The sequence below is a fragment of the Adiantum capillus-veneris genome, chromosome 17, assembly GCF_014529385.1.
Source record: "Adiantum capillus-veneris isolate H3 chromosome 17, ASM1452938v2, whole genome shotgun sequence".
Taxonomy (NCBI): domain Eukaryota; kingdom Viridiplantae; phylum Streptophyta; class Polypodiopsida; order Polypodiales; family Pteridaceae; genus Adiantum; species Adiantum capillus-veneris.
The window spans coordinates 134,339,423-134,411,511 of NC_140947.1; the positions used below are offsets into that span (position 1 = coordinate 134,339,423).

Below are 72,089 nucleotides of genomic sequence, written 5' to 3' on the forward strand. Positions count from 1 at the left end.
TGCTTTGATATAGTGACTAGAGAAATGTATTGCTGCCTACTTAGCATTCAAAACCACGTGCTCATTTCCATTAAGGAAAACCAAGAGGTTGTTCATAGTGCAAACCTTATGTATAGAGAGGAATAAGCTTGCAGTAGACATGTATGCAAAGATGTTTGCATGAACATGTGTTCTCATACTGGTCTCTTTACTCAAACAATAAATACTACTTTTGAAACTTTGTGCTACTACATGGTCCTCTTAAAATCTTCAAATTTCAACTTTATTGCAAAGTACATGCTTAGTCAAGGAAGTCAAGCCAAGTGCAAGTGTAAGACTTGCATAAGCCAACTAAACCAAGTGTAAGACTTACACACAAAGGTAGTACCCAAAACTCGTTAAAAGGACGATCTTGTTCTCCTCTTGGTCAATAGATTCAAAAGATGTTATCTTAACAAAACATACATGAACGAGGTCGTATTTTACTCTTTCACATGGAGCACCAATATAGCATCCTATGTAAAACTCAGCACCCCAACTACCACTAGAAAAAGAAATATAATTGTTTTGTAAGGCAGTGTTGCAACGATAAGGGCAATCTTAGTTTCATATTCACATATGATAAACTTATGAGCACTACATCTCTAGATGGCTGCTGTTGCAAAAGTTGCATCACCCATAGTTTTTGGAAATGTATGTGCTAGCTGCAACATGATTTGTATAAGGCGTCATATAGTGGCCAATGCCAACGAGAGAGAGAGAGAGAGAGAGAGAGAGAGAGAGAGAGAGAGAGAGAGAGAGAGAGAGAGATTTGTTGTCCATGTAGGTCATATATGACCCATGGGACCATCACAAAAAACATTACATCGACTCGTTACCTCTAAGTGAAGCCATCAGATACATATCAGTTAAGGATTGAGGGTCCAATCATCGGGGTAAAAGAAAAGGGAAACAAGATCTAGGGAGGGTTGGACACGGACTTTTTAGGGGAACAAAACTCTTGAATGATGGCTTTACCACCTCGATATACTACCCATTTACCTTGCTTGCGGGTCTCGTGCATCTTCTTGAGCTCGCTCTCGTTTATCTTCAATTGATTTGTTGTCAGCTCCTCGTTGATCCAAATCTTTGTCCCTTTTACGAGTCGGGCTTGTCGTGGTAACTGCATCTTATCCTCTGTGTCTTTGAAAGTGAGAAGACAATGTTCGGGTGGCACTTGCCTGTGTGTGTTGTTCATCTAAGAAACCTTTTTGGGCTTGATGTTAATTGGTTGAAGGATCTCGCTGTGCTTGGTGATCGCTTCTTCGAGAGTGTCCTCGATGATGCACCATGGTGAGGGGAGCCCACCAACGCAAACCTTGAGGGCATTTTCTTCTTGGAATCTTTGTTCGCGAAACTCTGTTGTCATGCAAGTCTGTACTTTGGCAAAGGCAGCTGATTGGGCTTGAGGGACCTTTGATTCGACTCATTTTAATTTGTCGGTGGCAAGCTCGACCATCGAGTCAAAGCGTGCCTCAAGCTTGCTAAGGTGCGCTTTGAGGTCGCGATTCTCCTCCAATACCCAATCAAGGGCTGTTTGGAGCTGTCCATCTGAGTGAGCTTGCTCGGGGCTACTATGATTGCTGCAAAGCTTGGTCAACCCCTTGCGGTGGACTTTGGAGTGTTCATTCTCGAAGTAAGTTGACTGTCGTGGGAACGAACCCTGGGCAGAGTTTCTTTGAATAAGGCTTAGGCGGTTCCAAGCAGAAAGGCGAGTCGGACAGAGGGGTCACTGGCGAGTCGGACAGAAGGGTCACTGGTGGCTGGATAGACCAATGAGGGAGTAGCATATCATTAGCAGGTTAAGGCGGGCAGGAGCAGCTTGGGCAGGCCCTTGTTGAGGGAGAAGTAGACCAGGCCTCGTTGCAGGTGGTCACAGGTTCGTTAGAGGCAGAGCGGTTGGTCGGGGCTCACTAGGGGCAAGGTTGTGGCTTGACGCCCCCCCATAGGACAGCCCCTCGCCCAGGGGGAGACAGAGGGGGTGCCAGAGGATGGAAACGGGAAGAAGAAACGTGGGCTCCCTAGGGTTCACACAGAGAGAGAGAGAGAGAGAGAGAGAGAGAGAGAGAGAGAGAGAGAGAGAGAGAGAGAGAGAGAGCTCTAATGTTGACTAGCTATCTTGTAAGGGACATAACATTACTTGTTTCTCGCACTCCCAAACAATATTGTGGCTCTCTGATCTCTTGAAAATTCCTTATCAAAGCCTGTAGGCCCTACTTTATAGTGCCACACATCATATGCCTGCCTTTATTCATTAGCACAGAGTTGTGTACACAAATTGCCTCTACCCAACATAGTTACTGGACCATTGTGGTTTTTGATGGAAATGCGAACATGTAGTAACCCCTAACCCGAGTGCAAGCCTACGGTTCTCTCTCTCTCTCTCTCTCTCTCTCTCTCTCTATATATATATATATATATATATGTGTGTGTGTGTGTGTGTGTGTGTGTGTAAGTTTTCCCTGGCAAAGCCTTGGCACTAAGTAACACCCATCTTTAATGCGGGATGGAGTAATGGGATTGACGGTCCGGATTGAAGAGCGGGATCTCGAGGCACACTAAAATTGGTCAGTGGGAAAAATGAGGCACGCTGCCAAAAAAGCGAGGTGCATTAAACCTGGCTAGCAGGAAAAACCTAGGCGCAATGGGGAAATTTGAACCCGCGACGTTGCGGTCCGAGTTTAGGGTCACATGGGCTAATCACCTCACCTGCGCATGCATTGTGTACCCACAGCCAGTTTTACAACATTCTATTGTAACTGAACATGTAGTGCCCAGGTTGTCCAAGTTTAGTGCATGCCTGGGTTTAGCTTTTGGTTTGATTTTTACGGCTATGATCTTCTCGGCTTTCGCATGTGAGCTTCTCCGCCTTTGATCTGATTGCCTCCCCCTCTTAAATATGGGTGTTACTTAGTGCTGAGGCTCTCTAAGTCTCTCTTTTCTCTAAGTCTCTCTTTTGTTGCCATCGTCACAAACTTAGGCTTGCTAGGAAAATCAATGAGCACCAAGAACCTTAAGGCTTCCAACATCATTGCTTCTTCTGCCAAAATGATAGGTGGTAGTTAGCCCACTAATATGGCATCATTATTATGGCACACTACTACAAGCCTACAAAGGCTTTCACTATGCAAATTTGATGCCAACACCATCCTCGCTTGATGGGAATTAAGTGCCTTGACAAATACAGTAGGGTGCCATAAACAAACTTCATGTGTAGGCGATATGTAGCTCTAGGCACCAATCTCAATGAGACGATCAAGTTGGTCTAGCTAGACTCAAAGGGCGCCTCCATTTTGCAGGGTGGGTCAAAAGAAGAAGGTGCATACAACTAACTTGGCAGATTGTCTCTCCAAGCAGCCTGCTGGCCATGTTGCACGTCCAAGAGTGTGAATAGGAGCGAGCTTCAAGTATGTGTCATAGGTCTTTCCACTTAAGCCCGAACTGCATGCCTTTTGTAGTTTCTAATGGCTTCACAAGACATTTTTGACACGTTCCCATTGTCCACTTGATTCTGGGAATGTGGAGTATGACAACATCATGAGCACTCGATGGAGGGAATTCTTGATGACTAGGTATAAATGGGGGTGGGTAGGAGATTGTTGGGACACGGTAGACAGGGATGACAACTACCCTTTGGTCCCAACTGCACACAGTTAGATCAACACCTTTGGGAGAAAAAATGTGAAATAATTTTTTTCCCTACATGGAAAACTAGCAAAAACTCTTTGACATGCCAATTGCCATGTTGTTGAGATGAAAGAGATGATTTGGTATGAGCATGAAATATCATGTTGAGGTTATCCCGAGTATAGTGGGGGGAACCTAAAATTTTCATGGGATTTTGCTTGTCCATGTTGTACTCGAATTCATCTGAAGTTTTTTTGCTTTTACTTTCCATTGATTGGGCAATGGGTAACATGTTAAAAGAAACATTTCTTCAAATTTACAGTCTAGGCATGAACATCCAATCGCATTGTAAAAGAAAATAAAAGAATCTTGGGACTTCCCTTAGCAAAAGGACATGTAGGCTTTGTATATTCACAAACTTGGATTAATGTTATCGTTGTATGGTAGGCCTCATGATTCTATCACTTGTTGATTTAGATACCAAGTAATTTTGAGCATGATCGAAGTTCTTGTCCCTTTTTTCAACCAAGCATGTACACCCAATCCAACCCTAGATCATCATCAAACAAACCCTTTAAGTCTCTTCCACCCCTAACTCCTTTACTCAAACAAATAACTTTCTTATTTTAAAAATAAATTCAATTTGGAGTGCTCGTTACGTATGAATTTTGGGGAGCTTTATCAATCCAAGTACATTCCCATGAGAAGAGGAGGGATGCTTAAGAGGAATTGTTTCATTATCACAAGACCATTTTGTCATATCTCTTTGCACATGACTTTGTAAACAAAATGAAAATTTCCCCTATGTTGCTATCATCAATGTGCAAAAGAAATTTCCGTATTATCATTGTTTTGGTGAGGTTCCCATATGTCAAGGAAAAAGATTTAAAGAACAAAACCACTTCATTATTGACTCATACATGCTAAGTTGGAACTGTTTTTGAAACTATCATCAAGGCCACTATAAAAGATTTCTTATCAATAAGATGTAGGCTACACAGATTTGACATACATGCTTCCATGGGTTCTAGTTAAAGCATCAATTTTGAATTGGCACAGGTAATCTTGGCTCTTTACTATATATTCTTCTAGTACTAGTGTCTATCTCACCTACTGGCTCTACGCACCCTTATTAACACGAATCTATACAGATGCCTTCTAGCTAGCCCCCAAAAGGTATAGACTATCCTTGGTACCGTGTTCCCATGCACAGTCTCCTTCGGCCGCTCCCTATCTCTGGATCCTCCTCGCTTGCACAGCTGCGAGCAAGCTCCAACCTACTGGTTATCGGCCGCTGTCCTACACTTCAAACATTGCGTATGGATGCTGCCTTACAAACAAACGAGAGGGAGAGACAAACATCGGGCTCCCCTGCACACAAGCGAGAGCGAGAGAGAGACATTGAAGCCTACCCTGCAAACAAACCATTTCGCAATTGCCTGTACGCAACACTCTTCCCACTATAGCCTACGTTCTTGCCTCCCTCTCCCTGTGGTGCCATGCACATGTCCTCCTATCCCCCTCCTCTCCTCAGCAGGCCTTCAGAGCTACGACAAAGAGGACCTGGCCCGCTCGTCATGCCATCAGCTCCATCAGCACCACGTGGCTGGCGGAGCGTAGACACGTGGTTGCAAGGAACAGGCAAGTGCAGGGCAGCATCGAGCCGGGTGGAGGGCTCTCTCTCTCTCTCTCTCTCTCTCTCTCTCTCTCTCTTTCCACGTGCCATCTGTCCCTCTTTTTCGCCTCAAAACCATACAAGCATCAAAGGGGATTCCACTGAATGGGACCCTTGAAAAGATTGGCAGTGCTTGTTGGGTCTATTCTTCATACATTAATTAGTTTCCCCATAAGATTCCTTCAACCCCTTAACTTTTAGAATTGGAGCCGATGCACACGCTCCTCTCCGGCTCCCCTCTCCTCAGTTGTTGCGTCCTCCTCCATCCCGCCTTCCTGCGCATTGGCATGAGCTCTGCACCCCTGGTCTAGCTCATGCCATCTACCTCTCGTCTTCATCCTAATGCTCCGCACTCTCCCTGCTTGCCTTTGAGCGTCGTCTGTTTCTTCTTCATTGTCTCTATCTTGCAAGAGAATTCACCTCTTTCTGTGCCCTCAAGACCACTCCTCGCACTATCTCCCTGCCTACGGGGCTATGCACATCCAATATAGGTGCGTGCAATCATCGATAGGGCCTGCACGAAAGCGACAGACAGCCGATAGAGGACAACCGCAGGATCTGTGTGTGTGTGTGTGTGTGTGTGTGTGTGTGTGTGTGTGTGTGTGTGTGTGTGTGAGAGAGAGAGAGAGAGAGAGAGAGAGAGAGAGAGAGAGAGAGAGAGAGAGAGAGAGGGGGGAGGGAGGGAGCCCTCCGCGCGATCGGCCACTCTCGCTCCCACCTCGCCAACCCATTGGCTTTAGCATGCCTTGGAGATCTCGCAGTGCATGGCAGTTCCCATCCCCAAATGACAGCACAAGCAGCCCTCCTTTGCCAAGGTGTGTGCCCCATTGTCACAATGCCAACAAAAAATCTGCATTTATTGCTCACGCGTCTACGTCGCCATGCACTATCTCCGCCTCTGTTGTTGCACTGACACACGGATCTCTCGCTCTCAAACAAATGTGCAATTATCCAATTAGAAAGGGGTGTCTCTGTTCTCCACTTATCCTTTCCCTCCCTTTTCTAAAGCAAAAACGGCAGCATTTGTGGAGATTCCTATGTAAAGAAATGAAAAAAAGATTATAGGCACATATTCCTTACTAATGGCTCCTAGCTCTACTTTCACTTTTCAATACACTGAATCTTCCCAAGATGCTTCAACATCTCCGATTAGCTCCAAAATCATTCCTAATGCCTAGGATTTGACCTCAGCACGTAGAGACTATAAAGAGAAGCTTAACCACTAGGTTATTCGGTTTGGTTGCCCTTAGGGGATCCCTTGAGCACTAATTAATGGTTTCTAAAAAACTCGTTTTGGGGACCTACTCCTTACTGGCTCCATTCTACGATTCATTAATTAATTAAACTCTGAGATTCTCCTCTCAAACTTATCAAAAGCAAAAAGCCCTCCCATCCCAACCGTTCCTGCGTAGCCATCAGTGCAAGCTCGTCGACATCGCACTCAACTCACGATTCCATCATCGGCCACACGCTACAAGCTCTGCAAGCCTACTCCCTTCCCCTCTGCGCAACCCTGCTCAGTGCTTCCCCTTTGCATTAATGCTAATGGTGTTGCTTCGCCTCCCCAAGCTATCATGCTCTGTGTTACCAATGCCATTGGTCGTGAGAGAGGACCAAGAGCGCGAGAGACAAGGTCTTGAGGCATGTCGAACTGAGGTCTGGACTTTGTGTCGTACCTTGATTTGCAAGCGTGAGGAACAACCTCCTTTATAGTGTGTGCAGACGAGAGAGAAATAGAGGGCATGGCCATTGTTGTGTCTATGGGCAAGATATGTAGAGAGAGAGAGAGAGAGAGAGAGAGAGAGAGATCATCCTGCTCAACGAAGAACAAAAGCCAGAGGCAGACGTTGGACCCGTGGCTTGGTCTGCACACAAATGAGACGAAGAGACAACGAGACTGAAATATCTACCGCTCTCTCTCTTTCTTGCTCTCTCTCCACCACCTGGCCTATCTCATTTTGTCCAAAAAAAGTAAATCGTCAACCTGCCCTCGCCCCTTTCATTTAACTCTTCAAGCCAAGTTTCCTTTAAAAATCAAAGTGAATCTCTTAACATTCCCTTTAAAGGTCTCTCAAAAAGTCGTTTTGGGGACCTACTCCTTACTTTCTAGACACTATTAGCTTTTGCAAGAATTCTCAAAAGAAAAGCAAGAAGTGATCAATGGGCATGAAAGCAACAATTTATACTAAAGCAAAATTATCAACATCTAACTTTCAAAGATTTTGTCTCTCACGAGGCATGAAAATATTTCCTTCTATGGGCCTTGCTATACAACATCTATAGAATATAGCAGGACATACAAATTGACATTTAGCATCTAGCATTGAAAGAACACGAGCATGACTAATTTGGCAAGGGCCACACTGAGTGAAAGGGATATATATTTGAAAAATGCTATAATGTTTATGGGAGGAGACGTACATGCTACATGTGAATTCTTGCAAACAAAAAGTATTTTAAAAATAAAATTTTCATCGAATCTCGTCTATAATTATAATATATGCCTCTCTTATGTCCAAATATTACTCATCGGTCTCATAAATAGAGAGGGGATACTACTGATTTGTGGTTGGTATCTTGAATTGATAGTAAATTGTAGATGCAATGCTGCTACTAATAGTGTCTTGTTGTTGTTGCTCCAATGGCAAAAAGCACCCAATAATAATATAGAAGTGATTAGGATAGCAGGAGTGAATTTCATGTGTCTGTCAACCTCGTTTATCGCTATATATGTGAGGTATGCCGCCACGTAGGAGATACATATTTCTAGATTGTGAGCAAAGATGTCATGTTGCATGCTCCAATCTTTATACAATGTAGTAATTTCAAACCATGACCTAGCATATGGACGATAAGCTAGCTTCAAGTTGGCTACAGTTTGCTCCCTAGCTTATTGACACTTTGGAGTGTAATCTTCTAGGTCTTGAGAACTTCATACTAACACCTAGTATAGAGAAACGAGGACATATATAGTATGGCATCAATTATTTAGACACCTAGTATGGTATCAATTGTTTACAGCTGAAGTAAAGATGCACAAGGTGAATTCAATACTCTAATACACCACATGCATTCACTACTTGTGAATTCACTATTGTAATACATCCCATCCATTGGCTAGCAACCGTATGCAAAGAGTTGCGTGTGTAACTAATATGTACAGATGTTGATCGACATTGAGTGTATGGTTCTGAAAACGAGTTCCAAAGAAACCGAAGCAAAGGAAGTAGTACGAAAAATTCTTAAAAAACTAAATAGATAAAGCATGAATAAACTGCAACAGTAAATGAGGTGCTTTATTGACCTGCAATGTTGTACTACTGCTTTTTGATTGTTCAATCTAGTACAGGCCGATATTTGAGTCAAGCTACAAAAAAACAATGTGAATAGTTAAACATATTGTCTTGCAATGAAACGTCACAGACTGAAAGTGCAAAGCATATAGTGCACGTCATACAGAGGTGCCATACAAGAGTATGGTGGAGAGCTGGCACTATGGTCTCTCCAAAAATTTATAAGAAACGGAAGCCGTGCCCTGCCCCGTAGCGTTTATGTGTTGCGCCAAGCAAATGCATGCGCATGGAAAATTGGATGCAGATAACGGACCTTGTAGTGTTGTCCAGCTGGAGTCGTGCTTGCGCAATTGGAACATGCAGTGTTGTGAATATATGTCCTCCCTGCCATACATAAAACACACAGATGTAGCTTAATGTTCTATGTCCTGTGATCAGTATTACCTTATCTCTCTCTCTCTCTCTCTCTCTCTCTCTCTCTCTCTCTCTCTCTCTCTCTCTCTCTCTCTCTCTCTCTCTTTGTGTGTGTGTGTGTGTGTCTTGTAAGCTACTTCGATCATCAATTATATCTTCTGACCTCATTGCTGACTAAGCCACATTATGTATCATGCTTCCTAACTGCACATGATAATAAGCATCTTGAGGTCAACATCCTCATAGCAGAAGGCACCATATTTAGTCCGCTCATCAATAATCCAAACACACAGCTGGCGAACTACTATTACGTGACGCTCATGGACATAAGTACAAGTGCCGTTCCACTCGATATCATTCACCTTCAAAATAGAGCTAGAAAGTGGCAGGGACGTTGTCATATTTAGCAGTTTTATGAAGCTCGTACTACCTTGCATTCAACTGCCTACTAGGCATAGTGGCAATCTATGACCAACTAGAATTTCTAAATGCCTAACCTTATACTACTCAACTCATCAACTTGCGGTTCAATGCAACATGACGCCGAATTTGTCAGCCCATTTGACGTATGCCATTTCCAAGGGGTTTCAATCAGGTCTCAATCAAGTAGCAATTCTCTTCACTTCAACACTGCTCAAAGGTGAGGGTGGAATGAGTGTGTTTTTGTGGCCATAGAGACGATATACTCAAGCTCGTCACCAACAACTGTAAAAGATCTATTGATTCTTTTGACAACGATCTCACTTTCAAGAGCAATAGATTTGTTTTTTGCATTGAGCGTCTGCTTCTGAACTTCCATGAGTCTCGTGCTTTGAGCAGTAGTGAGAAAAAATAAACTCTAAAGATCCAATAACCACTTTGCGCAAGCAGGGGGCGCAACAACCATCCATTAGAAACTAATGCTTCTAGTCAAAAGAAGTAACTTGAAGGCTGTCAAGGTACAATTCCTCCAAAAGATGCAGAAGCCAATGCTTACAACAGAGGGAGCTACTAGTAGTTCTATTAATGATGCAATTGAGGTGGTGGCATGAAGCCTGCGAGAAATCTAGCCCTTTTTGCATACAACCAGATTCCATATGTTTAGTCCGATCGATGTCGTCGCCACCACCCCACGTGGCCAACTCTTCTTCTCAAGCGCTAGCGGCCCTCTAATCCACAGTACCCCAACCAACCCTTGGCAGACAACCCTCCTTGAATTTTTGCTGATGTAATGGATCTTAGGCCATGGTTACACGAGGCTTAGTTTCTAGTTATTTGCACTAGTTACTAAGTCTCGTTTCTGGTCACGTGGAAATAACTAAGCTTGCTTATACAACTATGTATGCCATAGCCAACTATGCAGATTATGGCATAGTTGCAAAACGCGAACGAGAATGATTTTAATGCGCGCCCGCCAAGTAGAGTTACTCTAGCTTTGCTTCAAAAGGGCCACCCAGAGAGAAGATTCCATAACGTGCTCACCACGTAGGGCATGCAAAATCGTGCAGCTTTATGGTTGCGCTCAAGTGTTATCAAATTCTATCGTGTCACCGGCCAATCTATCCCCTGCAACGTCCATCTGGCAATGCTATGGGTACTGGCAGCTCTCGTGTGACCACACAAACGTTCAGCGACATGGGGACCAACAACCTGACCAAAATCTTATTTGGGGTCGATGCCCTCATGTCTAGGAGATAAGCAACCACTAACATTCCTGAATGAAAAAAGTTTCAGAGGAATGGGTTTTGGGCAAGTGCAAAGTATTTATAAAATCATAATTGGATCCCATGCCCTTGCTTACAACTCCTTGATCAAGAGCTTTGTGAATATTTGCATATACTTTGTCCCTATTTCCGTATATTTTTAATTTTCCAAGCATTCTTATGATTCCTCGCTCACAACTAACGTTCACATGAGACCCACATTCTCAACACAACCTATTGTATTTGACTGACAAGAGACAGTTCCATTGTTCACAAGCCATAGATAACCCAAAACCTCTGAAAATCACCCACAAAGAAAAACAAGACGATGCTGGCTTTGCTCGCACATGAGCTTTAATGTAACCATCAAATGTGGAACCTACATGTTCACATGAAAGCGAAGAGCCATGAAGAAAAGCCTACCTCGTTGACATTTCAAGAGCATTCTTTAGTAACAGATATAGAGTATGTAGGCCAAGTTCCTCCCTATTCATTCCAATAGTGCAAGGTCGACAATGTCATTGTTTTCCCCATCGGCATATTGGAATCGGGCTTCTTTTGCGGTGAAGCCTCATTACCTAATTATTATAAGCCTACTAGCACCTTCCCCACGTAGCGATCATAGCAGCTTTGTGTGCAACAAGGCCCAGTGGCCAGCTGAACAGTATGTCCAGCTTCAACTACCTTACTCAGCTAGTTTTTGTTTCTGCGGGCGCAACTAGTTATGGTCAGCATTATGCCGCTCCAAGTATAGCTTATACAGATTCAACAACCCTGTGCCATCGGCTATCCTTCAATGTTCATGGAAATGATATGCAGTAGGTAGTGCTCATCATGTCGGCAAGCATCCGAAGTACCTTCCAGCTTGATGATCTACGAAATATAGCCAGGGTTTGCAAGGTCTCCAGTACTCTTAAGATTCACACCAATTCTTGTCTGCGATGTTTGACCATGCAGCAGCAAGCCGGGCAGAATCGGGAGATATTTCGTGCGATCAAGCCATTGCAGAGGCCCGAACTCAGATGAAAGCAGTAGGGTCTCTCTCTCTCTCTCTCTCTCTCTCTCTCTCTCTCTCAAAGAGTAGAACCTGCTGCTTCTGGGGAGCCTGCGAACTGGAATTGGCTGTCCGAGCTGCTTGTGGGGAGCCTGCGAATTGCCTGTGGTGCCTGCTAACTCTTGCACGCCTTTGTCTCCAAACTGCTTCTGGAGAGCCTGCGAAGCTGCTGTACTTGTTTCACGGCGACGTTTTTATTATTAAGCGGGCTTTTTTTAGCTTTTTTTGCTAGCGTGGAAAGCTGCCACGTGGTTTCTTGTGTAATCAAATAGGGGGAAGAGAGCCTTTGGCTCACCAAGTAAAAATTCTAGAGTGATCCCTACACTTCCTTAGCCTTTAAGCACTCACAGCTTGAGAATCACTACACACATGCATCATTGATGGCCATGCACTTGCACTGTGCCTTCTGCCACCACCCATCATCTCAAGGAGGATGCTTTGCTCCATTTTCAAGAGAAGGAGTTTATTGGCCGTATAAGAGCACAAAATAACCCTTTCTAAAGGATCCAAGGGACACCATTGCATTATCATGAGATGCATGTATGGAGACAAGCTTTCTCAATCATGTCAATAAGGAAATTTTAAAAAAAGATTTTTTTTTCTCCAAATTACAATAATGTTTAACTAGATTAACTTAATCTTAATCGAGAGAGAGAGAGAGAGAGAGAGAGAGAGAGAGAGAGTGCACGTTAACATCTACCAAAGCACAATGTGATTATGAGACAAAAGCTAGTACATCTGATCATGTCTCCCTCAATCATGGATCAAAAAAATGTGCAAAAATGAGCTATAGAGTGTGTATAAAATGAATCACTGGTTGAACTCAAATCCATGCATATCTAGCTCTATGATGCTATGCAATGTGGAAATACGCTACTTCCACCCACTGGATATATGAAGGAATAATACGGATTGCATCAGTGATGGTGGGGAGAGGATCTCTTGTAGAACCTCAACGAAAGCTCCCTTTGGTGTGGGTACTCCATCATTTGCCTTAGCGGTCCAAACTCCATCGTGAACTTTGATCTCATAGTATGCCATGCATCTACATACAAAGTGTTCCTTTGACTCATTCTCTAGGTTGCATAGTCTGCATATCCTCTCCTCTTGTGTCATCCCAATTGCTCTCCCGAGCTTCAATCTCTGGTGTGTGATTAGGCTATAAGATGCCTAATAATACATCTCATAGCATGTGACATAAAGTTATCCATGTATAACAACCTCTTCACCAACCCATACTCTATGAGATGCAAGAGGTCATCATGATAGTGTTGCATCTTAGTAGGTATAAATCCATGTCCTCTGGATGTATAATTGGTGTAGGTCGTGCCTCATTACTATGTTCCTATCCATGTTGGATAGCCTGCAAAAACCAACATGAAAGTCAATAACTTTAAAGGTTAATGAGTATTGTTTACTGCTTTTGAAGTGGGTTGACGATGTGCTAAGGGAATTTGGGTGGAAAATGCTGGTTCCAAAGTTGTTTTCTATTTTCAAGGTAGATAGCAATGCACGATAAAATAATTATGTAGCTCCAAGTTGAAAGTACAAAAATTCTAAAGCATTTTTTTCATGAGAGGAAAGCAAATGTGCAATCAACACTGCTAAAGTGCAGATCGGAACTAGACCACTTGAGCTCCGAGTCAATGTAGGTTTGCCTCAACTTTATCTTTGAGCAAGCTCCCGCAAATGACACATCAAAAATCATGGGTCTTCTAAGTAATCCATGAATTAATTGTAAAAAAATTTCAAAGCTTAAAGTTCTCCTCCACAAATAAAGCATCTAATAAAAAATTTTAGTGCTTCTTGGTTTTCTACTCTCTTTGCATAAGCTATGGGTGTCTACCTTGTGCCCAAGCATGCCACAACCACTCGATGCTTTACCACATCCTCATGAAACACAGAAAGTCCATGAAGAGCTTCTTGTTCGGGATGCCATCGTCTACTAGTAGATGGCAAGGTAGCCGTGGGGTGTTTTCAACAGTGTGAGTTGAAGGACTCTTCTTAGTGAAGGTGGTGAGTGATGAAAGAGGAAAAGGGGGACTTGACAAGGAACAACAAGCCATGAGGAAAGGAGATGAGAGGGGAATCTTAATGAAATCCTCGAAAGAATCCATTTTCTCAAGAAGTTGAGCAGATAGGCAATAGGACCAATGCTTGTTATTATTATAATGTAGGGAATCTACATGAGGTCCTCCTCGAAGCAAAGAATTGCCTTGCTCTTGATGTTGCTGGTCATGGCGCTTAACATGCCTCGTGATTATTTGACACACCCCTTGTCAAGTGAGATCAATGGTCCCCATTAATTGGGGGCGACGGGATTGGTTTTGCGTCATTGATGGAAATCCCCAAGTGATCACAATTAAAGTGATCCCCATGTGAACTCAATGTGAACATCAAGTGATCGTGAAGTGATCCTCGTGTGAATCCCAACTAGTATGTGATCACCTTGTGAACCAACCTATTCAAAAGTGATCACTGCGTGATCCCAACCAAACCATCCCAAAGTGACCTCCATGTGAACACCATGTGATCCCCACCCCGTCATTTTTACCATATTATTTCACGTTCGCACCTCCATTTCAAGTGATGTGCGATAGCTTAACGAGAGAGTCGTAGCCTCTGGTGTGGTAGGTGGTGGGCTCAAGGAGCGGAGGCACAAACCGGCTTGAATCTTTTTATTCTTGAGAATAAGTGGATGGTCCACATCATCCAAAAATCGTGGACCGTCGATCCCACCTGAAAAGGGGGGTGTCAAATAGTCATGAGGCTTAACAGGATGCCAATGCATAGCAGCAATGCCGTGGGTAGAGCAGGCTGGTAGACGACAGGATGGGCACCGATAGTGTGACTACATACCTCCGATCGACCGATGGAAAATTGACATATCTTGAATATTTTAGCATAAAACTATCAGTTTGAACCTTTCCCATCGAGTGGAGCAGGTTGTTGTCGACTTGAGGTGCTTGGTCTCAAAATTCTAGCTAAAGGGACCTTGCCAATTCTAACTATAGCAAACCAGTAATGCTTGGCATTCTTGCTACGCAACATGGATTGCTTCTACTTTTGATGGTTTCCTTGCATGTGCTCAAGAGACTCCGACCAACTTGCCCTTCATCAGTTGGACCTCGCCGGTCGGGTGCATGTGCGCTCCAGAAGAGAGAAAAGCTGATGCATCGATTTATATCCGATATGGTGACGTGCGCGTTTGTGGGACATGTTTTTGATTGGTTGTCGGCGGTAAGGGCTGGAGTTGGCATCAAACATACTTTGCTATCTTTTCTTATATGAATTGAACATGAGTCGAGGCAGCCTGATGCCATTGATAGTCAGAGACGGAGATTGATCCCTGCCATGAAGGTTTTTTGGTTCCCAGAGTTTCATAAAAAAGGATTCAAAAACCTGGCGAGGAATCTCAAATCTCATAGACATTTCTCCTAGAGTATGTATGCGGGTAAGATTTCGGAAAATGTCGCTTTAGAGGGTATATGAGCGAGATGCCGTGTAGTTGGATGAGTGGACAAAATTCATTATGAGCCTAAGTAGCCATGCACACGGAATCTTAAAAAAACGAATTTATTTAGGCATGTTCCTATAACTTTGAGAAATGATTTTATTAGAGAAAATCTCGGCAGATACTGGCTTTGGGATTGAAAAGAGAAGGACGTTGTGGCAGGTAACAAAGGGAGGCGACACGGGAGTCTACCTTCCGAAGGGGATGTGACGTGGACAGGTGGCAAGCGAAGTCTACACCTCGCAAGGCAGGGTAGCCAGGGCTGCGTCTTTAGGGGCAAGCCAGCAACAACAACACATGGAGCTGGCGAGTTAGCATGCTAGGTGGCACAACATGGTCCTTGGCTCACGGGAGTGTATACTTAACACATCCCACGATCTGGGGTCGAGGATTTTGCTCATGGAAAGGCTTGAAGAACTGAACTAGAGTTCTGGTGGAATCTGCGAAGATTCTACATTGAAAATTAGAAACCAATAAGTTGGTCTAATTTTGAGCAATTTCCAGCAAAATCAATTTGTAGCGAATTAGGAAAGGACACGTAAGCAAAATCCCAAGAACATTCCGTCTCTAAATTGAGGGGCCGGTTCACGTCCTTGCAGGGCACGAGATGATGAGCAGGCTTCACTTCACCAGGCGCTTCACTTCACCAGGTCGTGGCAAGCGGAACTGGCTCAGGTTCGGATGTTTCACAACTGACGCTTATTTAGCTTTGTGTTCAATTTACCGATTCAGGTTCAATGAACTCAGGCATCTGTCCGAAAGAAAGAAAAACCCATCTGTCCGAGAAAGACGAAACAGATCAGAAAGAGGAAAAGACTTGCCAGAGAAATTAGAAAAGGTGCTGGTGAACGAAAAAAAATTCCAAGGAGAGGTCTTCAAAGTTATCGAGGTACAAGATTATCACAGACACACACACACACACACAGAGAGAGAGAGAGAGAGAGAGAGAGAGAGAGAGAGAGAGATTGCATCAACGATGGTATCTGAAGAGACCGCCCTATGCGCCTTTGCATCAACGATGGTATCGGAAGAGACTTCCCTATGCTCCACTTGGGAGGTAGGGGCTTTCCTGAGAGAGAGAGAGAGAGAGAGAGAGAGAGAGAGAGAGACTCTGTTCTCTAGGGAGGCTTCAAGGGCTGGACAGTTTTCAAGCCAACTCTTGAATCAATACCAACCTCTCTACCAGAACCTCCCGACTGTCACCTACCAAAAGGTATGCAGGATGAGGATTGGAACGAATGGAATGATTTTTTCGTGAAGAACAGGGAGGCGTGGTGGAAGAAGGGCTTTCTCAATGTATATATTGAAGGAGATGTGCCTGATCCAGCTGACACCTCCGCTTATGTGAAGTTTATGTGCTATGAGAAGGCTATCTCTCAGAAAAGGTCCAAAAGGGAGAGTATCTATCAAAGAGCAATGAGCAGATAATGGAGCTCAAAAAACCTTAGGGTTAGCTTCATTAAAGACTTCCAAAGGATAGTGTTAAAAGTCCTTAGACATAGGACCTTTATGTACTTTAGACCTTAGGCAAGCTAGGCTTGTGCTTGAGGTGCTTGTCATGTTTGAGTTGACTAAGGTGCTTGGGATGCTTGTCTTGCTTGAGCTGACTAAGGTACTTGAGGTGATTGTCATGCTTGATGACCAAGGTCCTTGAGGTGCTTGATGACTAAGATGCTTGAGGAGCTTGAAGTAAAAAAGGTGCCTACAAACTAAGGGGCGAGCCCAAGAAGTAGGAGAGGAGAGAGAACACACATGCACCCTCTCAAGGGTCACCCCTTCCACAAGAGGCATATAGACACATATCAAACCCCTAGCAAGGTTGCCCTCATATTGTGGCTAAAGCCTATTGGATGAACTTTAGAGAGGATCAATGAAAATTTAGGTCAATTAAATAATTATTTAAGCATTATTCAAGCCCTCTCTCTCAAAGGGGAAAGGAGAAAACTTGTCCAAATGCTACCCTATTGCTTGAAATGACCATAGTTTGTAATTGGTCAGGCTTGGCAAGGGACAATAGTGATCAAGCATGAGTAAAGAGAGAGAGAGGTCGACCTAGGCAAGGAGGAGACTCATTTTAGTACATTCTCTACACTCACACTCTCTCTCATTGTGTTGAGCAAGAACTCTGTTTCCTTCTTTAAACTTGAGAAGTAGAGAACCTACACCAACACCTCTTGGATATGGAGTGAAAATCCAACCAATATCCATACTTCAAATCATTTCTTTTCATCTTCTTCATCTCCATTACTATGCTATGCTATGCTATTCTCTAAGAGTAATGATAAGTGAGAAGACTATTTCTTTCTCGTATTCTACTTCTTCTTCCTCTTCCCTTCCCTCACTTCCTGCTAGATCTCTCCACCTTTGAAGGTGTTTGAGGTCTTGAGATTGAGGCCAGTAACAATTTAATATTTTTGTAAGGTATTTACGGGCATAATCTTTGTGCATGAAGCTTAGTACCGTCTTCATCGCACAAAAAGGTCTCAAGGAATACAAAGCATGTATTCTACCAAGTCTCTCTTCATGGGAGAATCTATAATACAAAAGCCTTTTGGACAGGCGACCAGCTCCAAGTAAATCTTGTCTTGAACTATTGTCAATTTCTCTAACTCTCTCTCTCTCTCTCCCTCTCTCTCTTCTCTATCTATCTATCTCTCTCTCTCTTACAAGTATTGTTCAGGCCAAGCTAACTAGGTAATATGGTTCTTTTGCTATCTCCAATCAAGTACTCTTCTTATGCTCACGATAAATTTCCTTAAAGAAATCCTCACTACACTCATCTTAATTCCACTACTTTTAATGTAATTTGTCCAATTCTGTTACATTGATAGCAGAGCTATTGGTTTCTCTTCTCTGGCTTAAGAAGAGAGGCCCTTAGGTTGTTCACCAAAGGTTAGACCTGTTCATTGCAAGAGGATAAGTGGGATATGGAACTATTATTCTCGTTGAAAAGAACTTAGTTTGAGCTACACTGTTGGGAACTATAGACTTAATAATGGAGTCTTTCGGGGATTGCCTTTTGCTTTGAGCTACTAGCAAGCTTAACATGAACCATAATAACCGAGCCACTACTCTTTGCAATCAACTGTCTCTAAACCACGGGTGTGGCTGCTTTAGAGCTAATAAAAGTAAAGAAGAGTAGCAACTAAAGTTTTGAGTTGCCAAAGCACAAAGTAGCATATACATAAGATTAGTTAGCATGATTGACAATAATATAGAGAGTAGAATGAATATTGATGACTCTAATTTTGCATATGAAGGTTCTACTAATGATGCCCCCATGTTTGTGAACTATCTTGTTACTAGGTTGTAATGGAAATGACCTATGAACATTGAGGATAGCGAAATCAAGAGAACTATATGAGACTTCTTTGAGAACATAGAGGGTGAACTTAACTAGCAACATAACCATTAGACTTAATTAACTTGGCATGAACAATACTTTTGCAAGAGAGATAATTAGAGAACTTGACAATAGTTGAGAACTGAATTTATGCAAAGCTGATCCCCCCACCAGAAGGATTTTTTTAATTCACTTACCGACACCCTATCACCTTTGACGCATGCCTTATCACTTTATTTGGGTCATGGACCGGGTTTGTCGGTCCTATAGGTGTGTAGGTGATTGTCGATGAGAGGCTCACCACTTATCTCATTTTTACATTATTTTTGCTATGACTCGTCACTGTGGGTGTCTATGTGTCAATGGTCAGATTCATATAAAGGTCCATTTCGACCTAAAATATTCATTTTGGAGGTGTATGCTAAAGAAGTGCTCTTGCTCTACCTCTACCTTCTTCTCCATCGTGTGCTTGAGAGTGTGTGTGTATGCTTGAGAGAGAGAGAGAGAGAGAGAGAGAGAGAGAGAGAGAGAGAGAGAGCATTGCGTCAACATCGTGTGTGTGTGTGTGTGTGTGTGTATGCTTGAGAGAGAGAGAGAGAGAGAGAGAGAGAGAGAGAGAGAGAGAGAGAGAGAGAGAGCATTGCGTCAGCATCAGTGGTTGAGCACGGCAATGATGGCTCCCTCTTCTTTGCGGCATAGAATCATTCACGACGGGAAGCATAGAGAAGTGAGTGACACACCATTTCCCCCTTTGAGCTTACTAGGACAATCTAGTTGTGTGCTTACATCTATTCGTGGCTTGCACACAGTATTCGGTAAGTCCCCAACCTCCAACACGTGCGATAGAAGCGTACATTTTTTGTGCTGTTGCTCGGGGATTACCCTGCACCAAGCTCAAGGAGCACTCAGTGTTGCCTCGTGAAGCCATTCATTTCTGTCCTTTTTGGGTTTTTTTGGAGTTTTGATTAGGTTTGTTAGTGCTGCAAGGTGCATCTTTGTGCACGTTTGGTTAGGTCTGTTTAAGCTTTGTAATGTGCCGGTTTGAACATGTGTGTTAGTGTTAGTAGCTATATAATGTGTAGGTTTTTTGCAGTGGACAGTGAGAAGGTTGTTAGTTCTGTTAGTGTTGCAGTGTGCAGTGTTATTTAGTTCTAGTTCTGACAAAACTGCAAGTTGTAGTTGCACGCATTAGGCAGGCTCTTTGCGTGTGAGCTCGACGTCCAAGACGCTTGTTTTGAGCTATCACACGCCATATTTTATGGCTTGGTTAGAAAAAAGGACAAACAAAATTTTGAGAGTAAATTTAGATTACAAAATACTCAAAAAACTAGGTGAACAGCCTTCATGGACACTAACCAACACTTCTAGGGTGTGGAGGTCACATGCACCTATGCTCTGGTTGTCTACTAGAGGAAGATCATATAGAGAGTGTCTCTTTTTACGCGGGCATCCATTATTCCTCCACATTAGGCTCTAGGCCCTCAACGGGAACTCAATGTAGTACCACTCAAGACCCACATATTGCATCTAGTGAATCTTCATCTGAGTATGACTTCACGGAAGGTTCCTGGATGCCCAATCCCGATAGTTCAAGTCAAGACATGCATGCCATGGACCCATGGTCCATGCCGAGCGTGTTTAGCCGCTTGAAAGAGACTTTTAGAGAGCCACTCACTTTGAACATGGAGGTAGTGATGTAAATGAAGGGGGTGGGGAGTAAATTCACCATTCATGACCAATGTAGACCCCATGCTCCTGAAGAGTGTGCATGTGAATACTCCATTCATTTCTCTTGAGAGCTATTCCCCTCTGAGGTTATATTACCTAATGGTAGAAGCCTTGCCTAAGTGCAAGAGGTTTGAGTGATATATCCATGTAGCTAGGGAAAAGGAAATCAAAAGCTTACACAAGGCAGATCAATGGAGAGAGCTAAAGGCGAAGCCCCTATCTCAACATCCATGCTAGTCAAGCAATCAAGTGCTCCTGAATTAGCGTCAAACCATAGACATCCACATTGTATCTAGTTTAATGGACACCCCTAGAACCTCAATCTTAGATGGAGCGTTTCTGAATGAAAATTGGGAGTATGAACTACAAACGGAGGCTTTAACCAACCTATCCACAAGTCACACCTATCACGTGGGTTGGTTAGATATTGTGCAATCCACATTGTGTGCTACTATCATAGAGGAGAAACAACAAAGAGTTTGTGATGTCATCCATAGGGTTATTGAGCTGGAGAGGCAGAACAAAGGGATGCACATGCCTTAGACGGGTCTCATGAGATTCTTGGATACAGGGAAGGCTAAGCAACCAACTTCATCACAAATAGAGACTCCCTCAATAAGCCCAATGGATCCTCCATATGTTGTTTCACCAGGGGTCTCAGTATAATCTAAGCTCACAAATGATAGATTTACCTTTTCAAGTTTAGCTCATCTTTCTCTTGATGAAACCACGGCTACCATGCCTACCCTAGTGATGGGCATGACAAAAAACACGCCATGGAACTCAGTTTTTAGTAAAGCGCCGCTACATGGTGGCCCGATGCCTACAATAGTACCTACAAGTGTGTATCAATCATATGTACCTATGGGCCTTGGTGCTCATGTAGATCCTACCCTCCCATTGTTTCAAAAACTTATGCTCCACGATCACAACATCCGAGCCCTTATTTCAATGAGACCATACCAGCTAGCATTAGCATGTAACATCACATGTTTGCTATGCCAAGGGCCACACATATGAGCTTTGGGCCACCACATGGCACAACATCATACCCATCTTGGGACCCGAGGATCACCCGTATGCCTAACCTGATGCCAACCCCCATTCCACATGCAAAAATATGTGTAACACGCCTGATAGAGAGCGTCAAAGTAAGGCAATATAAATAGCCAAGCTCACAGAAAAATTTACTGGAGACAGGGATGTGAGAAAGCATATCAAAGTATTTGAACAAATATGAGATTCCCTAGGAGAACACAATGAACTGCATAAGAGTAATGCTTTAAGCCTGACCTTGAGTGAGAAGGTTGGGGATTGGTATAAGACTCTAAGGGTGGAAGAGAAAACAATTTACCCTACTCTTAGGAGAGTGTTCTTGAAAGAGTACATACAAGAGGGAGTGCTTTGGGGTGTAGCCTCTCAGCTCCAAAAAGCCCAATGAGAGGAAGCACAGTCCGTGAGAGACTTTATTAGTCGCTTGAAGAATTTGAATTATCGTTTTATCCAAATGAGTGCTTCAATAATAACCAATTGATTGATAGATTCATTTGGGGACTACGACATGAGGATATCTACAATGGCCTAGTCATTAGAGGTATCACCACTTGGGAAGCAGTCACCACCAATGCAATCCAATTGGAAAATAATATAATAATTCAAATAGAAAGAGTGTTTGTTGAGCCTAAATCTACTAACTTGCAAGCATTGGGGCATGAACCAATGACCATAAAACGTATTTCTAAAGAGCCAAATATATCTGAGATAACTTTAGCAGATCTCACCAAGGCCATTCAAGAAAGTCTTAGAGACAATGGTGCTCCACAAAACAATCATATGTATCCCAATAGGGAGCATTAATGGTGCTCAAAAGAGTGTTTGTTGAGCCTAAATCTACTAACTTGCAAGCATTGGGGCATGAACCAACGACCATAAAACGTATTTCTAAAGAGACAAATATATCTGAGATAACTTTAGCAGATCTCACAAAGGCCATTCAAGAAAGTCTTAGAGACAATGGTGCTCCACAAAACAATCATATGTATCCCAATAGGGAGAATTAATGGTGCTCAGTTTGATTTGGTCCACATAGTACCAATGGATGCCCTATGTTTAGAGTAAAAATTGATGGGAAATGCAATGCATATGGAGGTATGGTCATCAATGCAAGGCTTGCATAGTATTTAAACATGCAATGGACAATAGACCAACTTTAGCATAGGTAGATACACCTCAAATTCCTACATTGATTCCAGCCCCACCTCTTGAACAACCATCACACGACCTATGGCCCAAAATGTTGTTCAAACAACACCATTACCACCTCCAGTGCTAGGCTCACAACCCCCACATTCGAGAATCACTTCTATGAATCAAGTGGATTGTGAGTCATCTATTGCTTGTGTGGATTGCGAGGATAAGTTAGACCCTAATATTGCATATGGGATTGATGCATTTGAAGAAACTTCACAACATTACATGGAGGACTATTGGGGACAAGTCAAACCTATCTATCAAGTAGTTGCTCTTGCGACAAGAGGCCAAAATATCAATTTCACTGCCAAGAGACCACCTCTTGAATGCTACAAGTGTGGGGGTCTACACCGTGTAGCCAAATGTCCTATTAGACTACAAAAGAATGCCACACTAATGCAAACCAATCAAGAGAGTACAACTACAATGCCGATACTCATGTGTAATCGATGTGGCATAGATCATTTGATTGCCCAGTGTCCTAATAATCCAAATTTGCCAAAGATCACCTCATTGAACTTAATTGAGGTTACCAAGGAGCCATCACAAAGTACACATGTGGTACCAGTAAATGTACTCACACGATCGATGCTCCAAAACCAAAATTATATTCTTGAAGAAAGAGACACAACATCGATTGCCCAATCTTAGAAGAAGAAGAAACACGAAGGAAAAGATCACAAAAAGTAGCGAAGTTGGACCCCACTTCAAAGACCACCATAGGGACTGGTGACAACCCCATGTATATGAACAACGTTAAAGAGAATTTTGATTTGAATGAATGAGACCATGGTTACTAAAATGGTCACTAGGAAAGAACAACCAAGGAAGATCAACATGAGCCACAATGGCTAGGACCCAAGAAGAAGATAGGAACTTACCCAAACCCTAAAGAGGAGATCAAGCGAGTCAAGCAATTAATGAGTTTGGTATAAGAGACCCAAAGGGATCTAGAGTGAGCACCTAGGCAGATCCTAATTACAAACACAGTGTTCCCTATGTGAAATCAACCTCACAAAGACCATAGACCACTAGACATATCTAGTGTCATCTGGCAAGAAGAAAGCGACTTTAAGTCATTGGGAAGTGGATGTACTCTCTTCTTGTTGGAGAGAATGTTTACAAAGGGATTACCTGACCCTATTGAAGAAATGGAGATCCCATCTTCCCCATGTCAAGGGACTGAAGCCCAAAAAATACCGTTAAATATTACCAAATTGATGGATTTCATGGCTTCAAAAGTTAGAACCACCATCATGTCTAGACTATATGGAGATCCCGAGGTATTTTTAGCTCTTTGAGCTTTCCTCAATGGAGAACTGAAAGTCGGACTACCACAATTTGCACAGACGCATGGAGCTAGGGAGATGCCAATAGAGGACGAACACTTAGATCCAAAAACCAACCTAGATGAGAAATTTTTTGTTGAAATACCTGTTAACAAGTTGGGACCTAAGTTGCATTATACGTTATACAAGAAACATATACCACGTCAGCAAAAACGGGTACCATAAATTTTTCCTAGTTTTTTGATCGAAAAAACTTCGATAAAAAATTCTTTCGATCGAAAGATATGTAGGAGAAAAAAAAATTCATCGAAAAATGTAATGATCGAAAAAAAAGTATATATATCAGCAACACGCCTTGTTGAGACTAGTGTTCCTCACGAAAGGTACTCGATGTCAACTATAGACAAAAGCAATAAATTTTTTTATAATTTAAAAATCAAAAATTAAAAAAGTTTTTAAATCTTTTGATTAAAATTAATTTAATGTTTTGTTAGAATTTGATTAATTATTTGTTTCAAAATCAAATTATGTAAGCTTTATATGTTGTGTGGAGCTCAAACTCTCACTCATACAAGGTGTTTATTTTTTAGGAGTCACTTGCTATGTGCTCAGTTTAATGACATGTGGAAGTGAATAAGGGATATAATTTAGAGATTTCCGTTGTGTGTACTCTCACATGAGGTTATCTGTCACTGTTAGCAAAATATAATAGAATAGAGGTCAGTTTATTTAGGTAGGTTCGATTTTGACGTGCAAATACTTTCTCACCTCAAAGTGAACATAGATAGATTTTTTTTTGTCTTGTGTAGAGCCATCACACTATGCTCTCACTGGAATCAAAATTTAGGAATTTCATGTCCAAATACATTGATATTACATTATCTTTATTTGGATTGCTACGTCTATCTTATTCTGTGATCGCACAAGTGCATCAAATACAGCTAGATAAGCTTTCAAAGATCTACCATGGAGTATGAGAAATTCATGTTCGCACTTTAGATAGATATGACAATCGTCAAGGATTGCAATTAATCCTCATGTTCCAATGAAAATCAATTTCAAGATTTGATCAATATTATTGATTATCCTAATGTGTGAAAACTTTAAGCTTGCACTTTAGATAAATTGATATAGTGCAAGGAGATGATGAGTTTTGTTTGTATTGTTTCAAATAAGTGATTATAATTATTGATTATCCTAATGTGTGAAAGACAAAAGATTGCACTTAAATGAATCAATATAGTGCAATGTGATTGAAATGTTTTGTTTGAAGTGATGAAGTTATTTAGTGCATCAAAATATAATTTGATTGACATGAGTTTATTGAAGAATGCAAATACTATTATTGTCTATTGTTAATTGATAATGTAGCGCAAGACTGATTGATAATGTGGATAGATTATGATCACTATATTTATTGATAGAGCATTGCTTGTGTAGTTTGTTGCTTTAAATTAATTTTGAGCTCGAAATTAACAAGTGGATTTTTTGATCTGGTAGTTTAAAGTTATTTGTCAGCATAATGAAAGGACATGAGTAGAGTTATGTCCACAAGCTACGTGCTGGAAAGAATATATCTTGATTGAAATGCAAGACCGACGGACATGTGTTCAATGGTAATGCGACCAGAATCAAAGAGCATTTGTTTAAAGGCTATAGTAATAGGACTGGCATGTTCCATGATCCATGGCATATAGATGCCATTGCACACATAAGTTGCACCTCTATGATAGAAAGAGTATGGTCGAGAGAAAGTGGAAATGAAACACATTTTTGTTAGGGTTCTATCTATTGCAGCATCAAGTGGAAGCTGTGAGAGGAACTGGTCGGCTTTTGACTTTATGCATACTAAGAAACAAAACCGGCTTCATCCTAAACGTGTTGCTGATTTGGTTTATGTTTTTTGCAACATGAGACCTATTCATAAGCTGGTGAACATTGCGACAAGAGCAGCACAAAAGCACTATGGTGTTTTTCAAACCCATGAAGCTATAGCTGCGAAAGTAGACAATGACAATGATATTGAATGGTAGATAGCTTCAGAATGCTCTGATATGGATGAAACAGATGATATGATTGGTGTGTTTGATAGAGACGTATGACTAAAGGTCTATAAGTTTTGCTCGCTGTGAGTATGTGAAAATTATGACACATTGCCATTTTACACTACAACATGTTCACCTCTCTCTCTCTCTCTCTCTCTCTCTCTCTCTCTCTCTCTATATATATATATATATATATATATATATATATATATATATATATATATATATATATATATATATATATATTTCTATCTCTCTCCCCATCTCAAGTTACTTTTGCAATAACAGTCATAATAACAGCTAGATACAATACAATACAAAACAATTTGTTTAATCAAGAATACAAAAATGGACAGCTGAGGGGATAAATGACGAGTTGTGATTACAAAAACTGTAGCCCTTTGCCAAAATAGATAGAGGTAAAGTGAGCGAAGTGCTCAAACCAAAGATTGAGTTAGCTCATTGAGTAGTTTGTCTATGCCAAACTTAGTACTTTCAGGCGTAAGAGATGGGCCTGGAGGTCCTTGTTACGAAGGACCAACTTGATATGGAAATGATACATAGAGTGTTGCATACTGTTGCACCTTGGCTTGGGCCTCTGATAGCTCTATCTCAAGCTCAAGGATTCTATCGTGCAAAATATCAGGTGTTTCTCCTTGGCTTAGAAGATCTTGCCCTTGGCTTGCCAATGCAACGAGTGTCTCTGATTATTCGGGAAGCAAAACTATGGGACGCTTGCGTGCAGGCATTGGATTATTGGCATGACTTGGTGCCACTTTCTATGCAATCCGACCATGCCCAATGCCAAATTTCTTGGGACGGTTTGACCAATCCACATGTCTCCCAAGGATTTCATAAACATAGAATTGTTGTATAAACTAGAGTGCCATGTGGTTGTTGTTTGGCATAACTCTCTCTCGACGTATGAATCTTTGTAGCAATACTCGTGCGAGTCTTTTGTGCTGCAAATATGATATCTTTACAGGAGCTGATCCCTTGGCATTGCTGCTAATTCAAAATAAATGTTGGCATACAAAGTGACTTGGACATAGCTTCCTGCACTCGTTAAGGCTGAGAGGCTTGCCTTGCAACCCGAACTCGTTCTCTTCGATTTGTGCAATAGCTTCGAGGCCTCTCTCTTGGCCATAACACTCTCTCACTTATTCCATATTTTTCAATCAAGAGAACATGCCATCATCAGGTATATTTTTTGTAACGTTAACAGGTTATCACTTTCAAATCTTGAAAGGAATAGACATGATAACTTAATCTTCCAGCAAGAAAGAGAGATAATATTTATCACCATGTCGTTGGAAAGAGACAAGATAACTTGATCAATTATATAATTTACAAGTGCAACTAAAGAGGATAATAAATATTTCATCACTTCAATCATCATCTGGTTGTAGATAAAAAATCATTACAATGTCATAGCCCACACTATGAGCACCGTTTAGACATAGAGAAAGATCAAAAGCATTAGGTCGGGTTGATGGATTGTTTCACTTGCCACTCTCAAGGTGGGTAAGTACATTGCTTAAAAAAACCATTTTATTTTGCTCTTGTGGCATTGACATGCACTTCAAGAGTCGTTTACAAGTATGACACATGTAGATATCCATGGACTCTCTCACTCTACTTTCTAGTTTCTATTTGCAAGTTTTAGAGAGGAGGAAATCATGTCGTTGTCATGGTCTTTGTACATGATCCCCAATCCACAATGCCTGCATAGAGCCCCTTTTGTCCGAAGTGAAGCATCATGTTGTGGGAGTGAAGGTCATTGTGGAGATAGTCGTGCGCATGTAGATACTTCAGGGTCTGAAGAAGAGCATGAATTATCTGCAAAATGTTATTTTGGAATAACTATATTGTTCCTTCCATGGTTACATAATCGCAAATGATAGGTTGGATGCCATCTGCAATGCACTCTCTTATCCACTACTCTACATGGCCGCCATTCCAAAAACGTGAAATGAGCATTGGATGCCCCATGTGGTGGACCATGGGAAGTAGATAAATAATGCTCTATGTAGTCGTGCGCATGTAGATACTTCAGGGTCTGAAGAAGAGCATGTATTATCTGCAAAATGTTATTTTGGAATAACTATATTGTTCCTTCTATGTTACATAATCGCAAATGATAGGTTGGCTGCCATCTGCAATGCACTCTCTTATCCACTACTCTACATGGCCGCCATTCCAAAAACGTGAAATGAGCATTGGATGCTCTATGTGGTGGACCATGGGAAGTAGATAAATAATGCCGCATGAGCAATATCCAAAGCTGTGGCTTTGTCCTTGACCTGCTGATCCACTGTGGTTCCATGCAAGTGGACTTTGAAGATTTTTGCCGCATACAATGTCTCTTTAAATGCAAGGTGTGTGGTAACTACATGCTTCACATGTGCCCATCTCCCTTCTCCCAGTTGTGGAGCATGTATGTTGAAGATTGCATTTTCTAGAAAAAGATGTAATATAGGGTGGAGATGAGATTGATCGAGAGCAAGAGTGGCACTAGCAAGAGACTCTATTCTAAGCGTAGTTTCTGGCTCTGTAGTAGCATCGAACGATCTAAATTCCAATCTCGTGCGCTTTGCTACTCTTTCCAGCTTTCCCTTGCTCTTAGACTCAATATACAACTGTTGCACAAGTTGTATGCAAGTAGCTATGCCTAACAAAGTAATGATTTCAAGATTTTTTAGATCTTGAGAAATCTTTGAAATCTATCCAATAGACTGCTTGACCATCTTCAATAATAAACTTGATGTCATTAGAGATATGCCAAAAGTAGAAGGCGTAAATGTGTGATGAAGCGGCTCAAAGACATAGTTCACTAAGGCCTCTGTGAATTGGTAATAATGTTCTGGAGTAGAGGGGTTTAGGCAACATTGAAGCTCAGGCTCTGACTAACATAAACGTTGTCAGAGGAGAGGGAAAAATATCAAAATTGTGCTATGATCCTAATGCTTCACAATTTGACATAATTCATAGCAAATGACGATAAATTATGATTGTAATACATACATTATACAATAGAGATGAGAATACACAAAGAGAGAGATGGAGGGAGGTGAACACGTCACTAGGAGTGTGAGGTACGCTCATCACAAGAACTGGACCCTATTATGTGTGTTACGTAATACACATAAATGACAGAGCATGAATGTGAACCAACCCAGCTTGTGTGAGGTATGCTTAACACAAGTCCTGGACATTTTTGTAATGTTAAATGATAGTTTAATCAGTTTAATCCCTGATGAAGTGTGTGGAATGCACAACACAACCATCAATGGACAATTTAGAAATCTGAGATTGTGGTCAAACATCGTACATATTTACATCCAAGGCAACACCAAGTCATTTACTGATGAGTGGTGTATCTAAAGATAAAAAAGTACAAGGCGTGTCATGCCAAGATGAAGAGGGTATAGGTCTCTCCACTCTTAGTTAGACAAACGTATCCCTCATATTTCTATGTAGTAAGAACGATGTTACTTAATTCAATCCCTGATGAAGTGTGTGGATCTCACAACACAAACATCAGCGAACAACTTTACAATCTCAGATGCATGCCAAATATCATATGTATCTGCATCCAAGAAAACATCAAGTCATCTAGTGATGAACAATCTGTCTTTGGAGTTTAAAACACAAGAGTAAATAGTGCATCACACAAAGATGAAGAGGGCATAAAGTATGCATCTCTCTACTCTCAATTTGACGAACAGAACTCTTGCATTTCTACGTGATACAAACGATAATTTGATTGATCTAAAATTGAGCAGCCTATAGGTCACTCTAAAGTGAGAGGTGTAGCATCATGCCTACTGAACTCCACAACTCGACCACCAAATTTGGCTACACAACACGAGAAAAGTGACTAGTTTCTACACACTTTTGGAGTGAGCCGCATGGCTACACACCACGAAGTGGCCTATAACCTGCAAGCCAACTCTGTGGTGAGAGAAAAAAAACTGCACCACACGAGTCTAGCACAACACACAAAAACGAGCTAGAAAAAACAATGACAACTTTAATATTACATCTCAAACTCCAAATATCCAGTGGTCTTCTCCTGCAGGTGCTGCTTTCGATCAAAACCGGTGATGGTTTCTATAACTATTTTTTCAATCGAAAAGACTTTCGATCGAAAGATATTTTGATCGATTTACCTTTCGATAAAAAAGAAATAAAATGGCTATTCTGTGATTATTCGGGATTTTGGTGTATAATGACGTTCTATCCGTATGTTTTTCTTGGTACGGCGTATAAATGCAACGCACATTGGGACAATACTTTGAAGGCGATGAATCCAATGCGACCATACCAATCACTACCAAGGGATTAACTGTGAAGGGAATCCTTGATGGTGGCATTGGGGTTAGCATTGTAACTAAAAATTGATGGGAATCTATGGGAAGACTTCACCTTGGGACTACAAACATAGTGGTAAAGATAGCCAATGGACTATTGTTAAACCTATTGAAATGCTAGAAGATCTCAAGATCAATCCTTGGCATGCCTTCATTGTTATAGATTTTTCCAAGCACACTATGTCATCTGAGATGATATTAGGACGTCCTTCAGGAGGGAAGCAAAAATGGTGCATGACTGATCTAAAAACCATGTCTACTTATAGTTCCAAGACTCTATCATTCGAGTTGATCTTGTGATTGGTTGGGCACATCCTCTAGGAAACATATTTTAATTGACCATCGATCTAACACCACAACTCACTTGGCCCCATTGCACTATTATTACATGTGTAAAAAGGACACTGATGTTGGAGAAGATTCCCCTTATATGGATGTTCTACCTGGAATGCGTGAGTCTGAGAACGTAGATTGGGTCCACCTAGCAGCAACCATAGATATTTTGGGAAATAGGGGGATGACCTGGGTAGCACCTGAGGGGGATGAAATGCCACAACTTGTACCTTCAAATATGATAGGAGCAATGCATATAGCTCGCGGGGACCTACAAGGTGAAGGCTTGATTGACACTGAAACCAGTAGCATCTCAAAAGACTATAGCTCACATGATTTGGATTCTGGATCATTAGTTGGAATCGACTCTGAGGATGAAGGATGAATTGAGTATTGGCACAAATATGGAAACAAACCATACGGAGCCCAACTGTGCCCTAACTGACAATCTATCCGGGAGAGGAGAAGACACGAGTAGCGATTCATTTAGTGACTCTTCACTAAAGGAAGGTCGTAATATAAAATTAAACAAGAGAAGTAAGAGACATAAGAGGCGAAGATATCAAGCAAATGTGCGTGCTAGGATAAATGAAAATAAATCTACTGCAGAAGGGCTTAATTATGTGGGGGCATGTGATACTCATCAAAAGTTGATAAATAATTGGATTAAATATCTTCAAAATTTCATGTGGTGTAGTTCACAACCCATTGACATCGCACAGTTAGAAGCTACACATAAGCCAAAGTTGAGCCATACTGTAAGGAGACGAGAAAATCGGGATCTAGCTCAACAACAAAAGGAAGAAAAAGAGAAATTACAGTCCACATAACAACAAGACCCTACATATTTACATCCTACACCTGAGCATTTCAAATCCTACACCATGGAGGAGTGTAAGGTTGTGTATACAAAGGCTCAGAGAACACCTATTGATGGAAGTCATGGAGTCTATGATGGTCCAACAATAGTTAAGGAAATAGAGTTAGCAGACCCAGGTGAGGAGTCCAAACCTGTTTTCATTGCCCAAGATTTGACAGAGACTGAGGAATATGTACTTAAGGAGCTTCTCAAGGAATTCAAGGAGATATTTTCTTGGACATATCATGATATCAAAGGTGTTCCACCTTCCATGGTTCAACACACAATTCCGATGAAAAGCATGGCTAAACTAGTCCAACAACGACCCTACCCAATGAATCCTAAGTATGAAAAGATTGTTCAAGAAGAGATTGAAAATCTTGTCAGATGCGGATTCATATACCCTATTGAGCACTCAAAATGGGTGTCTCCAATATTTATTGTGCCAAAAAACAATGGAAAACGCGTGGATCTCAAGAAGGTCAATGCCGCCACTAGGAGAGACCATTATCCCTTGCCATATTTGGAACATGTGCTTAAAAGAGTTGCATGAAAGGAAGCTTATAACTTTTTAGATAGATACTCTCGCTACAATAAAATCACAATTGCACTAGAGAACCAAGCTAAAACTACTTTTATAACGAAATTTGGAGTGTTTGCATTGCGTGTTATGGATTTTGGCTTAACCAATTGTTAACTGAGTCAACGTCAGTTAACAAAAGCTGCTAAAGATTGAAGACGCACGAATGCACATCGAGGATGAATACAAAGAAGCAGTGAAGATTGGAACTACATATTTTTCACAATTTCCCAAAATGGTTATGTATTGTAAATTCCCGATTTGTCTCAAGCGAATATATCTTGCATGAGACAGTTAAAAGTAGCTGGAACATTCGTAAGACCAAAAGGCATCACGATGAACTCATAATGCCCATACCGGGTGTTGAAAGAAATTTTGTAAATATCTCCCTCCTTAATCCGGATTTGATGGTAACCTGATCTGAAGTCAATTTTTGTGAATACCTTGGCTCCATGTAATCTATCAAGCAATTCATCGATGCGAGGAATAGGGTACTTATTCTTTACCGATACCTGGTTAAGTCCCCTATAATCGATGCAGATACGTAAAGATCCATCCTTCTTCTTTTGGAATAGAACAGACACTTCCTAAGGTGAAATGCTTGGTCTTATGAATCCTTGTTCAATAAGCTGACGAAACTGTTCTTTTAATTCAATAGCTTCAGGGAGGGACATTTTGTATGGTCTTTTTGAAATTGGTTCACTACCTGGAAAGGTTTCTATTTCGTGGTCTATATCCCTTGGAGGAGGTAAATTTGAGAGATCTTGCGGAAATATATCTGAAAATTCCTTAAGCCATTCTAGAGTTGTGTCATCCCTTGAATCATCTGCCTTATTAAGTTTTACCACAAAAATCTGTTGCCCCTTATGTAACCCCTTCAGAAGTCGACTAGCCTTAACTAAATGAGCCTTAGGCTTTCCGTTTGATCCTTGTACTAATGTTTCTTCACCTAAGTGATTTTTGAAAGTTAAGTTCCCTTGAGCACAGTGAATTGGGCTTGATTTTTGATTAACCAATTCATTCCTAGAATACCATCATATATTCCTACTAGTAGAGTCCGAAAGTAAGATGAAGTCAGGGTTCCCCCTAGTTCAAACTCAACTTCCCCAGCCGTAAATTGAGATAGAACCTCTTTCCCATTTGCTAGTTCTACCACTAGTTTCTTGGTGGGATATTGGTTTAATTTAAGTTTTCCTAAAAATTTAGGGGAGAGAAAAGAGTGTGTGTTGCCACAATCTATAAGTAGTTCAAAATTTTCACCTTCTCTGTTTGTAGTGGTTTGGATGATAGCATACTATTGCCGAGCTCCAGGGTTATCAATGGTGGAAAAAAGAGTAGCTCTTTCATCTTCCTCATCCAGCAAGGTAGGCTCTCCTACTGCGGCATAAGCTCTGGCTCCTCTACCTCTTCCTCTACCTCGTCCTCTATTGCCTCTACCTCTTTGATTATTTCCTTGTCCTATTTGAGTCTGAGGAGTGGTTCCGATAGCAACTCGGGGATTTTTCCCCTTAGGACATTGACTCCTGTAGTGTCCCATTCTATTGCATCCATATCATGTGATGTTTGGAAAAGTCTGCTCTATAGTGGCTGCAACTGACACTACCCTTCGTTGGTTTCCTTGGTTATAGTTTCCTCTTGCTCTTCCTCTAAAGTTATTGTAGTTGTAATAGCTCCTAGCGGGGGGGGGGGTTCCTTCAGCTGCAAGTGGTTTAGCTCTTAGAAGAGCATCTTGAATAGAGATGGGTCTCATAGCTTCCAAGAGAGTACTTAAAGGTTTATTTAGACCCTGGTAGAAATGAGCAATCTATTGTTCCATAGTCATTGGTGGTGCGTAACGTCGTAAAGACACATATTTGGTGTAGTACTCTTCCAAAGTAAGCCCTAACTGTTTGAGGGCGAAGAATTCATTCATTTTAATAGCTTGGTGAGCTGGAGGAAAATATCTTTCTTTCACTGCCTGCTTCATTCTTTCCCAGGAGGGACTAATGAAAGGGTTATCTCTACAGTATTGTTCCCACCAGAGTTTGGCATCTCCGGTGAGTCGAAACATTCCTAACATTGCCTGATTTTCCGAAGCAGTTCCTGCTACCAAGAAATAATCATCATGGCGTCGAGCCAGGCTTCGGCATCACGTTCTAAGTTGGTTCCTTCTCCCTTGAAAGTTGGGAGTTGAACTTGTTTTAACAGTAGTTTCTTTTCCTGGGTGGGAGTATAGAGACTTTTTGCATTTCCCTGGGTTTGTAATTAATGAAAATCTTTTAGTGATTACACTACTTTTGTTTTGTCATGCAAGCTTTCTAATCTATATACTTTTAAAACAATGAAAATAGAAATTTGACAATCATTATCACCATCTCAATTAAACTCCACAAGCGTGTCATAAAACCATGGTATATACAATGGTTAATACAACACTGACTCATACTATGTACAAGATGGACTCATACTATGTACAAGATGGACTCATACTATATACAAGATGGACTCATGCTATATACAATGTGTAACTGTCTAAATCAACATCCTCTTTACTACTGGTGGGTCTGACAGGGGATCAAAAAATATGACATCTTTTGGTCCCCTAAACTTTAGGCCCTACCCTCATAGGCCTAATCCTACCTGGGTATATTACTTTGGCTACCTGATCATATACCCACTGATTCTGTGACACTTCTACCCCATCTATAATAATGGTATGATCTGGATCTTCAGTCCCACTGAAAAAGAAAACTTCGATGGTCTGAAGTGTTTCTGTCCACTTGAGTCTTTTCAGATTGAGTGCCAACCCTTCTACCTGTCTCGCATCAATCAGGAAAATTCCGCCAAATTGTGACCAGCTGATTCCCCGTGTAGGAGGAGGGAAAAACATTACATCTAACAATTGCATGATGCTCTTGCGAAGTACAAAGTTATTGGAGCTGCAAGCAGCCTCAAACATGATGTTGAAAATCACAAACTTTTGGTAAGCTTGGCGGATATTCTCCTGTATTGATAGGGAAATTTTCATTTCACAATATACCATAATTAAAAATGCCGTATAACTTGTGCATATTTTTTCAACTTTTACCATCCTAAGGTCAGGACCTTATTAAACCAGGCTCTGATACCACTTGTAAGGTCCCCAATCCCGCCGACACCAAAAACGGGATGGTACCATTGACAGGTCTCTAGGCCTACTAAAGTCAGAGTCCTTAAACAAGAAAAGTTACAGGGAATTCACCCTTACCATTGACAATGGTTTAGGTTTATAGCCCTAGAAATAGACCTACTCGTGTCTCACAGTGGAAACGAGACTATAAAAAAAATATTCCGGCCCCATAACTTCATCATTCAGATTATGGTTTCCTTAGCCAACACTTTTTCCCCCCTAACATATGTGAGGGCACAGCCGTTGGTGGATTCCTCTTCCAAGTGAAGAAGTTTCTAAACGTTTTAGCGTGCAAGAATGGATAGTTACCTGACTAATCAGGTCCATCCGTCCATAATTGACAACCTTAGTCAATCCCTACTTACCACCTCGCACTCACACATGATTTCTGTGTTGTTTAATTACTACCACATTCTTTTCACAATTAAAATAATGATTCCTTTTAACTTTCACAAATGCATTTCATTAAGATAACCTTTGAAAACAATATCGAAGACATTCTTTCAGCAAACAAACATCTTTAGACTTAAGACAAGGTACTGTCATTCTGAAGTATCTCTGACTAGTACTGGCTTGTCTCAAGACCACCTATACAGGGGTGAAAAAACGACACCCATTCGTTATTTATAAAAACCGGGGTGGAAAAAGCCATCACCCAAAGTCCGGGCGCCCATATGCCAACCGGCTGCCCATACAACCGGGCAGTTCCTCTAGGATAAACTTGAAAGTAATATCCACAAACACAAACAAGCACGGGATAAAGACTCCATGTGTGCTGAGGAAACCGATTCATCCATGATGGTATTGCCATCATTACTCATTACGTGGAGTAAAATATTTCCAAGGAATCAGAGGTGTCTTGAGACAAGCTGTCTTAAGGATGGTCAAATATTTCTTTCCTAGGTCAATCAGTCATAACCCAATCATTTCTTTCCTATTTACAATCATTGCTCGTTGATTTCATGAACGTTACCTTCCATTTACAGCCAATTTATTCTTCCTAACCTTACGTATGCAATGTTAACTTAAAATGAATTTTAAAAGATTTTAAGTGAAAAAAATAGAAATCCACCTGAGACTGCTCGCCCATGTGCTGTGGGGCGAGAGCCCGTAGACTTTCCTCCGTTGGCCTATGGCTAGGCTTAGCCTCATGGTCATTAGTGGCTTTGTTTCTTTTGTTGCTAACATCCTCTTCCTCGGTAAGAGGATTTCCCCTGGTTCTCTTTGGAGCCATGTCGACAGCCTTATAAAAAGACTTAATCGATCAGAACTTTAATTGAATAATCTTCTTTTTCCTTTTTTTAAACCAAAAAATAAGGATTTTTGGAGTAAGTAGGTTCTTTAATAGTCAATTTGATGAGATATTCCTCCTGTAACTTATTTATGCTATAAGTAACTTCCCATAATTACCATTTAATTTGGGAAGCCCTTTTACTAGGTTTATCCTTAGTCTATATTCCATTTTAGCCTTAGTAAATTATAAATTTCTATCGGCTAATGGACTACTCACCCTAAATTGTAATTGAATATGTTCTATCTTTAGAAATTTTCATAAATTTGATTTATAACCTTTCCTTCTTATACTTATGGTCTAATTTACTTAGAGTTTTGCTGATAGTAATTTATTATACCAACCATTTATGCTGAGGTAATTTTCCACCCTTCAATAGTGATTTTGGACCTTAGGTATTTTTGATAATTAAATGAATTCATTTACTAATTTTCTTTCTTTATTTTATATGCAAAATTGGTTACTTTTATTGAAGATAAATACCTAAACTATTGATCTGAGGTTGGGGTATTTATCATGGGTTCCTCAAGGTGTTTTCTACCTCTAATATTTATATCAAAGGTTTTTGAAATAGTTTACTATATCCCCTCTTTTATTTTCTCCTAAAAATAATATAATTTTTCTAAAATAATTAGGTAAACTAATTATCTAAGGGTAAAAAAATTATCACGGGTTTTATAAGGTGTAATTAATCTCTAATAAATAACTCAAAGAATTTTGAGTCAATTTGCTAATTTCCCCCTTTTAATTTGTCCTAAAAATAGAGTAATTTTGCTAAAGTCATTAGGTAAATTAATTATCTGAGATTGAAATAATTATCACAAGTTTTCTCACATGTAATTAACCTCTGATAAATAACTCAAATCAATTAGAATCCGTTTAGTAATTTTCCCTATTTAATTTGTCCTAAAAATGGAGTATTTCTGCTAAAGTAATTAGGTAAATTAATTATCTGAGCTTGACATAATTATCACGGGTTTGCTAACATTTAATTAACCTCTATTAAATAACTCAAAACATTTTGAATCAATTTGATTATTTTTTACTTTAATTTTCTCTAAAAAATAGTGTAATTCTGCCTAATTAATTATGAAAATTATTCTAAAAACTATAAGATAATTTTGATAGCTTAATGACTGTATAATACAGTTTTGATAATTACCTCATCTTAATCTAAACTTAATTAATATATTTTCCATTAATTTATGGATAATTTGGATAATTTAAGCCCTAATATGATAGGATAACTAATTAGCTTAATATTCCTGAGCTTAATTACAACAATCAGTAGAGAATATTTTATTAAGAGAGGATTTATGAGTATACATAGGCATAATATTTAATTTATTAAGAAAATAGATTAATCTAGCCTTGCTAATTGAGAAAGATTAGACTAATTACCGTTTAAGTTAATCAACTTAATCTCTAGTGATTTCTGCGTAGTGGTCTCTCTAGATGAGAGGGAGTGTGCCAAGGCTCTGAGTCTAAATTTTTATTAAGGGAAGGGGTTCTTTTTATAGTTTTTCTGGGCCCCGAGCTGTTCCTGGTAGGTTTCGACACCCCAAGCAGGCCTCCAGCTTGAAGATGGCACCAATTGCTGCTATATTAGTCTCTGGCAGGTTCCCCCCAGCTCCACACTACCCCCATCCCTTCCAGAATTGATTTTGGTTGATTTGACTGATTTCTAATGATGAAAATTGGAATATCAGTTAATTCTAGAACCTTGGGATAAGAAAGTCTTTGTTACTAATTATTACTGAAACCATCCAATTTTTATTAACTAATTGAATTCCTAGTGTAACCTTCCAGGGCCTGTAACTTTTCCAGTTTTTATCGGATTCTGATTCTGAAAATTACTAACCATAGTAAAGCTCTGCTTATGATTCCAAAAATACCAATATTAGCCATGATTGAATCCTTCAACAATGGTTTTCAAAGTTAATTTTACAAGCTTTGTACAATTTTTAAGGTTTCGAAAATTGGAAACCTTACATAATTTCACTACTAATTTCACTAGTGTGTTTATGGTTTTGTGAATTCTAGATGTGTGTGCATGAAGCAATGTGTTCATTATTTTCTAATTTGTCACCGTATCTTGCCAATTGTGTGTTTACACACTCTAATTTCACATTAACCCCTTGCTAATTTCGCTAATTTGTCTAGCTTACACACTAATTTGTTTCTACGGATTGGAGCTTTCAATCGTTCAATCGATCTTCATTGGAAAGGTAATCAAGGTGGTATTCTCAACCTCCCTAAAATCTAAAGATGTGTAGAATTGTATAGAGACTCCACTATGATGCAATGTAATGTCAATGCCATGTTGTTGCAATGCAATGTTGATGCTATGATGCTATGAAATTTTTGGATTGTTTGTTTTCATGCCGTCGTAGTGCCGAAATGTTTCAGATTTGGTGGCGTATGAAATTGACAAGTTCAATTGCTAATTGGTGATTGTAGATTGCTAATTGAGTGTCTAATTGGTCTAATTGCAAGTGTGTGCGCATTCTAATTGAGTGTGTGTATGCCTAATTTTAGGTGTGTGTACACTATTTTATCCTTGATTGTGCACCTAAAAATCAATGCGTACTTAATGATTTTTCAATTGTGATGATTGATGTGTGAAATCACATTGCAATTTTGACAAGATTTACCCTTTTGTGTGCGCACCTAAAGATTGGTAAAAACTGTCAATTATTAGTGTATGTGCGCCTAAAAAGTGCTTAATGTGCATGATTAATTCAATTTTGATTGCATATTTGATGTGTGTAATGGTTAATTGCTGCATTTTTGAGCTCAAAACAGGGATTTACACACTCCAAAGGCATCAAATTTTGACCTAATTTTGCCACTAATTTTGTTGATTTAATTGCCTAGTTTGGATTTTATTGATCAAATTATTTGGCAATCGAATTGATGTGGTTTTTATGATTTTATTTGGCTGTACTTATCCCCTAGTGTGGAGAATTTTTTTTAAAAAAGAGTATTTTTCGAATAATTTTATTAAATTTTTTGCTAGCTTTTTTACTTAATTCCATAAAAATTTGATATCTTGCGATCTTTATGAGCTGTTTTGAATGTGTATTTATGGCTGGATTTTGAGTGCATATGGACTTTTGCTCGTCAAATTTTGAGCGTTTTGCTATTTTGGAGGGCCAGGTTGGCGATTTTGAATTTGGCTTTTTCGGTAAAAGCTGTTGTTTTTGATGTGGTTTTGCGTGTTGAAAATGTACGATTGTGATTGTCGATGATTTTCTCAGATTTCTAGAGTTTTTCAAGAATCTTTTGGATTTTTCTTGGAGATTTTTGGGTGATTTTTAACGTTTTGGCTCAGTTCCGGCCTAATTTTGGCACTTTTAAACGTTGGAACAAAAAAACGGATTTGGAGTTTCGGTGTGGATCAACGAGATTTATGGAACCTTGGCGTGCAGTCCAGCCCGATGTCAAAGGTCGTGGCAAGTAAGTTTGATTTTTTCATGCTCGCGGTGTGAACGGCTCCTTGCATTGATAAGGTTTAGTTTTTTCAAAAATAAAAAAAATAAAAACCTCTCCCCCTCCCAAAAGTCCGATTATTAACCTTCTCTCTCCTCCCCACTCTCTTCTCTTACTCTCTCTCTTCCCCCGCTCCTAAGCGGTCATTATCTCTCTCTCCCCCCTTTCCTAACGATTATTAACCCTATCTGTCATCCCCCTCACTCTCTCTTCTCCCCTCCCTAACTAGCCGCTTCCCTTCTCTCTCTCTCTCTCTCTCTCTCTCTCTCTCTCTCTCTCTCTCTCTCTCTCTCTCTCTCTCTCCCTTTTTCTCTCTCCTACCCGCTTTGTCGTGTACTCCCCAGGGCCTGCTGCCCCACATTCGATGCTGTCGTACCGAATCTTTCTCTCTTTGTCTCATATCGCGTACACCATTAAGGTCACCCCTGCAGCGCCGAGCCCGATACCCAACCCTCTCTCTCTCTCTCTCTCTCTCTCTCTCTCTCTCTCTCTCTCTCTCTCTCCAACACGTCATATTCTCTCTCTCTCTCTCTCTCTCTCTCTCTCTCTCTCTCTCTCTCTCTCTCTCTCTCTCTCTCTCTCTCTCTCTCTCTCTCTCTTCCACGCCTACCCACAGGCTGTCATCCTCTCTCGTACTCTCTCTCATTGACTCGCGTGCACCAAGCCTACTCTCTCTCGCTTCTCTCTCTGCCTCGATCGTGCGTTGGACTGCCTGCACTCTCTCTCTCTCTTTCTCTCTCTCTCTCTCTCTCTCTTCTCGTATTTCGCACCACTGCGCTAGGGCCCAGGTCCTCTCTCTCATCTCCTCCGCTGAGCCCCACACGTGCTTGCTGCTATCACGCCTCTCGAACTGAGCCACGCCAGCCTCTGCACGTCAATGGTCAACTCACTGCAGAGCACGCGCTGCATGTAAACTTTTCTTTTTGTACTCAATTTCAATAAATAGTTTATTTAATTAATATTTAAAAATCAATTTAAATAATAATAATAATAGAAATAAAAAAATAATTTAAAAAAGGAAAAAAAACATCACAAGAAACAATAAGAAGAAGAAAATCACAAAAAACCCATTTAAAAATTATTAAAAAACAACAAAACAATTAAAAATCATAAAAACAATAAAAAGTTCAATAAAAAACAAGGCCTAGAAAATTACAAACAATAGAAAAACTCATGAAAAATTTATTTTAAACAAAGAAAAAAGCTCATAGAAAATTCATAAAAAAACCAAAACTTCACAAAAAAATCACGAAAATAGTAGAAAACTCAAAATATTCATTAAAAAATCATAAATTGCTCGAAAAATTCCCACAAAATAAAAAATTTCATAAAAACTTCAAACAAATTCTAAAATTACCAAAAAAATTCCTTAAAAATTAAAACTCTTCCCAAAAAAAAAGAAATCATAAAAGATACCAAAAAAGTTAAAATTTCAAAATTTCACAAAAATATACATATATATATATAATAAAAAGAAGTCGTCGAAAAAGCCAGAAAGAGACAAAAAAGTTGAAAAAAAAGCAACGTTGGGAAAATCACACATGAGCAAACGACGCAAAATCGAAAAGTCAAAAAAAGCAAAATCGAGAAGTGGACCGCAAAAGCGAACCAGAGATCAGTAAAAAAAACGAGCAAAAAGATCAACTTGGAGTAGTAGCGCGACAGATAAATTTCAAATTTTTGCATGCTAAAAATATTAAGTGCAAGAAATTGCATTAAAAACTAGCTTCCACTCGGACGAATAGGGACACCAATCACAGTGTATTGCAGATTAGGCCAGCAAAAGATACATTTAGTGAATATGATTAGGATCATTGTACATGGATTATAGTGGTCAGATCTATAGTCAAGAACCAGAAATGGAAGATCCAACAAATCAACCAATAGAAGCTAGTCTAATTGGAGAATCAAACCAAAGATAATATAAAGGTCAAGATGGAGCCTTCTACAACTTGATGCTTAGTGTTTTAAAGGAAAATGCCGACAACTTCGCAAGCATAGAAACAAAAGCTCCTCAGGTAGAGCTTGACATGACAGAACCAAATGAAATACCACTAGTCATGGCGTATTGCTCAGATTGTGGACGAAAAGGTGGACATTTTTTTGAAGATTGTCCAAGAAATCCAGTCAACAAGGACACATCAACTGCTAAGCAAGGCACATAGAAAATTGGAAATGCGAATCTCAATGTAAGTGCATCTAACTCGTCACCCTAATGCAATCAGATGATTATGCATTACTGTTAGAAGCACCAATAAAAGCACTGCAAATTCAAAATCAACATAAAGATGCATAGGCACCTGAAAAGCTTAAAATTGATTCTTTGAACAACAATTTCTTGCATGAATTTAGTCAAGGTGTTCAGATATCACAAAATGTTGAAAAGACTGTTAGGTTTGCAAATAATTTTGCATCCATTGCCAAAAGTGTGCAATCATTCACGAGTCTAAGGGACACATCAAACATAATGATGTTAGCTTTGTATGGTACACAGAATTCATATGCACACTATGTAGACCAAAAAGGGCAACTGTACAAAAAGGATCAACCAGTGTTTGAACGTCCCACATACCAGCTCGTAGAAGTGTGCCCTGTGATAGATCAGAAAGAATGGTTCATTTCAAAAGATAGAATCTGCTATGGTCCATCCTCTCTACAACTGAAGGATATTACCCGAGTGAACCCAGAAATCTATTAAGAGACAAACTCTCCTCCATCAAAAATCAAGCTTCAATGTTGTAACCCAACGAGCATAGACTTTGACCAAAATAGTCGTAGATATAGACGAGAGTCTAGCATCTATGATGTCTTGCGTCCTAAAAACACAGAAGCTCATATCATAGGAGACCCATGGGATAGACAATATCAGGGCAAAGATAATGCTATCTATAGCTTGATTGGGGGAATAATTTGTCATGTTTCAAGGAGATACTTAGGAAACTATGCAAAAAGTTCACAGATGCCAAACATCAATAGTGCTACCCAAAGTGTACCTTCATAGTGCAAAAGGTGAGACTAAATCGGAGCCAAACAATTTTGAACTCTTATAATGGAGCAGGCTATAGTGATCACCCTAGGAACGGGGGAGCTGAAAATCCATCAAGCTCAGCTTATGTACCAGGAAATACTACATCAGTTAGGAAGCCCTAGAGCCTTTAACTTAAAAACCCCTTCAAAGCAAAAACTATTGAAAGATCATATGGTTGTTGGAAGTTTCCAATTGACCTAGATTCCATCAGAGTCTACAGATAAATGCTTCTATGAAGATCATCAGGGATAAAAGTTTTAGCTGATCTCCATAAGTCAGAGTCAAAAGCCGAGAAATCCAATAGTGTTCAAACAATTACATGTGATCAAGCTCACATATGCATATCAAGATACACATGGTAATGAATATCAGCAAGATCATGACCTTGTACAAACCCATATGGATGGCCCGACTGGAGTCAAAGACTATCTAAAGATGATGCAAAGCCTCAAGCTTCCAGAACATGTGATATAATATTCAAAATCAATGAAAGATAAAGTCCAAAAAGCTACACAAAGATCACAACCAAAATCTCCACCGAAGAGACATATTCTGCCAAACAGTACAATGGATCTTCTAAAATCAAAGGTTCCTCAGATGCAGGCAGATAATGCTCAACAATTACAAGCAAAAAGTGCAATATTACAACCAATGGAGTCAACATCAATTGAAGCGTGGTTAAAGCAAAGAAAATACATATAAATCTCAACCAAAGGACAAAACCACTCCTGAGACAATCAAGTGCAACATTGTTGGTGAGAATAAAGAAAAAAACTCAAGCAAAGTAAAGCTAGATTTTGAGTTAGATAAGAACCTGATGTCTTTTCACACTTGGAAAAGATGTGGCAAACCAGAGCTAGAAGATGCTCTTGAATTGGTGAGCATATCAGGAAAAAAACGAGCAGAATGATGGGGAATCAACTCCACCACCATTGAAGTAAGTTAACAAATCATCATAGCTCAATTCCACGTGATCACAACAAAGGATATGCCAGATGACATCATAATGGGAATGCCAATGGCCCATAAGATGTTAGAGATATAGAATGCAAACTTGACGAAGTCATCATAGACAACCAAGAATGAAGACCAAGAATGGTCACCCACGGACGACAACACAAGGTCCTCAAGCATAGTTCAAATGGACACTTATATCAAAGCAGATCTTATTGAAGATGATTCATCTCCATCAATCAAAATTTCAGAAGAGCTTGAAGCGAATCAAGCAATAACAAGTGCAAATCAAACAGAGAAAAGGGTAACCACAATAGGTAGTGAATAAACAATGCCACCAAAGCTAGAAGTTAAGAAGAACAGAGTTGCAGACGACCATGAAGCAATAGGAAGTCCAAAGATCCAGACATTGCCAGCTCAATTAGCTGATGTAAGTCAGATTGGAAAACAGAGTCTCAAGCTACCCTCGATAGAGACACATTTAGATCACGATGAGACCATGACAAAAGCAGGACAGAAATCTTCAATAGAGCCAACAATGAGAATAGCTATAGTTCTTAGAAGTACAAAAGGAGCAAGTGTCAGATGCAATGCTCAATTGGATAAAGAAGCAAAGTGTAATATGGTTGCAGAAAACATCCAGAGCATTCCAGAGATTACTCCATGAAAACATGATAGAAAAAAAATGCTAGGTATGCATACAGGTCAAAAAGAAATGGTTGCTACCCTTAGCATCCAAAATCATGAAGAGCAGGTAAAGTTTCAGGTGAAGCCTTCAAAGGAAATGCTTGCAGATATCATCCTTGGACATCAGTCGTTAGACCAACACAAGGCCTACAAAGAAGATACCATGCTAATAATCTCTTTTTCAAGAGGTAGCAAGCAACAATTACAGGTACCATTATTGCTAGATTCAGAACTACAAAAGTCACAAGAATCAAAGATAAATCTTGCAGACAAAGGTAAAGCTAAAGTGGACCCTCCATTGATTAGCAAAGAAGGTGTGACAGCATATGCCTCTACATCAAAGAACCCTCATAGATCAACTTCTTCAAGCAAGTCAGGCTTTCAAAACTTCAAGTCAATTGCTGACCCAATTGAAACCTCTAAGGAGCCACCCAAAAAATCAAAGGTATATCAGTCAACATGCTCAAAAAACCAAAGGAAAGTCAAGCAAGTGTTTGTTCTGAGAAATTTAGTCAAAGTCAATGACCAGTTTGGATTAACACTAGAATGGTAACATGACACTTTTATGTCCTTGGACACTTTTGTGTCCTGTTAAGTGACCATTTTGCTTGAATTATTTGAAGAGTATGAAAATGAATTTCTAGGTGCTATATATCCACAAAGTTTCCTTATGAGCTGAAAAAAACTTAGTATTTTTTTTGGAGTATCGATCTCACCATTAACCTTACTCTTGCACAACATTTTTGAACCTAAACTGTGTGAAAAAACGGGTCCTATTTTTGTTTTTTTTTTCAATTTTTGGCAACTATACCACTCTAAACTTCATGTCTATGAGGTTTAGATGGCTAGAGGATAGGCCTTCATAGTTCTCAACATGTTTTGATGCTTGTAGGGAGAGCTAAGTGTTAAAATTGAAAGTTATGACCAATTTACATGAATTGCATAATCCTGTTTTTTGGTGGCTTTCTTGATATCCAAATTCAATTTTTATTGTGTAAGTGTAATGTATAACATAAAGCTAATCTTCCTTAAGTTTTGGGGGACCTAATATGCTATATAGCATAGTATATGATGATGGTTGAGTTTTTTGATTACTGAAGAATACGATACATTTTAGAGTAGCAAGTATAACTTTCTCAATATTGCTAGTTTCTTAGGCCAATTGTGTGTATTTTGTAGGTAGTAACCATATCTAATCATAGACTACAAACTTGGCTAGATATTGAGTAGTTTCTATGGGTTTCTAGAGGTCATAATGCTAACCCCAGTTTTTTCATGTTTGCTGTATTTAGCACTTTATCATTGCCCCCAAGGTTCCAATTGTAAGAGATCCATTATCCTTTTGACATGCTCCATGGATCCTTTTGAATCCAAAGGCACAAAGGGAACTAAGAAAACATGTATATAGTATTTGTATTGAGCGTGACTATAGAAACTTTGATGATGGGTCCGCAGAATGGCAAAAATGTAACTTTTTTGTACCTATTTTTTTTGCCCAAAAAAAAATTAGTGAGGTAAAAGAAACCATATGTTTTGGTCACCAACCCATTGAAGTTAACGGGGCATTTTATCTCATGTCCTACAAAAATCCTGACTCTTATTTATATGCAATCAACCATAAGAAATTGTTGTTTTGGGCAAAATGCACTGGTCCATCAACTTTGGAGGCTTGTAGTGACCAAGGGATGAGAAAAATTACAAGTTTTTCATTTTTTCCATATGTAGTAGTTATTGAACTATAAGCTCATGAAAGGATTTTTCAAAATGAGTGGATCTACTATGGTTTTGGAATTTTTTCCCAAAACCCTGAAAGGACACTTTTATGTCCTGTTAGGTTACCATTCTAGTGTTAAGGATGGGAAATCAACATAGAAAGACAAACACATGGGATGGATTGCATCACAATGGAGCTTAAAAGAACAGGAGTACTATGGAGGTAATAGACAGATATGCGTACCAAAACCGCTGGTTAGAGCATATGAAGTAACTTCAAGTCCCTCCCAAGAAAGAAGGCCCATTAGGTATCAACCTCAAGAATATCCTAGGATAGTTAAGAAGCACGTATACAATAGAACAACATCAAAAGATGCTAAAGTCAACCACAACTCTCAAGAGGATACAGAAAAAAGATGGATCTCAAGGAACCTTCCTCTTGGACAAGGATTCTGCACAGGTTATACAAAGATTTGGATACCAATCAACCATAATCCAACTGCAACTATAGTAGATCTGCATGAAGATCTCAAGAACTCAACAAGACCTATACCTAAGCAAAGTCAACAAAGGAGATACAAAGGTCATCAAGAGATTTAGATTCCTAAGTCTTTCAATGAGCCTAGTCAAAAGCCAAATGCGGACAATGAACAGAGGCCTACAACAACATCAAAGACTCCTATCAACAACAAGATTAATTGGAGAATCAAATAGATAATGGAGTCTTCACATTCAAAGAAGGACAACCCAACCAATGTGAATGCAGATTCAAAGAAGATAAAACAGATATGGCAAAAGAAACCTTGAATGCCAACTTGGTCCTTCACTAATCTTCTTTTTGAGGATTCAAGCTTAGTTTTACCTGAAGAAATGTTTATAATAAGAACAAGAATGTAAAAGTTCAAGTTGCCAAGGTGCAAAAAACACTCTTTGGCATAGTTAGAGTATAGTCAGAGTCGGGCTGCTGAGCCATAAAATGAGTAAAGCATTAGTCCCAAAGCTTCAATTCGTTATAAACTACGTGCTAAGAGTCGTTGTTATTAGGCTTACGCTAATGTTGAATGAGATGGGCATAAGAGTCGAAGTCTATTAACTTACAATTGGTGGAGTGTCATAGAGTCCAACATTCATGCACAATGCACAGTAAAATGAGAGCACATATCCTCGTCGACAAAAACCATTTGTAAAGGGATGCCAGCTTGCAAAGCCATGTCATATGCTTTTATAGCTACACCATATTTCTGAAGAATCCCTCAAAATCTTTCTTGCACATCATATTGTTTTCCATGCATTTTTGTATATGCATATATAGGATGTCCCCATCATCGGACATATGAATTAAACGCTCTTTTTTGCTTCCACTTATGCACCTTGAGTGGAATACAACAGACAAACCAATGTTCCATCATGATACCCTCTCATATTTGCTGTCTTTTTAATTCCATATCTATCAGCAAGTAATTCCTTGAGTACTTTATTAATATTTCCCATTCTAATAAGTACTCTAATAATGCGTGTATCCCAAAGGCACCTTTTTTCCACCTGTTTTTTTTCCTTTGCTCATCCAGGTATTAGACCCTAATTTAGAACCTCATCATTCTACTCTTGTTGTACATACTTTTCATAAATAAACAACAACCTCATCATTATGCTATTACAACGAACAAATGCAACATCATCTCTCACATCAGACCCATTCGGACCAATGAAGATGCTGCACCAAATTGAACCTCATCAACACATTCAATGAAAAATGAAGACAATCAGCCCATCAAAAACCATTCAAAAACCTTTCATAGCCTCCACAGACACTTTTCAACAGTGCCCAAGGACGGGCACTAAAATCGGAAGGGGGGAATGTTAACTAAGTCAACGTTAGCTAACAGAAGATGCTAAAGATTAAAGATGTACAAATGCACATCGAGGATGAATAAAAAAAAGCAGTGAAGATTAAAGCTACACATTTTTCACAATTTTCCAAAATGGTCACGTATTGTAAATTCTCAATGGGAGTTCCAAGTTGTAAAGGATAGGTCATTTAGTGTGCCTAGGTACCAGATTCAGTAAGTGGTGGATCCCTAAAGGCCTTGGACACCCGGACATTGCATATTTTCACCCTAGGTATATAAAGCAGTGTGTAAAAGAAATTAGGGTTCTCAAGCTCTTTTGTTGAGAGCACTCTTTGGTGAGAGCTCTTGAGGTGTGTGGATATGGAGTCCTTGAGCTTCTCCTTGTTCATGTGACTTGGTTAACACTAATCAATGCTTATCTCTCTTTCACTATGCCTCTCTCATGTTTCTTATGGCTGCCTTTGATGCTTTAATTAGCTAGATCTTAACTAATTAGTGGCTAATCCCTCTCTAATCTTGTGTGATGGACCTCTTTTTCTTGTGTGTCCATGTAGGTTTGATTGGAGTGTGGTGCTCGATAGATCTATGTGTGTGTGCTTGTGATTAGTGTGTTGCATGATAGGATTAGTGTTGTGTGCGTCTTGCAATCGTTAGTGTGTGTGATTGGGTTGTTGATTGGAGGTGAAGGGAAGTGGATGTGGAGATGGCCAACCATTCTGGTTTAGCTCCTTCATAGGCCAAGAAGCTCACCTCATAGAGTTATCATCCATGTTGCCATGATTAGCTCACTAATTGTGTGAGTGTTTCCATGCCCTAGCCGGGTAGCTCATCCCTCTGGATTGATAATTTTTTTGGTCATTGGAGCTATATAAGGATGGAACCCCCAACACCAATGTCCCTGCTACCTTCCAAAGATTGATAAACACTGCTTTTAGGGAATATTTGAGGGAGTTTTGCAAAGATTTTTAGATGACCTTTGTGTTTATTCTTCTTAGAAAGAACATCTATCATGTTTACAAAAAGTGTTTGAAAAGTGAAAATTGTTTCGCATCTCATTAAACCCTTTTAAATGCCAATTTTGGGTTAAACATGGAGTCATTTTAGGGAATATGGTGTCAAAAAATGGGATTTCCACAGATGAGAGAAAAATTAAATCCATTTTCAATTTTCCACCACCTACAAACTATAAAGGAGTTCAAAGATTCATGGGCCATGTTGGTTATTATCGACGGTTTATTTTAAACTTTGCCGAGATAGCTCACCCATTGTAAAGCTTCTTATTGAGTTCTACTGGACCATGGAGTGTGACCATGCTTATGAGATATTAAAAAATGCCTTGACAAGTGCTCCCATCCTACGAGTGCCCGATTGGAATGTAATTTTTCATGTGCATATTGATGCATCAAACTTTGTTATTGGATGTGTTCTAGCTCAGCTAGGAGAACATAATATGGACTACCCCATTAGCTTTGCAAGTCATCAATTAAATGATGCTAAGATGAACCACACCACTACATAGCGGGAAGATTTAGCTATGATTTATGCAGTAAAGAAAATTCACTAGTACCTTCTTGTCAACAAGTTTGTTTATTATATGGATCATCAAACGTTGTTGTATCTAGTGAATAAACCTTGTTCCATAGAAGAATTACACAATGATTATTGATTCTTCCTGAGTTTGATTATACCATTGTCGTGAGACCCGGTAAAAGATATGTCATGGTGGATAATTTGTCTCGCATACCCAAGGTGAAGCCCCTACTAGAATCGATGATGAATTACCCGATACTTCTCCATTCCTAGTCGAGACCATGCCTGAATGGAGTGAGAAGATTGTGAACTTTTTAGTTAATGGTTTTCCACCCAAAGAGCTTCGTAAGGATAGAGCTCACAAACTATTAAAGGAATGTGAACCTTATTCTCTAGTTGTAGGAACTCTGTACAAGCTAGGGAAGGACAATATTCTTAGACGTTATGCTCATGAGGATGTGTATTTATACATACTGCAAGAAGCCCACATGGGTATAGCCAGAGGACATTTTTCAGGGAAACTAACTGCTAGAAAGGTGTTGCAATCAGGCTATTGATGGCCTACTTTATTCAAGGATGCATCACTTTTTGAATGCCAATGTTACAAGATCACACAACAAAAGGATAAGATTCCCTTACATCCTATTAAAGTGACTCAACCATTTGAAAAATGGGCTTTAGATTTTGTAGGCCCAATTAGTCCGGTAGCTCATAACACTCAATCTCGATATATTATTGTTTCCACTGACTATGTGACAAAGTGGGTGGAAGCCAAGGCAACACGCAAGGCTGATGCAAATTCAACTGCTAAGTTTCTCTTTGAGAATATTATTACATGATTTGGTTGTCCCCTTGAGATTGTGAGTGACAATGGTACTCATTTTATAAATGGAGTGATAAAGGAACTCACGACAAACTTCATGATATCCCATGATAATTCTACACCTTATTATCCATAAGCAAATGGCCAAGCTGAGAGCACTAACAAGACTTTAATTTCAATCTTGACCAAAACAATGGAAGCTCATCGCACAGATTGGGATTTGAAGCTAACATCGGCTCCATGGTCTTATTGTACTGCTTACAAAGTGGCTATTAATTGTACACCATTCAAGATGGTATATGGACAAGAAGTAGTTATGCCATGGGAGTTTGTATTTCCTAGTTTGTGGGTAACTTCACAAGAAGGTCGAGATGGTAACCCTTTAGTTGAGAGTTTATATATCCTTGAGAGATTAGATAAAGAAAGATAATTGGTTGTAAAAAATGCACTTGTGGAGAAAGATAGGTGAAAGAAATGGTTTGATCATCATTTAAAGAAAAAGGATATCAAGATCGGGAATAAAGTCCTTATGTATGGAGTACGTAACGAGAAGAAAAAGCTGAAATATGCAGAAAAAGGACCATATAGAGTATTACAAATCACTCCACAAGGTACCATTCGTGTGGAAACTCTTGATAGATTTGAAACCATTGGATTCCTCAATGGGAGTAAATTTAAAAGCGAGCTACATGCCATCCATTAAAAAAAGGTAGCCAAGGCACAAGAAAAAATGAAAAAGATACAAGCTCAAGTTGAGGTTAAGGAGCAACATCAACGCATTAAACTGCCAACGAGAGGCCAACCTTGGAGTTACACATGCATTTCAAGTTAAAATAGAGGATGATTGGTTGGACTTTGACACAGCTCTACGATACCCTTTTGAGTTAAATAGCACATCGAGAAAGTTTTATATAACGCCTTATTGGACACAGGTGCTAAATATAATTTTCTATCATATGGAGTGTGGTGTCAGTACCATCCAAGTCAAGCGTACAACAAGAAGAAAACTACTACTTTTGGAACCTGGCACACTTCTGTCAATTATGACAATGGGTCGTAGCTCAAGACTTTTTGATCATGCCTGCTGGAACTATGGAAGGCAATATAAACCTAGGATGCAAGTGGGTGTTAGCAACCAAATGCACTATTGATTGGGGGACTGGGAGTGTCACAACACAAAAACCAACTCTTAGTCTTTTCACTCAAGTGATAGTCCCTAAGATATCACCTCCTGAGGAAATACAACCCAAAACATTGCATGTCCAAGGGGTTGAACCATCTGTACCTATAGCCCAACACTCTAGAGATTTGATTTTGTAGCTGAAACAAAGCATGAGACACACAAGACTCATTGTAATATAATAAAGAAAACATACAAATGGGTCCCTAAATTTTCTTTGGCGACCATTTTTTATGCTAAAAACAGAAGCCTTGTAAGAGACAACCCACTCGCTCCAAGAAATGTAAGAAAATGCTACATTGGATTCCTAAATGACTATTGGAATCCCAAGGCTATCATGAAGGGATTAATCAACATTGGATGCCTAAATGTAAATTGTATTCTTACCTGTTACCTATAGACCCATGTGAGTCAAATCCTGTAATGATAAAAGATTGAAGACCGTGGGAAGGGAAAGATCACAGAATACTATACACCGGATCCAAAGCTAGTTTGGGTATCCAAGCGAGAACAAATTGTATCGTTCGGCTCAAACATAGAAAAAACAAATGAAGCTTCTTGATCTTCATGTAGTTCTTCTACAGAAACACAAACTTCTTCACAACTTTCACCTACCACAAAAAATTTACAAAAAAACAAGGAAAGAATAGCATCTCCCATTGTAAATTCATCACGTAAAACAACATTTCAAATGAAATCATGGGAGAGTACCTTACCACCCTTGCAACTAGATGAAATGCTTAGGGTGGTGAAAAACTATTGGTCAAAGTCTTCACCCACTACAACTTGTAACAATTGGTTTCAAAATGTGTCGACATTGTTTCAAAAGGTATGATTGTAAAGCATAGGCGACTAGACCTTGGAATCCACATACCAACCTCCCACTATATAGGCAAGCTCCTAGCCTTTTTCCCTAGGCAGATTCCCTTGTCCACACTGCCTAGTCTGTCCCCTGGCCTAGTCCATGAGTCCGTGGCCTTGCCCTTGTCCTGACATTACTCCGCCCTTAAGGAAGAGTTTTCGTCCTCAAAAACAAAAGTGGGAACTTCTTCTTAAGAGCACTAATGTTTTCCCAAGTGGCACCTTGCTCAGGTCGATCTTTCCACTTGATTAAAGCTTGTCGACGTACATGATGATGCGTACATAAATCATGATAGTCAAGAACTTGTTCAGGTTCATGCGGTAAGGTAGGAGGTTCAATGAAATTGACCAAAATCTATTGGTTAATGACATTGTCGTCCCCATGTAACCACTTACGTAAGTGGCTTACATGAAACACAGGATAAATACAAGAATGTGTAGGTAGCGATAGTTTGTAGGGACGACCACCCACTCACTTGAGTATTTTGAAAGGCCCACAATATCATGGAGATAATTTAGGCATTGGCCTGGTTTTCAAACTTTTTGAATGCTCTGGTACACGTAAAAATACTTCCTTCCCCTCCTCAACGATAACTTGCCAATGTTTCTCATCAGTGTACTTCTTATACCGATCCTACGCTTGTCGGACGTTCTGACGAGCGAGTTGCAGCATATCCATGTGGTCTTAGAGAAAATCCTTAACCTGTTGGAGTTTTGTGGTTGCCAACCCCACCGTAAACATGAGCATGAAAGGACTAAATCTAGTCATGACATGCTTAGCACTATTGTAACCAAACTCAAGAAGAGTAGATATTCTTCCCAGTCTGTTTGTTTCTTGCTAACGTATGCACGTAGCATATCTTCTAGCACTTGGTTAACTTGTTTAGTGTGACCATCTGTTTCTGGATGATCGGCTGTACTGAGGTTGAATTGTGTACCCAATCGTTTCAACACAGCCCTCCAAAAATGACTGTTAAACTTGGGATCGCGATCATTGACAATATTACTTGGTAAGCCATACAACTTATATAGGTTTTTTACAAAAAACTTGGCTAATTTTGGAGTCTTAATCGTTGATTTGGTTGGAATAAACTTGCATAGTTTAGTCAACCGGTCTACGACCACCCATATTGAGTCATGACCTCGTACAGTGGTTGGTAAACCCACAATAAAATCCATAGAGATACTTTCCCATTTTCCATTGGGAATCTCCAAAGGATGTAAGAGTCCTCCTGATTTCTGGCACTGCTTTGTTAACTTGACATTTTTGGCAATGCAAGACATAATTTTGAACAAAGCCATGTAAACTTGGCCAGTAAAACTGTTCTCGTACAAGAGCATAAGTCTTTTTAATACCCGGGTGCCCTGTACTTGGATTGTCATGACATTCAGAAAGAATTTGGCGCCGAATGTCTGGTGTCCGTCGATACACAAACTCTCCCCTTATGGAGTAGGTACCCATTGTTGATAGTAAAATTCTTCCATCATTGTAGTTCAACACTTGATAGAGGAGAACTATGTGTGGAGGTTAACGATACACTATCAGCATTGGAATGAGAAGGGTCCCTCTGTGCATGGCTCCAGAATCTGGAATATGCGTCATCTTGCTCATATTTTCCCTTTAGAGAATCCAAAAATTCACTACGAAGTTCCATGAACAAGAGATAATTGATCTTAGGCATACGACTAAGAGCGTCAGCCATCACATTGTATCGTCCTTTATGATACTGGAGCTTTGCGTCATATTCTTGAAGAATCTTAGTCCACCTGGCTTTTTGACCCTTCAAATTGGTTTGTTGTGTAAACCATTTAATGCTTTCATTGTCAAACACAATCTCAAATTGAGCGCCATACAAATAATGTCTCCATGTTTTCAAGGCATACACTATTGCATAGAGTTCACATTCATAAGTAGAATAATTATGTTGTGCTGAATCATGATTCTTGCTTTCAAATGCAATTGGCCGCCCTTCTTGTAGTAGGACTGCTCCAATAGCATGGTCACTTGCATCCATTTCCAAAACGAATGGTTTTAAAGGATCTGCAATAGCTAGAATTGGTGCGGTAGCTAATGCATCCTTGAGCGTATTAGAACTGTGCTGCTGAGCGGATCCCACTGAAAGGTCTTGCCTTTTCCTTTCAGTTGGTCTGTCATGGGAACAACAATGTTAGCATAGTTTTTAGCGAACCTTCGATGAAAACTTGCAAATCCTAAAAAAATATGTAACTCTTCTAGAATTTTAGGAGAAGGCCTTTGCCGAATGGTATCCACTTTGGATTGATCCATGTGTAGTCCAATAGATGAAATAACATGACCAAGATAGTGAATTTTCTCCTTCAAAAAATCACAGTTAGATTCCTTGGCATATAACTGATTTGTTTGTAATAGTTCGAACACCCGCCTCAGATGTTGTAAGTGTTCTTCCTCAGAAGCGCTGCATACTAGAATGTCATTGAGAAAAACGATGACAAATTTGCCCAAGCACGAGTTCAAGACACTATCCATAAGTGTCATGAATGTTGCGGGAAAATTGGTTAATCCAGAAGGCATAACCAAAAACTCGTAGTGTCCAAACCTTGTTCGGAATGCAGTTTTGGGTATATCAGCAAGTCAAATACATACTTGGTGATAACCCAACCGCAAGTCTATTTTTGTAAAAATACGAGCATGAGTGAGCTTGTCAAACAACTCATCCATGCATGGAAATGGGTACTTGTTCTTAATAGTAACCGTATTTAAGCCACGGTAGTCTATGCACATGCGCATACTACCGTCTTTTTTCTTCACTAATAGGATAGGAGAAGCCCATGGTGAAGAACTGGGTTGGATAAAACCTCTGCTAAGATAGTCAATAAGCTGATGTTCCACTTCAGCAGCTTCAGAGTAACTCATGTGGTAGGGTGGTTTACTGATTGGTTTACTGCCTGCAACCACATCGATGCTATGTTGCACCGATCGAGTCGCCGGTAATCCCGATGGAAAATCATTAGGAAAACATCGTGAAATTCCTTTAATAATTTTCTTAAATCACTAGCAACCTTTGCTTGTGAGAAGTAGCCGTTGGTGGAAGAGATGAGAGAGAAGCATGCGGCGTTGAGGAATGTTCAACATATTCATTATTAGATAGAAAATGAGATAATGAGTAACACAAGAAAACTTGATTTATTTCATTATCAGAAACGAGCTTCATAAGCTCAGCTGTACATATCAGTGGTGAGGAAAGCACATCCTTAACACAGATACCATTTTTCGGAGTTCTCATTGTAAAACACTTATTATGTTGATAAATTGAGAATATTGTAACTCCTATTTTCTCGAATAAACTTTGTAATTACTGAGCCGGGGCTACAAGCTTCTAGATTGTATCAACCTATCATTATCCAGCTTTGGTGGAACTCCCAGATTATTAGTTTTGACCACCAAAAACCTTGGCTAAGGCATAAAAGCCAACTTTTGTAAGGTTTTTTTATAAGTTTTGGATAATGAAATACACAGTGTGAGCTAACGGCACTCACTCCTCTCCTTCTCGCGCTTCCTACTCCCTCCTTGGTTGTCACATTGCAGTCGCATTTGTTACATTGCAACCGCAGGTAAGAGCTCTACGCATTGACGTAAGGAGTTCACAGTAATTCGTAGCTTTTGGTGTCGCCGAGACCCGTGGCCTAATTTCATCCTAACTAGAAATTTACACTTTCAAATAAAAAACTAAGCATAGATGGGGTATTGAGGCATCATTGCTAAGCATTTAGATGCATTCTGGGTCGAAAATGACTAGGTCAAAAATACAATGCTGTTAATAATTGCGATTTTGGAACTTGACCTAAAGTGGGGTTTGAGACCATAGGCATGTGTTCTTAGGTCTTATAAACTTGTCTTGGAAGTTTCATTACGTTTGGATGTCATTTGATGCTGTAACGGATGTGAATTGTTTGCCGGTGAGCGATTGGCTTTTGGTGATTTCAGACACTTGAGTGTAGCTTGAATTAGATGCGAGTTGTTAGTTGTTTTTCAAAATATTGACACCCACTTGTAGCCTCTATGCACTAATCGAGTCAGCTTCATCCCATGGATTGACAAATTAATCTTGGTTCTCGCTAATACCTAAATAAGATAGGATGGTGAGGTTAGACATGCGTCCCACATTTGGCGCCGCTGTCGGAATCGAAGAGACCTAAACTAAAAGAAAACATGAGCATCTTGTGAAGTTATCCTTTAACTTCCTCTAGGATTTCCTAGAGTTCAAAACTTTCTTTTAGAAACCACATAGCTTAAGATTTGTCGTCTTTTGCTGTGTAGAGGTAGCTTGGAAGTAATCGTACTTGCTAGAGTGCCTTTAGGATTGTAAGATTGTATAAATAGATTAGGATTTGGAGAATGATTGAAAGGCGACACAAGTCTTAAGATCAAGACTCTGAAGACCGTAAAAAACAAGAAAATGAGTGTTTGTGGACACTTTCCACAACCCCTGCATGAGAATCTAGGAGTAGGGTAAGTAGGATCCGAGGTGGATTTCAGAACATTGCTCTCTCTCAAAGAATCAAGTGTGAGTTGTGATTGGAAGTTGCAAAATTTCAGGTCTACAGCTAGAAAGAGCACGAAAAGACTCAAAACCACTCAATCCGACTGGAGAGTAAGCTTAAAAGTTGTCTGAACCAGTTGGTAAGTTCAAGAGCACTTTGAGGTAAAAATTTCAAGAGCTAATCAAGACTCAAATTATTAACTTTTTCTTGATATTTTAGGCTAAATTAAGTTTTGACTTGATTCATAGGCTTAAAATAGCTCATGTAAAGACTATCTTTGAAAAAAAATACAAAAAAGCGTTCATTTCAAGCCTAAAGTTAATAATTGCGATTATCAACTTTTAGCTCAGATTTGACCAAGGTTCATACCATTGACTCATTGCATGTGTACAAATAACTTTTATAAAGGCCCAAAAGATTTGGATCACCAAACTAGCAAAAAATTGGGTAAAAACTAAAGTTTGTACTGACTTTTTGAATCTTAAATTTGTCCAAACTTGATGAAATTTGATTCATAGGCTTATATTGATGTGATAAACATGTGTACATGCTCATTTGACCAAAAATATGCAAAAAGTTACCAATTATAAATAATCACGATTATTAACATCTGCCCCATTTTTCAACTTTTTTGACCAAGTCTGCTAGCATACCACTAGTTTTACCATGTTGTAATAAGCCCACAAATCAAATTTGGTAAGATTTGGATCATTGGATTGAAAATTGTACCAAATTTGTAAAGTTAGTCTGCGGATAGAAAATTGATGATCATTTGACCAAAAATTGTCCAAACTTGATGAAACTTGTCTAGGGACCTTAACTTGAGGTGCTTAACAGATCTGTGTCAAAGTTGGGGCAAAAACATGCAAAAATTTAGTTGGAGTAAATAAGTCGCGATTATTTATATCTACTTCAAAACATGGAAATTTTGCACATGTGGGTATACCAAAAGGTCAAGCATATCAAGTATAGACCCCACAAATCAATTTTGGTGAAATTTGGACCACAAAAGTGAGACTTAAGCCAGATTCTTGAAATCAGAGTCTTCGAACACAAAATAGTTGATAAACTTGATCAAATTTTGTCCAAAATTGTTGAAACTTCTACGGGGACTTTAATAGGTGGTATACTTGCCAAACCAATCCAAAAAGTGTAAAAAACTAGCAAAAATAAATAATTGTGATTATTTACTACTGCAACCTAGGGATATCAGTTTTGACTTTAGAACTAATATGGTGTTAGACCAACATAATACAAAGCCACCGGGCAATTTTGGACTCAATCGGATCCAAATTGGTACATGTTCACTCAGTTTCCAGATTGCAGATCAATCCTTTGAATTTTTGCTAGTGTCAAATCTGAAAGTCAACTTTTGACTCACATGCTCGAGTTGAAGTGATACACATAGACCAATCACGAGAGTTCGCAAAAACTCTACTGTCTTTACAGAAGAATAGCTAACTTGATCAAATTTATACAGGAATCAGGTTGTAGATGGGGAATCAGTAGCTTGACAAAAAGTTACAATCAAATTAATGGGAAATTGACGGCAAGTCAATCCAAAGGTAAGTACTCTAACCAGGGCTTCATAAGTCTATATGAACCTTAAATCTGGTCGTGTACTAGGAAATCAGGGCATACTCAGAAAAACCTCCAGTAGAGTATCCACTGAAGAAAGTGTGAACCAAGGCAATTCCTTGCACACAATTGTTGAAGAAGTCTCAGACACTTTTTCAGATTCAACATCTGAAATGTCTTCCTACTCGACTCCCTCGAAAATCAAAAGGACAATGCGCTATAAGCATATACTCTCTTTTTATAAGACTAACCACCATGGAGCTCATGTTTACATGGACCCTAACGAGGAGTATGCTATTGGCATTGATGATCATGGTATTGAGTTCGAAGAAGATATTATGGCAAAAAAACAAGGAAAAATGTATATAGATCGAAATGGAACTTAGTATGTACAAGTCGAAGACCCTGATGTGGTAGACAAATGGGGGTTAGAAGTAAACACCATAATCCTAGATATGTCAGCAGAAAAAGGACCACCAAACTTAGAGTTTGAGGGATACAACCAAGTAGATTTGAAGCCTTTGAAATGGCTTAGTATGGATAATCCTAGGATCGGAGTTTATTGTTGGGAGGATAGAAATGTAAAAGATCTCATATGGACTTTGCATGCCAAATCGGGACAACTAACAACCATGAAGATCATCTATATCTTCAAGATCAAAGATAAGGGTTTAGCAGACCTACCAACCTGCCTGTTTAGGGATTTTTATAACAACAACTTTGTTATGATGACTCTTGAAGAGGTAGAACAAACCAAATACCAAGGGAATTCCATAAGGGATAGGATATTGGGACAAGGACCAGAAACAATTCCAAGAGATAAACACCGTGAGAGATCATCTGAGAGTAATGTAAAAAAACCAAAAACTACCTCATCACATAGAAAATTGGGTGACACTAAAGCCAATCCAGGGCTACACGAGTCACTATTTCCAATAGACTTGTTTGAAGGACTCGGAACATGACCAACTGCCAGGAGTCCGGGAGTTGAACCAAACAGACGTGTCAGACCATCTGATTTTCAGAAATGGGTCACAAAATATAGTGGATCAGGGGATCCATATGATCACTTAGCAAGCTTTAAGCAAGTGCTAAGAGAAAAATGTATATTCGATTTTCATACTCAATTCGAGGGGTTTGGAATGACATTAGAAGGAAAAGCATTGACATGGTTCTAAAACATTCCACCAAGGTCAATCATGGACTTGAACACTTTAGCTCAAGGATTTGTAGCTGCTTATTCCAAAACGGAGATCAAACATAATATGGTAGCTAAAATCTACAGCTTTAAATAGAAACATGGTGAGTCTGTTAGGGATTGTGCAGCTCGAATGAAGTAATACATTGCCAGATGCCCAGAGCTAGAGATACTTGCAGAAGAACGAATGGTATCATTGTTCTAGAAGGACTGCTAAACAAAGAACTTCGTGCTATACTCTATAGCAAGAAGCATGCAACCCTAGAAGCGTGTATGTCAGATGCTATTGACTTAGGAGACAATTGCAAAATTTTCAACGAGGAAGATGTCCCTAAGGATAACCAAAGTGAGAAAACAACATCCACAAAACTAGCACAAGTGGAAACGGCTGCTGCAGCACCACTTTCAGCCATAGAATACATGCTTAAAAGGATGAATGACATGATGAACAACATACAAAAAGCACCTATGAGGGGACCAAGACAAGGGATACCTCAACAAGAACAACCAATTAGGCCACAAAAATGGTATGCAATTGAGGATAAATGGACCAACCATGAGACCCACGAGTGTTATTTCAGACCAAAGTATGATGGGAATATTCAATATGTGCCCATGAGGCCACAAGGACAACCCATGTACAGATATCACTCTAATATGGCCCAAGCTCAAAGACCACCTATGGGTATGGAAAGACCTCAACCCATGTTGGGTCAACAACCTCCTTATCCAAAACATAGTGCAGTGCCTGTAAAGTACATGCACGCAGAAGGAGTCATAGATGAACAAGCATTAGTGCCTGTTACACCCTATGCGGAGCCTAGTCCATCTACAGTAATGGTAGAAGGAGAATGGTATAATTCACATCCACCACCAATGGAAGAAACTGTGACTTATGCTCCACCAAAGCTCGCACCAATGTATTATGTAGCTAATCAAGGTGTTAGACCTCCTACGGCAAGACCCATGATTAAACCAAGAACGGAAAACTATCACAACTATGGTGCAGATGATCATGGAAAAATAAAATTTCCAGAGCCTGAAAAAAGCCTCAAACCAATTGAAGCCTATTGCATACAATTTTGCAAAAAGGGAGGACACTTTTCCGAAGATTATCCTAAAAACCCTTTAAACAAGGGTAAAACAATAGTAAACGTAGTCCAAGTGATACCTAATAGCTCGTTAGAGAGTTAACCGATTGTTCCAATCAAGGTAGTCACTAGAGCCCAGGCCAAAAAAAAGAAACACAACTCCTCTGATGATTCGAAAAAAAAGAAAGTTTCCTCTCAAAGAATCAAAAGAAGCAGAAGCAAAAAATATGAGATGAGAAAACAAAAACAACGGATTGAAATCGAGGAAAAAGCAAAAAAGCTATTTGAGGAAAAGGTGAAAGAAACTAGAAGTGAAATCACGGAAACAACCGTGAAATCTAGAGGATCCATTCTGGTTGATAAAATTTTTGAGCCTATTAATGCCGCCTTGGAAGCCTACCAAGCAAGACTTAAAGCAGGCCAAAACATGATAAACAAATGGAAAAACTATCCTTTTCTAGACATGGAAGCAGCTAAGCTAGAAGCTTATCAAAATTTGGTAAGAATCACGCAAGAAATGCTGGAAAAACAAAAACCCAAGCTTGAAAGTATTGCAAAACCTGCAGAGCTTGTGGTAAGAGACACTAAAGAAAAATATGATGTGGGGGCAGAACCCCACCTTGAAACAAAATAACCAGAACTTATAGTGATGGACATCGAAGATGCCTTAGACGGAATTCTATTCGTAGAGGAAGACTGGCCAGGACACTTATGGGAAAAGGTTAGAGAGATCAATGATGGGAGCCTAACTCTAAAGTGAGCTCCTATAGAAGAAGTTTGGTTGGATAACCTACCAGCTGATTTGAACATGGATGTACAATCCTTGTACGGGGACTGTGGATTTAAAGCTTCAAGGATATCGAAACCATTGACCTTAAAAACATTACTTTCTTACTTGGAAGATAACAAAGATGAATCCATAGTGTGTAAGACCACCCAAGTAAAAAGAGCTAAACAGATCCTAGAAGTAGACAACATTCATTCAATCATGTCTACACCCATCCAATGCACTCTTACCTTGGGAGAACTATTAAAACTCAGACCATACTTATGGAATGATCTACAAAAAACCCTAGAGAAGGTGGGGATAACGGGGCTAATCTCAAAAAATTTGAGAATGTTAAGAAACAAAATAGACAACAAAGAGATTCGATATGTTCCAATGAACAAAATGAGAGAATATTACGAAGAGAAAGAAGGAAACACCACCCTCCCAGTGAAATATAATGACATTGAAACCATGGCAATATTGGATAGTGGAACATGCATAGCCATAGCCACAAAAGCAGTATGTGAATCCTCGGGACAACCAGCCATTAGACAAACTCGAATGAAATTGCAATTGGTTGATAGACACATAGAGAGACCATAAAGGCTGCTTGAAAAGATGATAGTCAATTCCTATGGAATTGAATATCAACACACTTTTTCCATAGTAGACTTTGGGAAAAAACTCAATTATGAAATCATATTAGGAAGACCTTTCATGCTACAAGTACAGCTTATCTAAGATTGGGGAAACAATTATCTGTACTTGAAGCAAGTGGGATCTATAACAAGGTAAATCTAAAAGATCACACTTATAGAGATGTCTTGAAAACACCCATATAAGAGTTTGATTCAGTCTCTTTGGCTGAAACTAAGCTTCCATCCTGGTTAAACAAAAACACTCCTATTTGGATGTATGGAGCTTCAAAAAATGGAAGTTTAAAACGAGAAGAATGTATCCTAGAAAGGGACTGCATAGATGAAGCCTATGTACCTGAACCCTTTCCAGATCATTTGTTTGAGCCATTCGAGCGGACTCAAATTTTAGCAGCAATGGATGTATGTGTGAATACATCTTTGCCTACTCAATTTTGCAATGAGGATGGCTATGACATAACTCCCATCCAAATGATTTCAATCCCTCAATATTGAAGACAAAGATGAGGAACCCAAGGAATTGATGAAAGCTCAACAAGTCTTTTCAGACCTCTATTACAATGCAACAGATGAGTTAGATGAACACTCAGCTACCTCAGAAGGTTCGGGGCTAGAAAAAGAACATGTGAGAGCTAAGCTACTCTTGAAAGGAGAGGAGGAAAAGTTTTTTGACTTTCCCAACCATAAATCAAAAAGACAAAAATGGTATAGACAAAAAAGAGACACAAAAAACGCGAAAACACGACCTATGCCATCAGTCTCCAATAGAACACAATTCCTAATGCGGATAGATGCAAATGATTGTATCAAGGACAAAATCACTGGCAGATATCCTTCAAAAAAAGATTGAGGAATGTCTAAAACATCGAGAAAAACAAGGAAGGATACTCAAGAAAACCCACAGGATAAGAAACCACTCATGACCCGAGTTGAGTGGAAAAAGAAATATCAACAGTTGAAAAAATATCTAAAGAAGATATATACGAACGAAATGGAAACCACGAAAGAGGATGGTAAGTATGTAATGAGTGTTCCATCCCATTACAAAAAGTATACTCTCCAATATCAAAAAATTATAGTCAAACAACCTAATAGGGAACTAGGAAAACAGGGCGAGTCCTACGAAGGGCCTGGAAACACTAAAAGAGAAGAGACTAGACTTGCTTACATTGCAAACGACCTGACAGAAGAAGAAGAAGAGTTTTTGCTAAGCTTGCTAAAAGAATACCGAGATATTTTTGCTTGGTCTTACAAGAATCTAAAGGGTGTTGACCCAGAAATCTGTCAACATAGCATACCCATGAGAGATGATGCAATACCAAGTAGACAAAGGCCATACACGTATAATGAAACATTTGTCACTAAGATAAAAGAAGAGATTGAAAAACTAAAGGAAGCCGAATTCATTTACAAAATTGAACACACAGATTGGGTATCTCCAATTGTGGTAGTACCCAAGCCTATTACGATCGGTTTAATTGAGCAATCGGCTATGTATCAATTATTAGCTGGTAGGCTATACAAAATAAATTGAGATGGAAGATTTCTCTTATGCGTTAATCCTGAAGAACAAAACCAGTACCTAAGTCAAACAAATGTTACCATAGTAGGACTTTACTTTATGGAAGACCAAACTATGCAACGAATCTTGAGACTTGGAGTATTTTGGCCGACTATGAGGAGTGATGTTTGATCTTTTGTAAAGGATTGTCCTCAATGTCAAAAACAAACATGCATACGTCATGTAACATTATTTCAAATGTCACCTGTTCCTAAGTGGAGTAACTATCTGTTCACTTACTTATCAAGCCGAACATTTCCTAAGGGTATGAGTAAATTTCGTCAAAGAGCAATTGAAACTGAAGCAAGAGACTATGCTCTTATTGGGAACCAATTATATCAGAGAGGTAAAGATCAACATTTGCGTCTTTGTGCGAATGAGGTCAAGTATATTCTGATTATAGAACAAGCACATGACGGATTAGCTGGAGGTCACTTTTCTAGTGAGACCACCGCAAGAGCAATCTTGATGGCAGGCATATGGTGTCCAACACTTTTTGCAGATGCCAAGGAATATGTTCGAAGGTGTGATGCTTGTCAACCAGCAAAAATACCAACACGTGCAGATAGCATTCCCTTAAAACCAATGGTGGGGACTAGTGCTTTCACAAAATGGAGCATAGATTTTGTTGGGCCAATACAGCCACCGGCTTATAGAACCCAAGCTCAATATATCATTGTAGCTACGAACTATTTGACCAAGTGAGTCGAGGCTAAAGCAACTCAAAAGAATGATGCCAGAACCACTGCTGCATACTTATATGAGTATGTATTCACGAGATATGGACTGCCGATAAAACAATTCATTGATCGAGGAACTCATTTCCTCAATGAGGTAATTGAGTATTTGCTTAATGAATTTATGGTCATCCATAAAAAATCATCTCCCTATCATCCACAAGCAAACAGACAAGCTGAGCATACGAAAAAAATTATTAGCTCGGTGCTGACTAAAGTGGTTAGTTCAGGAAGAACGGATTGGGAAATGGATCTCCATGCTACTCTATGGGCTTATCGAGTTTCATTCAAAACAACTTTAAATGCTACACCATTAAACCTTGTTTATGGTCTTGATGCCATACTGCCAAAATAATTTCTATTGCCGACATTAAGGGTAGCACGGAATCTTGAGTGGAATGGACATGAATTGTTAGAAAGACTTGAAGATTTGAGAAAGCTAGATGAGCAAAGGCTAACTGCTGTAGCTCACATCTATACACAAAAGCGGAAATAAAAACAGTTTTTTGATTCCCACTTAATCACAAAAATCTTCAAGAAAAGGGACTTAGTTTTACTCTATTCCCTTATGCAACACATTCCCAAGTTTAGGAAAAAGGGAAATGGACCATTTATCATTGAAGATATATCTCCAAGTGGAGCCATAAAATTTTCTACCCTAGATGTTGAACCAATGGCTAATTGGATTAGTGGATGTCGTTTAAAGAAATGCAACTTACCGCTAACCAATGAACTGCTACAAAGAATGCATGCAGCCAAGCAAAGGAGGATTAAACGACAATAGATAATTGATGAAGCCCAAGAGGAAACTAGGCTTTGGGTACTCAAACGGAAATCTGCTCTCAGGATTCAACAGATATCGATTCCCATCAACACTCTGAAAATAGATGACCGACAATGGGAATTATCTAAAGATACAATTTCAACAGATGATGACTGTTTAGAATGAATGGACCTGCACATCAGAGTACAACTCAACAATCATAGCACCAATGCTTTGGTCAACACAAGAGATAGAGTAAATACGGTCAGTTATTCCACGTACAAGAAGGCAACAAGTCAAGCATTGACAACGGGAATAGCAACAAGAAAAGGATGCAACAATAACCCAACCCGAACATTGGGTGTAGTCAACTTGAACGTGATAGTACATGGATGTTCATGTCCTCATCAGTTTGTATGCTTACCAGATGAACACATGAATGAGATGATGATTCTTGGAATTCCTTGGATGCTGACATACAAAGCAGTAGCACATTGGGATACAAATTAGCTAAAGCTATCACCAAAAGGCGGGCAACTCATTGTTCCAATTGCACCAAGCAAGGAGGAATGGAAAGGAAGCAATCAACATACTAAACCATGAAGTAATCAATCTTCTCCATCCCCTCGACAAGCATATGCTACAAGTAGCATGCAAGGAGTCAGGAAAATTTGGGTACCAAAAGCACAACTTAAGGGTAAGCCGATTCAAATCTGGGTGCCCAAAACATCGCCGACAAAACAAAAGAAGGTTCCAAAGGTAAAGACACAGAGATGAGCATCTCCGAGTGGGGAACCTAACATGAAATATGTTTGGAAGAAAAAGGAGCACTTATCTTATCCACAAACCGTAAAATCAATCAAGCAATGGCGAATTAAGTCTCAAAAGACTCCACCAAACCATATAACACCAAGCAGACCAAGCTTCTATGGCAAGAAAAATCTTGACAACAAACAAAAGTGCTATCAATAGCTCAAGCAATCAGCGTGCTGAAGCATCCTGATGGTTCAATCAAACAGAGAGCACACAAGCTACAAGATTTTCTCTTTGGAAGACATCAGCAACAAACCTCGACATCAGAAACCCTTGAGTTAATTACTCAAGACCCACCTCTTGCACAACATATTGGTTGAATTGCATTGATCTTCAAAGCATGGTAGAGCCAATCACTGCTATGCATGGACACGATTGTTCAACCCATGCACAAAGTAGCTCTGGAGTATGCCATTTAGGAGGGGTGGAAGGGCACTAATTACTAAGTAGTTAAGGGCAATGTTTGAAGAGGGAGGAAAAAGTTCGATGTTAATGTGTGTTTTTTTGCAAAATTATCTAATAATGCCCTTATAATTCAGCATTAAGGGAAAATTCACTGGTAATATCTTTCCGATGAGTGTAAATAGTGTATATACTATCAAAAAATCACCAAAAAGTAGTTCTTTTTGGGTATTTTTCATCATTTTTATTGATAATGAGACTTAAAAATAGAAAAATCCAACAAAAAATAATAAAGCTGTGTTTTTCAACGGATTTTCTTAATTATTCAATTTTCACTTTACTTTTTTAGAGCATTTTGTTATTTTCTTTAATTTTTTCAAATAAACAGGTCAAAAATTAAAATAAATAGCAAGGAAGCTCAGATGGAAAAACGAAAGACACGATGGTGATCAAAAAGACAAGGCGGACAAGCAAATTTTTTTTTAATGAAATCAGAAGATGGAAGCGGGAAGCCTAAACTAGGGGACCAGACCTACTTTTGCAAAAGTATTGTAGAATGAACTATAGGAATCCGATCAAGGAAAATTTTGAGTCTTAACATAGATTTCACAGCCTAATAGGACTAATGGGGGAATCTGGGGAAAATTGGTTCAGGAAGTCCGGGTATATATATCCAAGGTAGGCTAAAACCACCTCATTTCCACTTGTGGCCTTTGTAGAGAGAGCTTTCGACCTCTTTCGCGCGTCTCTTCCGGATTCTACAGTTACCCGTTTTCAACACCGTCTCACACAAGACATGAAGTATAAGTTCTTTACTCGTCAATGATCCATTTTGTACGGCCGGTAGCTAGTCTAAACCCCTAGAAAAAACCCTAGAAACCGAGTAGTGCACGAAGACCTACGACTAAAAACTTACCATAGCGGCCTGTCAAATCAGATGGGTTTTGAACTGTAGCGTACCCTAACATTAGAACCTTTCTATATCATCAATTGACCATTTGGCAGGGATCGAGGGCCCCCCCAGTAGAAAAGCTAGGTTTTTGACAGATGCCAGAATTCCGATATGACTCCACAGACAGCTTGCCTACAAGGTTCATATACAATGTATATGATTGGTTTAGTGAAATCAATCAAGCAAAGCCATCGAAAAGGAGAAAACGGCTTGAAGACTACAAAGCGTCAAAATTGACATACGGGGTCAAACTGACTCCAAATGATCCAGAATTGGACAAGTTGCTTCACGACTATGTTGCGGACAAGTCCAAAGCCTCAAAATTGACTTACCAACTCAATAGGCAGTGTAGTCACAGAAAGCGGTGATTTCAGAGTCGACAAAGCACAAAGTGAGGCCGGCAAGACCAAACTTGACCAAATTCAATTTAGGACTTTTTTTAGGTGTATAGAATGTATTTATGTCAAAATTTGTAAGTTTTGCAAAAAATTTGTCACTGTTGTAAACAATTGCGATGTAAGATCCCCATCCTAAAACACCGGGGCGACTTGATAGATGGCCTTCCTTAATTCTCCTTTTCCGTTGACGACACCCTACTCCGTTTCCACAAAGTAGAGATACGAGCAACAGAAGAGAGGAAGTCCTCTATCCATCGTGTACGTGGTTATAAGGATCATACCCACAAGCCAGGTCGATAAATCTAAGATTCCAATGAAAGCTATTTCTTAACCTAAAGTTGAAATCCCATTGACATATTTACAATCCATAAACAACGCCTTTTTCCTCACGTTTAAGAGGCACGGCCGCCATCCATAAACCATAAATATAATAAGAGACTTAGTTTAAACTAAATAGTAATTTGGTGTCACATAGATTTGGGTCATCTCGACTCTTAGCACAATGAGTCTTTAATTTGAGGGAGTGGAGAGTTTCTCGACTAATCGAGACCACCCATCCTTGACTGGCAACCTGAGCCAGTCCCCACTTTCCACCCCACACGCACACTTTTTTCCACACTATTTTACATATACAAACAGTGTTCCTTAATTAATTCCAAACACAGGTTCTTTTATACAGCCCTTTAACAATATCAAAACAATTCAAACAATGCTAATGAAGGCAACCCTATTATTCAACAAAAACAACTTTTCCAATTTCTCATGATTTTGCCGCTACCCGCGGACTTTCTCTGTCTACAAACAGAGCCTTTGCAAAGGATTTATTTGCTAACCGTGAATTGCGCAACCTTCCCATCTCGCTAACCGCGAGGCATCCCGCTACCCGCGAGGCATCTTGCTAACCGCCAGGCATCCCGCTATACGCGAGGGATAAAAGAGAGCCGATAACCTCAGCTTAATCTCCGCTATCCACGGCATCATCTCGCTACCCGCGAGAACAAAATATATCCTTTCAACAATTCTTCTCATTAAATGATTCATCAAACATGATCTATCAATTCTTCATATCAATCAACACCCACTTATCAAACAATAACAATTTATTAAGCAATAACAATTCAACAAACAGTAATAATTTATCAAATAGTCCTTTCACTAATCGATGAAAACATATGCTTATTTCATGTGATAGAATCACGTTTCTCGGACGGTTTAAGGGGTTCCCTATGCTTAGCTTCCCAAGTAAAATATGAATAGCAATGCAGAATTATAAATTTGTCTTACCGGATTTGGAGCGCGTGCAGCTAACTCCTGTGCTGGAGGTTGGATGGCTTTGAGTTCTTCATTGATTGATGCTTCCGCATGAGGTACGTTCGGAGTTGACACCCTTCTTCCCACCTTCCTTGGTGGTGCAACGGCATGGGCATCCTTAGAACTTCGCGTTACACGCTTCGGAGCCATAGCTTCGGAATGGAGAAAAGAAAAGCGCGTTGTTGAAGAGAGCTTCCGCTTCTATAGATGTGTGTATTCAAAGTGAGAGGAGAAGGGTCCTTTATATAGGCCCTAGGGGGGTGCTAAGAATACTGAGAGGTTTCAAGAAAAGGAGAGGAAAAACAGCTCGCGCGTCGTCGCGGCTCTTTTTTTTTTTTTGGTACGCGAATCCTTTGCGCGATTTTAAAAAGCTCTATACTTACAAGTTCCCATTCTATTTTGAAAGAGATAAAGAAAGAAGTATCCTAAATTTGACTCACCTCTCTTTCTTCCTAAAAATACTATCCCTAAGCTTTTTCTTCACACATAGATTAGGTTCCCACATAAACTTATTGTTCTGCATAAAAAAAAGATCATAAATAGATGGTTCTGAACACGATTTTCAATCCAATTGCTCTGATAAACTCATGATAACTCACAAAATCGAGAATCTCAATTACTTTGCAAAATATCTGAAATGATTTATATGGATAATTGTTGGGTACATTACAATCTCCCCAACTTAGGGATTCGAGATGTCCTCATCTAGAGAAAAACTGAGAATACCCCTACTCTAATTACTATCTCGACCCTCATCATATCCAAAAGAGTGATGTCCTTAGTCTGCTTCACTTTCTACTACTTCTCCATTAGTCAGTTGTGGACAAGAGTTTCGATAATGTCCCAACTCTCCACATTCAAAGCATCAAACATTCAAGCGTCGAGAATCTTGCGCATTAGCAGCATAAACCCTTTGTGGTTGTCTATCGTTAATACTTTGATTCTGTTTAATTCTTCTTGTAATTCCTTGTTCCTTCATTAAAGGTTTGGCTCGTAGTAAAGCATCTTGTACAGTGGTAGGTTTCAAGGCTTCCAATCGCGAGTTAATTGGTTCTCTTAATCCTTGACAAAAGCGAGCTACCTGCTGTTCTATGGTCATTGACGGTGCATAACGTCTAAGCCTTACAAACTTTGAGTAGTACTCTTCCAAAGATAAACTGTATTGTTTCAAGCTAAAGAACTCATTCATCTTTATCGCTTCATGGGCAGGAGGTAAGTATCTTTCCTTCACCGCTTGTTTGATCTCCCACCAACTTTGAGAGTTTTCCAACACTCCCATGTCACGACAATGTTGTTTCCACCATAATTTCGCTTCCCCTAAGAGGCGAAACATCCCTAACATCTCTTGATTTGTAGGTGTGGTCCTTGCAGCAGAGAAGTAATCATCCATAGCTTCAATCCATACTGCTTCTTTCTCAATATCATCACCCTCTCCTTTAAAAGAAGGTGGTTGCATTTGTTTGAGCAACAACTTCTTCTCCTGAATCTCCATATAGAGAGTATCGTTCTGAGGTTTTTCCAACGTAAAAGTGATTTGAGGATTCCTCTGAGTGTACATCAATGTTTGTAATAACTCAAATCAATAGGGTACTTTCAAAACTTAGACATATCCAGTCCACTAAGAGCTCAATCATATGACTTAATTAATCCTTACTTATCCGATTCATTAAAACCCAATCACATGACCTAACCAATCTTGACTTAACCAGTCCATCAAAACTTATCCATATGACTTAACCAGTCATGACTTATCCAATCCGTCAAAACTCAATCATATGACTTAACCAGTCATGATTATCTCAATCACATGACTTAACCAGTCATGGGTCATCCAATCACATGACTTAACCAGTCATGGCTCATTCAATCTACACAGAAACTCACTTACATGACTTAACCCGTCAAACAATGTCTTTGTAGAAAATAACTCAATCTTTTAATCATAAAATCATCAAAATGTCATATAGGGGTCTACAAAATATATCTCCAAGAGAAAACATAATAGAGGTTTCAACCATAACTATGATATACATCAATCGGCATATTGTAATATCCCGACGAGTCTCATAATGGGATAGAAAACCATACACATGAAGAAGCTTGAAGTAGCCAACTAAGTCTTTTTAACCTAGGCTCTGATACCAATTGTAAGGTCCCCATTCTAAAAGACCGGGGCGACTTGATAGATGGCCTTCCTTAATTCTCCGTTGACGACACCCTACTTCGTTTCCACAAAGTAGAGATACGAGCAACAGAAGAGAGGAAGTCCTCTATCCATCATGTACGTGGTTATAAGGATCATACCCACAAGCCAGGTCGATAAATCTAAGATTCCAATGAAAGCTATTTCTTAACCTAAAGTTGAAATCCCATTGACATATTTACAATCCATAAACAACGTCTTTTTCCTCACATTTAAGAGGCACGGCCTCCATCCATAAACCATAAATATAATAAGAGACTTAGTCTAAAATAGATAGTATTTGATGTCACATAGATTTGGGTCATCTCGACTCTTGGCACAATGAGTCTTTAATTTGAGGGAGTGGAGAGTTTCTCGACTAATCCAGACCACCCATCCTTGACTGGCAACCTGAGCCAGCCCCCACTTTCCACCCCATACGCACACTTTTTCCCACATTGTTTTACATATACAAACAGTGTTCCTTAATTAATTCCAAACACGGGTTCTTTTATACAGCCCT

General features: G+C 39.6%; 2 protein-coding genes across 2 annotated transcripts; one reads left to right on the forward strand and one right to left on the reverse strand.

The window, feature by feature from the left end:
• Positions 1 to 8,621: 8,621 nt before the first annotated feature.
• On the reverse strand, positions 8,622 to 12,210 carry LOC147438127 (uncharacterized). The gene is made up of 3 exons (XM_086486701.1): positions 12,112 to 12,210; positions 11,797 to 11,937; positions 8,622 to 8,997 (listed from the first exon to the last, which is right to left on the reverse strand). Exons 1-3 carry the CDS (start codon positions 12,208 to 12,210, stop codon positions 8,833 to 8,835), a joined length of 405 nt encoding a protein of 134 aa, XP_086342827.1. The 3' UTR covers positions 8,622 to 8,832.
• A 3,617-nt stretch (positions 12,211 to 15,827) lies between these two features.
• Positions 15,828 to 16,705, forward strand: LOC147438128 (uncharacterized). The gene is made up of 3 exons (XM_086486702.1): positions 15,828 to 15,952; positions 16,025 to 16,166; positions 16,400 to 16,705. Exons 1-3 carry the CDS (start codon positions 15,885 to 15,887, stop codon positions 16,703 to 16,705), a joined length of 516 nt encoding a protein of 171 aa, XP_086342828.1. The 5' UTR covers positions 15,828 to 15,884.
• Positions 16,706 to 72,089: the final 55,384 nt, after the last annotated feature.

Coding starts and splice junctions, on each gene's coding strand:
- LOC147438127 (XM_086486701.1), bottom strand. CDS start 12,210: ATGGAGCAAAGCATCCTCCTTGAGATGATGGGTGGTGGCAGAAGGCAC. Junction 11,938..12,111: donor TGTGTAGTGATTCTCAAGCT/GTGAGTGCTTAA, acceptor CCGTGAAACAAG/TACAGCAGCTTCGCAGGCTC. Junction 8,998..11,796: donor AGGCTCCCCAGAAGCAGCAG/GTTCTACTCTTT, acceptor TATGTATGGCAG/GGAGGACATATATTCACAAC.
- LOC147438128 (XM_086486702.1), top strand. CDS start 15,885: ATGATGAGCAGGCTTCACTTCACCAGGCGCTTCACTTCACCAGGTCGT. Junction 15,953..16,024: donor GGCAAGCGGAACTGGCTCAG/GTTCGGATGTTT, acceptor CAATGAACTCAG/GCATCTGTCCGAAAGAAAGA. Junction 16,167..16,399: donor AGGTCTTCAAAGTTATCGAG/GTACAAGATTAT, acceptor TCTGTTCTCTAG/GGAGGCTTCAAGGGCTGGAC.